This window comes from Camellia sinensis, chromosome 2, assembly GCF_055761805.1.
Source record: "Camellia sinensis isolate YWXY chromosome 2, ASM5576180v1, whole genome shotgun sequence".
Classification (NCBI taxonomy): Eukaryota; Viridiplantae; Streptophyta; class Magnoliopsida; order Ericales; family Theaceae; genus Camellia; species Camellia sinensis.
In genome coordinates, this window is record NC_138962.1 from 164,548,096 (window position 1) to 164,620,184 (window position 72,089).

The 72,089-nt window shown below is 35.2% G+C and overlaps 1 pseudogene; it reads right to left on the reverse strand.

Moving 5' to 3' along the window:
• Positions 1 to 34,975: 34,975 nt before the first annotated feature.
• Positions 34,976 to 35,934, reverse strand: LOC145819731 (D-xylose-proton symporter-like 2 pseudogene; annotated as a pseudogene).
• Between the last annotated feature and the right edge of the window lie 36,155 nt (positions 35,935 to 72,089).

Below are 72,089 nucleotides of genomic sequence, written 5' to 3' on the forward strand. Positions count from 1 at the left end.
ACTACTGGAGCCCAAGTGCTCTTTCTACTAGGATTGGCCCTTAAAGGAAAGCCTAAAAAATTAATAGGCAATTTATTTGGCAGACAATTCAACACCTTAACAAACTCTTTAGTCTGGTCTTCATGATAACCCACCCCACAAACCACACTTTTGTGGAAGTTTATTCTTAAACCAGAGATCACCTCAAAGCACCTCAAAACTCTTTTAATATTCAAGACTTCCTCCATGCATCCTTTAAAAAAAATGATGGTATCATCTGCAAATTGAAGATGAGATATGCTAGCTGATCAGAGCCTACTGATGCTCCCTTAAGCAGGCTCTTCTCGATAGCCCTACCCGACAAAAGATTAAGTCCTTCAGCTACTATAATGAACAAAAATGGAGAAAGAGGGTCACCTTGCCTTAATCCCTTTTGTGGTTGAAACTCCTCCATGGGTGAACCATTAACTAATATAGACACCATAGTTGTTGTAATACAAGTCTTCATCCACCTAATCCACGTAGCCCCAAAGCCAAAACTACCCAACATTGATAGCAAAAATTCCCAACTTAATGAATCATAGGCTTTTTCGAAATCCAACTTCAAGATAATGCCCTTCTTCCTAGATTTGTGCCACCCATCTACAACTTCTTTGACAATCAATACTCCATCTAAAATATGCACTTACAAATGCAGACTGCACTGCACTAGTCACGGCTGAGAGAAGCTGCTTCATTCTTTTAGACAACACCTTGGCCAAGATCTTGTAGATGGAGTTGACCAAGCTAATTGGCCTATAATCTCCCAATCTTGAAGGACTATCCCTCTTAGGAATAAGTACAATGAAGGAGCTATTGATCCCAGATGATAGCTTAGCATTTGTGTGAAATTTATGAAACATTTGAACAATGTCACTTTTCATGACAGGCCAACACTTTTTATGCATGCCAAATTAAAACCATCTGGATCGGGGGCCTTGTTCCCGTCACAATCCTGAAGAGCTACCCAAATCTCATCTTCCGAGAACACTGCTTCCAAGTTAGCTGCTGCCTCTGAGTTAATAACATTGAAAGGGCCTGAAAGCTTTGGCCTCACAAACCAACTCTCTATGAACTGCTTACTAAAATGCCTCACCATAGCCTGTTTAATCTGAGTAGGGTCCTCAAAGCACACCCCTTCCACACACACTGAGTCTAACAAGTTCTTTCTCTGTCTCCTGCAAGCCATAATGTGGAAAAACCTAGTGTTTTTGTCACCATTTCAAGCCCACAGCACCCTGGACTTTTGATGCCATAACCTTGCCTTATCTCTGCTTAATTTCCGTACTAGACTTCTAACTTCTCTTCTACTTCTAATGCCTTCATCATCCAGAGACCCAGACTCTGCCTTCAAATCCCAATCATGTAACTCCTCCTCAGTAGACTTTAGGAGAGAGTCGACATTTGCCAAACACCTCCTTGTTCCACACCCTTAAATGAGATCTTAAATCCTTCAAATTCCTCATGAGTTTAAACCCAGCCCAACCTGATACCTGATTATTTTCCCAAATCTATTTAACTGCAGGCATAAAGGTAGGGTGTGACAGATAGGGGTTTAAGAACTTGAAGGGTTTGGGACCCCAATCCCTTCCATCCTCCCTTAACAGAATAGGGCAGTGATCTGATAAAGTTCTGGGTAAACCCCATTTCTTAAAGGAGAACTTTTCTAGCCACCTAGAATCCAGCAGGAATCTATCTATCCTACTCCATCTCTCCCCATCCAATGCATTACACCATGTAAACTGTCTACCTAACAAAGGCATATCTGATAATTCCAATTTGTCAATAAACTCATTAAAATCCTTCATCCCCCTCTCCCTCCTAGAGCACCCTCTCCTCTCACTAATGAATCTGATTTCATTGAAATCCCCCCCCCCCCACACACCAAGGGTTTGGATAATGGGGGAAAACATTAATCAAAACGTCCTATAACTTTCTCCTACCTGCAACCTCATTTGGGGCATAAATATTGACTATGGTACACTCAAAAGAAAGACCAGATGTACCTGATAGAAGAATAAAATTCTTACTACAACAACAGTCACAAAGCTTAAAGACCTCTGGCCTCCAAATGCACAAAAGACCACTTGCACTACCGTCTGAATCCACTCCTATCAACTCCATCTCTTCATAAGGCCATATAGTCTTCACAAAACTAGCATCCACCGAACTTCTTTTAGATTCTTGTAGTAATAATACATCCACACTCCTTTCACTCACCAGTTGCTTAATTTTCCTTATTTTTTCTAACCTTCTCAACCCTCTAACATTCCAAGATAAAATATGCATGATTAAACTGATTTAACACCCTCGTTTCCCCAAATTGCAACTAGCTAGCTTCTATTTTCCCCAACTACACCTGCAAGTCTTTCCACATCGTTCTCCTCTAACTCCACTATTTTGTTCACAACTTCTACCTCTCTACCTTGGTATTGCAGCCCCAGAGCTGCTCCCACCTTCAGAGTTGACTGCACTTCTTCAATTAAATTCCTTCTTCTACTCCTTGATTGATTTTGAGAGGATGACAAAGAGGAAGCTACAGCTGCTGCCGCGGCTCTGAAAATGGCACCTCTTTAGAATCCAAAGCTGCCGATTACTCCCCTTTGTTTGATAATGCCACCAGCTACCCTACTACCCCTCCTCGAAACAAAGCCTTTTTTGCGAGTGGTACCTGCTTCCTGGCCTGCAACTTTCTTGCCTTTACTGCTTACAACAACATATTTTTCCAAATTATTCTGAATGGACTGAAACACATTGGGCCTAAGTTTGGGTTAGGCCACACTATCTTCCAATTTCAACCTCTCCCTATTATTTGATCCACTAGCCAAAGGCCCAGCTTGCACCCCCTCAAGTAAAACTTCAAGATTAATATTTGATCTTCCCTCATCTGGCCCACACCACCCTGTAAAAGGCCCAGAAGAGCCTATAGCCCCGTTGGAAATTTGAATATTGTTCATCTTTCCTGTTGTGAGTTGCCTACTTGAACCATACCTTCCCCCTTGGAGCATGCACCTATGCCATCATACCCCATGCTACCCTATAGAACACCGTTGGCTACTGCATACTTACCATCATCATCCCTACCCAACATATCTGGTCTGTCTGGCTCTGTCTCCAACACCCTACTCACCTCATCAGAGCCATCCCTCATGACCTCCTCCCTTGCTAAAGAAGCTTTCTGGGTACTCCTCTTACAACCTCTATTGCCATATAACTGATCCACCTCTTCATTATCTTTGGATGAAGGAAGAACAAGGTCATTGCCCCTACTAGAACTTGAACTCGGACATAAACAACTTGGTAATTCCTCGTAGACCCTCACAGGATATAGAGTTCCTTTACATTCCAAGTGAATAGTCTTGTTGATCATCTTCATACACCTCGTTAACACTCGAACTCTGCCTTGCTGAAAGGTTTGAGGATTATTAACATCGTCCTCAAGTTGGACCACCATCCCCCAATGACTCGCTATACTGCGAAAGGTAGTGACACTCCAAAGATTGATTGGGATACTGAAGCAGCACAGCCAAACACACCTCTCCTGCTCTACGAAGTGACCTTCCCCCATTCTTCGACTAAATCACACCATTTCTGGCACCACTTACCCAACTTAGCCTTACCTTCCTTCATTTGTTGCACTGAGCTGAAAGCTAGCAACACTAATCTGCCTCCATACTCCCTTGCAATCACATCCTTCATTGGACCTTTTGTATAACTCTACTCTAAACTCCTTCAAATCTAGAAAATTGCACATTGTCACAACTAAGCTTTCATACCTCCACCCATTTCCTTCCTCGAAAGTCTTGATCACCACCTTCTCCTCTTCACTTGCTCTACCATTAACTAGTACCTCAGCATATGATCTCTTTCCTCCCTAAAACTGCCTCTGCTGCACTTGAAGCTGCTGTTGGACCCTCGTCCCAGCTTCATTCCTACATAGCCCCCCTCTGTAACATTGGAACAGAATTTTGGGATTTTTGATACTCTGCTTTTTTCAACATCAAAGCCCTATTATCACACCACAGGCCATCTGCCTTTTGGATCACTATCTCTACAGCCACTTCACAATTGTACCTAACAAAACCAAATCTAGATCTTGTTGCTTGCCTTCTTTTCCCTAGGATGAACACATCTTTTACTATACCAAACTTACAAAAAAGAGTGAACAATCCTTTAGGATCCGTTGATTCTGGGATATTATCCACGAAAATAGTGATTAGCCCTTCCTCCTTCCGAGATCCTCTCTGCCAAGTCGTATTCTTTCTCCTTCGTATTATTGGGTTCCATCCACCTTCTCTCTCTGTCATTCTTTCTCCTTTGCTCTTCTTTGTTCTTTTGACTAAATAGTGTTTGCATTAATTTCTCTCTTGCATGTGTCATCTTTTTGTACAACTGAATCTTATATCATTATACTTTGATTTAGATTGTTATTTACTTATTATCGTGGATGGTTTATTATAATTATTTTGGGGCATTACAAAAAAAAATTACAAATAAGTGGTAAACTTTATACACATTAATAATTAAAATCATAAACTTTTTCATGATTCTGTAATAATTTTCAGATAGTACCACTGATAGGTAATTTTCTCATTTTTTTTTTATATCACTCATATTATTGTATATGATGATTATATTTTTTAATTGTCACAATATATATATATATATATATATATATATATATATATATCTAAGTGCGCCCCGTTAAACTAATAAAATAATGGATAAATTATAAATATACTCCTTGAGATTTAATTAAAATATGAATCGTCCCTTGTAATTTTGGAAATTACATTCCACCACCTTGAGATTTCTAATTTCATAACAAATCGCTCATTTTATTAATAAATCATCAAGTCAATGAACAGTTTTTAATGATGTTAGAACTATGTTTCAATTAATAATTTAGGCAATTTTATTATTATATAAGAGAGAAATTATGAATTTCATTTTTTTAGTTAATTCTGTTATGTAAAAGATTCTAACAATGGGATATTTGTGATTTTTCAAATCACATGAGACAATCTATACTTTAAGCAAACTTTAAGGAGTGTGTTTGTATTTTTTACTAAAATAATTAATAAAGTAATGATAGATTCAATGGAAAGACGAGAAATGTTTGAACATTCAGAACTTGTTTGGCACGTGCTAAAATAGCAAGCACAAGCTATTTCAACATATTATTTTACTTGGATTACAATCAGTTTATTTGGGTCATATCACGTTTTATTTGGGTCACTCAACTTCTTTACCACATTACTTCAACCCCAACTCACATTTCACATTTTTTCATAAAAAATTAAAAAATATACTAATCTAACACTTTCCAAACAACTCTGAAGTGGTTTATGTGAAAAAAAAAAAAAAAAAAATGAAGAGTGCAAAATTTAATGCATTTTATGGTTAAAATATGTTTTTACAAAAAAATGTAATATTATCATAAATACATAATATTATTATAAAATATGAAATTTTATTTTTCAATCACAAATTATCGTAATTTTATCAAAAAATTACATAATATTTACCAAAAAATGTCTAACAAATGTCACAAAAATACATAACAATAATGCGTATAGTACACATCTTATAAGGGGTGTTTGTGCATTGGATTTGAGCGATTAAACTAAGAGAATTTTTTTTCTCTAAAGACTTAAAAAGGAAATGAACAATACCTTAAGAGGTGAAAATGTAATTTTATCAAAAATATATATTTTCTAATGTCTTGGTAAATTACACATAACCATACTCGAGAGCAAATAAAATGAAAGTCTAAACTAGGGCAGCAGAAGCATACATTTGATCCGTCAAAATCAAATGGGCCGAACTGATCTATTATAGAATGAGTAATTTTGATGGTTTGAACGGACGGATGGAGATGCATTTGTTCCAATGCCTCTAAATATTGAAAAATAAACTTCTGTTTTAATATTTTGGGAGTTATGTATTTTTCTCCATTTAGTTATGCTAATTATGGAGGAATAATGGTATACATGTAATGGTTCATAATGATGTGCTAAGGGATATTAGTAATATGTTAATGTGTTAGTAGTTACAAAGAATAATAGAGTTAGGGTGTTTTGAGAAGATGGCTAAAATCTGATTTCTTAATTTTTTTTCTTTTAGTATTTTATGTAAAAGGTGATGTGACTCAAAATAGATTAAAAATTGACTTTTAACTTTTAACTCATATTCTCAAAATGGGCCTTAGTGGGTCTTACCATGAGGGCGTGTGTTACATGCAGGTTATAGTCATGTAATCTATGTAATGGAATAGTAAGTATAAGAATAAGAAAGAGAATTCAATGATAATAATATAAGTGAAATATTATTCCTCTTTAATTATTTTTTAAATTTGTGTGAGTATTGTTGTATAACTATTTTTATTTCAAACACCGAAGTAGTGTTTGGTTCACTAGAATAAAACAAAATAAATTATTGTGTGTTTGGTTTGTGTTTGTAGAGTAGTTTTTGAGATAAAAAGTACGAAAATTTGTTTGGTTTGCCTTTTTTCAGAAATGGTTTTGGAAAATTATTTTAGAAAGAGAGTTTTAAAAAAAGTGATTGATTTAATGTGTATGTGAGAGAAAGTGATTTTGGAAAGTAGGTAACCAAACAAAATTTTAAGATTTTTTTTGAAAAAATTTGTTTGATTTGATTATTTTTGAAAATTTGTTTATAGAGAATTTTTTCTAAAATTTTTTCTGAAAAATAAACCAAACAAGCCCATCAAAATATTCATTTCCATGTTTGATTGATTAAAAAAACAATGATAAAATGTATTAATTAAAAATGAAATCATCATTCACCATTTTAAAAAATAATCATTCTATACAAGAATTTAAAGAATGATCATTTTATTTCATTACAACTCATTCCTATAAACTAAATAAAACATAAATTTAAATGAATAACGAATGGAATGCGACGCAACTTAATTCAATCAGCGAGCATTCCTAATCTAAACGCAAACTTTTTCTTCAAAAGGAGCTTTTGACTTTTGCAGAGGTCTACAGTAACCTCAGTGACGGCACTTTTATTAGGACTGTGTAAGGAATCCGTGAAATCCGTAATCCGATCCAGTCCAGTCCAATCTAGTAGGTTTGGATTAGTTTTTTGAATCCGTGGTTTGGTTCCGGATTGAAAAATTAAAAATTCGTAGTTCACGGATTGGTTCCGGATTGAACCCCACGGTTCCGGATTGGAACCGATCCGGACCGTATACAAATAGTCTATATTTTTATTATACACCCTCCTGCATAGTATCTTCTCTTATTTCATATAAAACTTAAATCCAACCCTAAAGTCGCATAGTATCTTCTTTTATTATTTTTGTTTGCTAGTTTTTAGTGTTAATTTGTAATGGTCTAAATACTTATGGTGGAACTAATTTTCTTATGATTGTTTAAATTCTAAAACAGTTTGTCGCTATTATGAAAAGACATGTTGCTATTATAAAACTAATATGGTACTATATTTATATTTTTATGAAATTAAAGTCATATATATTTTTTTGTAATTTAATTATGCAAATCCGTGGTCCTAAACCGATCCAATCCGTGTTTAAATGGATTGGTTCGGATTGGTTCCATGATTTAAATGGATTGGATTGGTTCCAATTTTTCAGGATCCGTAGATAACGGATTGGTCCTGGTTTTACTCCAATCCGATCCAATCCGGACCATGCTCACCCATAACTTTTATTATTCTCATTCTTTCTGATCTTTTTGATGAATAAACAATAAACACGCGCAACCAAAGTTTAAAAATAAACCAATCGTGAGCAAGATCACAAAAATAATAATTGTGATAGAAATTACCGCACATACATGATTTTCATAAGTTTCCCTCTCATTCTAATCACTCATAATATGAGACTCACATATACATGACTAGACCCAACACACACATCAAGAGGTTAAGATCAAATTGGGAGTCATGGAACCTCAAAAAGAGGTCCCAAACATTTCTTCAAAAACAATTGTAATAGAGACCCTCACACATACATGTCCTACAATCCCCACTCTCATCCCAACCACTTATAAACATACATGAGTGGATCCCATACACATATCAAGGGTAAAGATTAAATTGGGAGTCATGAAACCCTAAAAAAGAAGTCCCAAACATTTCTCAAAAAACAATTGTGATAGAGACCCCGACATATACATGACCCGCACAACCCTCACTTTCATCCCAACCACTCATAATGTGGGGTCCACACAGATATGATTGGACCTCACACACACATCAAGGGCTAAGATTAAATTGGGGGTCATAGAACCCCCCAAAAAGGGGTCCCATACATTTTTTCAAAAACAATTATGATAGAGATCCCATACATACATGACCCCCACAACCCCTACTTTCATTCCAACCACTCATAATGTGGGGCTCGCACATATATGAGTGGATCCCACCAATTGTGATCGAGACGCCACACATACATGACCCCTACAACCCTCACTCTCATCCCAATCACTTATAATGTAGGGCCCACACATACATGAGTGGATCCCCCACACACATCAAAGACTAAGATCAAATTGGAGGTCGTAGAACCCCTCAAAAAAGTGGTCCCAAACATTTCTCCAAAACAATTGTGATAGAGACCCCACACATATATGACTCCCACAACCCTCACTCTCATTCCAACCACTCATAATATGAGACCCACACATATATGAGTAGACCCCACTCTTCGTCTGCAGGCAAATTGACTAACAAACAAATTCTTGTTCCATTTTTTTTTCCTTTTACTATAAATAAATTAAGAATAATCCACGTTCCATAACCAATTAGCGAGTCCCCATTCATTTCCTTGTTTGCTCTGTCTCCGCATCTTCAACAACCCTTTCAAGAACAAAAGCAATGGCTCTCCTCTCAGCTATTTTCAGTTGCATCATGCCATCATCGTGGTCACCACGCATTTCCGACGATGCCAACGGCCAAAACTTGAAGGCTCTTTCGTCAGAGAAACCCAAAAGGAAAGCACCAAAATCACCAGGAGCTCCAATTGTGTTGTCATACTTCCCTGTTAATTCCCAACTCTCGCGCTTGTAGTTATTTATTTATGAAGCAGTTCAGTTTGATATGGTATATTTGCGTATTGCCATGGTACTACCAATTGATGAAGGCATAAAGACATGAGTCCCTAGTTTATGGGTATGCCTTATGTTATTTTTTTTACTATTCAACAATGATGCATCCCTCTAAATCAAGAAGCTCTAATGACATGGAAAGTCGAAAAAAAAAAACACAAACATCACTATCACTGTAGGACTCACACCCATTAGAGCTATTAGAGCTCCATTATTAGCAAGGCCGACCCTGAGCATAGATCCATCATGCGATGGCCTAGGGCCCCTTAAAATAGATCTAAAAAGAGCCCCTCCTATTATAGTTTAGTGTAATATATTAGATATATTTTAAGTTCAAAAAAAATTAAAGAATGTCCAAATTAACTTAAAATAAATTGATCCATTAAAAAATTGAAAGGCCCATTCAAAAAAAATTAGCATTGTTATCTATTGAAAATAGACCAAAAAAAAGGGTTCCCTCCTATTATAGTTTCGTGTAATACATTAGATATGTTTTAAATCCAAAAAAAAAAATTAAGGAATGCCCAAACTAACTTAAAATAAATTGATCCATTAAAAAATTGAAAGAACCATTTAGAATAATTAGCATTGTTATCCATTTAAAATAATTTTGCAAAAAAACTAGATTATGCAAGTATGATTGATTTATTTGCTTCTAAAAATGCAAGAATAGTGAGGATCAAGCGGCACTTATTAGTTGTTGTACTGTAATGTTAAGTATTTTTTGTGATTTAGTTACAAATTTTTTGTCTTTTACCTTCAAATTATTATTTTTTTTCATTCAATGCAAAAAAAATATAAAGGGCCCCAAAAATTTATTAGTTGATTATCAACTTTGGATTCGGAAATCTCAGGGCTGGGCCTAATTATTAGAGCTCCAAAACATTTTTGTTTTACTATTACGCATGAAGACTTGAGTCCTTGGTATTTATATGCATGTGGACCTTACTACTTTATGTCTAATAGTTTTATTTTATATTCTTAAGAGTAATAAATTGGGTCTATCATTTGTACTTTGATGATTGAATTTTTTTTGTTATCATATGTTAATAAGATCTTCTATGAATTGTATTCATCAATTTTCATATCAATAAACTTTTCTTTGTTTTTTTGTTTTGTTTTGTTTTGTTTTTTTGTTTTTGAACATGGTTCTCAACTTTATTGGGTTTATCGATGTCCATTTCTATGTGAAATAAGGATTTATCTTTTATGAATATAAAAATATGATTAATGTAATTGTTTGGTGAGAAAAACAAACCATTGTTTTGATTTATTTATTTTTCCATTTTTACCCATTGTAGTTAGATCACCACTAGACCATCGGTGCAGCCATAACAAAAATGCTTGAAAAAGTTGTCGAAAAGTCACCAGTGGCAGCAACTAGTGTTGTGGTGGGGACATGGATAGATAGTCATATTAGCTTGACATATAGGTGACATGTGGATAAATAGAGAATGACAAGTAAATAAATAAATAGATGATGCTTGGACAAATAGGTAATATGGACTGAAAAATCTAGAAATCCCCTAGATGTTGATTTGTGATTATGTATCAATTTTAAGCAAAATATAACAATCCCAATCAAACAATCAAGACAAAGAGACACAATGATTTTACGTGGAAAAAACCACAATTGGACACCTCCAACTGTGATCAAAAACCACGGGCAACAGCCACAAGAACAATCCACTAAGAAGATTTAAAGGAATTACACAGGTATACTCTCAATTACCTAGCGAATCCACAACGCCTAATTGAACCAACCTCTATGTGCCTCTTCTAACCCCATCGTCACCTCGGAATTGTCTTTACGATGAGCCACCCCGGAATCCACCAAAGCCTCAGGCTCGAATTCTTCAGAATCCACCGAAGAACAACTCTTTCTTTTATATAGCAAACAAAAACCTTTGATGTACTCTCTTTTAAACCATGAGTTGAATACTCAATAAAATATCAAAGAAAACTCACAAAGTATCCCCAGATATAAACTCTAGAAACCAAAAAGAAGATTTGGAGCAGTAATCCTAAAATCTGACCCAACACGCGAATTTATAAAATCTGTCCCGCGATCTCCGCTCGAGCGCCCAACAGCCCGCTCGAGCGTCGTCAGCAAAATATGCACGTCATATAACAGAGGTCCGCTCGAGCGCCAGAAAGCCCGCTTGAGTGCGAAATCACACATCTTAGTACTTTTGCAGGCGACCAAAACTGCTGGAACCAGGGATTCTCCGCTCGAGCGGACAGGCAACTTGGAATGCATTTTTGCATTTTGCTTCGGGGGCGCTGCCCCTCAACCCCGCCGTGGCGCTGCCCCGGACCCGCCAAGGGGCGCTGCCCCCGCGAGCTGACCGGGCAGCTCGATCCCCGTCATAATCAGCGAAGTGGCAATCTTGAACGCTTTATCATCACAAACTTCTCTGAAAAGCACAATTCGGGTTGGATTCGCATCTAAACACTCATAGCCTCACTGAAATAAAAAGTGCGAATAAAATTACAACTCAAAGGAGTTTTGTCAAACGGGATTGCCAAGAAATAAAACCTAACAATCTCCCCCTTTGGCAATGCCGTGACAAAACACACCTAACAAATAAAATCCTAAACACCCCAACCCATTACAGCCAACAAAAGCCAACTTCTTTTTCAAGGTCTTGATCTGCAAAATAGTTATTAGTGCCACAATCTCCAAAACAACTATTAGTCCCACAAGAGTATATGAAAGAGTAATAGACATATGACACGATTATCTTGAAACATGAGATGGAAAACATGAATAGATGAAAACTAAGACTCATGAAAAACAACTCTCAAACAACAAACGCAAGATCATAAACCACACAAGCAATGATATGACGATGTAAATACCATGAACATACAAGACGGGCAAATAGTGCATAGTAACATGCAAAACATATAGCCAATCTCCCTTACCAAACATAACAAAGTGTTCATGTTAAACAACTCTTGCAATGAAAAACCAAACTCCCTTACCAACCCAAATCAAGATGAACCAAACTCCCCCTCACTAAAAGTAACCACAAACACTGAGTGAACAAGAAGAAAACGACAAAAATAATATGGTGGAGCAATCTAAAAATTTCAGATTAGTACCTTAAAACACACAAGACATTACAAGAAAACACAATGTGCACAGTCTGTAGAAAATTCCTCATGAAAGAAAGTGATGCATTATGTGAAAAGCATAGATCCCATGATAAAAAGTGTGTGTGTGACTCTTGGAGTTCGACAAACACTAGATTCAATCCTAGTAGTGATATGAAAGCTGGACCTCCGACAAGAGAATCTAAGCACAACAAAGGAAAGTCAAACCACTAGGAATCAAGGGGTATTTGGTGAGTAAAGGCGGAAGCTCCCCCTCAATCAATGAATCTTTTCCCTTTTTTTTCTTTCTTTCTTTTGCACATTTTTTTTTCTTTCTTTCTTTTGCATATTTTGTCTACTTCTTTTTCTTTTTCTTTTTCTTTTTCTTTTACTTTTTCTTTTGCACAATCATTGGTGGCTGACACGCTCAAGAGTATGGAAACCGAACCAGAGAAGCATGGATATAATAAGGATGGCCTGGTTGGTGACTCTGAGGTAGCCTTTTCCTCATGGCTAGACTGCAAAGAAGTAAGGGGAAAGCCATGGAGATGCAAAAGGATGGTAGGTGGTTAAGAGACTCAACATCACCCATGATATGCTAGTATGGGTCAATTCCTCTAGAAACGCAAAAGATCAATGACAGAAGTCCATAAAAAAATAATCACTAAGGCGGAAGACTCCAAAATTTGCTAATCCAAGAGTTTGTACAGAATGAGACATACTAATCAAAAAAACACACACTCCAAAATGAGTAATGACCACAGAAAGCACACATATATTAACATGTAATGGATATTCTCATCAATTCCAATATGCACCAAAGACCACTCAAAAATTTCAAGCTTGCAAAACCATACTAAGAAAATCTTTTTGGGATTTTTTTTTTCTCTTTTTTTTTTCAAAAATAAAGCAAGACAAAAAAAATGAACAAGCACACATGTTTTTTTTTTAATTAAAAACAACACACAAAAATCCAAAAGCTAAAACAAATAACCAAATTAACACAAGTCAAGTTTTCTCACCCAAATCTTTTTGATCTTAACAAAATTAGGTCTAGCGGTCTTGGTAAATGTCATGGCATTGTGAACACCCTCATGAATCTTGGTATTCTGCCTAGACATATAAGGTTGTCTCCTAATCCAAAAAGTATTCGAATTTCTACCCTTTTGAGACACTCTCCCATACAACTTATAACAATAAGATCGAATATGACCATGCATACCACAATGATGACAAATAAAAACAGGGTGTACCTTCTTTTCTTTTACCTTACCAACTCTAGGAAGTTTGAGAAGTACATCCTTGTGTTGAATTTTTTGTTCTCCCTTTCCTTGAGTTCTTGTATCATGAGATGTTGAAGCACTCTATTTTTGCTCTTTCTTACCACCAAAGCCAATGCCACTCTTGTCACAACTCTTTTGTTGAGATCCAATGATATCCTCCAAAGTCTTTGATCCTTTGTTCCAAAGACCAATGGTAGCCATAGCACACTTGAGCTCTTCCTCTTTCTTGATCATTAGTTCTTCCAAAGCAACTTGTGACATCTCGAGAGATTCAATCTTTTCTTCATACATGGCATGGGTTTGCAGTAGCTCATTCCTCTCTGTCTCACAAGTCAACAGTTTTGCACAAAGAACTTGTCGATCATCAGCTACCTTGATGGCATTAATCCTGGCTTCGGAAATCTCCTCCTTAAGTTTGACATTCTCACTTTCACATTCTTTGAGTTTCTTTGTGAGTTTGTCATTCAATTTGAATAAGTTAAGAGATTCCTTATACAACTTTTCATATGCTTGCTCAAGCTCTTCATGATCACTCTCCGAAGATTCATCATCAGTGATATTCTCAACTGACATCTTCGGAGAATCTGTTTGTCCTTCAGCTTCAGAAGCCGCCATGAAAGCAAGAAATTGTTTATGACCCTCTTCACCTTGATCTTCATTGTCACTTTCATCTTTATCAGATTCTGATTCATCATCCCAAGTGATAGCGAGGGCTTTCTTCTTCCTCAAACGAGTAGGGCATTCTGAAGCAAAGTGGCCAAATCCTTGGCATTCATAGCATTGGAGTCTTTCAGAGTTCTCTTGTATCTTTCCTTTCTCCTTCTTGGCTATAGGATTAATTTTGAGTTTATCTTTGCCTTTAGATTTATGAGAATGAGTAGATTCCAAAAGATTAGGATTCTTTTTCAAAAAAGATTTTTTAAATTGTTTAACAAAAGCAGCCATAATTTTGGAATCTATCTCGCAATCCTCATCAGAATCCTCTACCACTTTATGAGCACTACTATAAGCAATAGTATCTTTTTGTTTCTTTTTGAAATTCCTATGTGCTTCATAAGTTTGAAGGTTTCCAACCAACTGATTCAGCTTGAGGTTGTCAACATCTTGAGCCTCCTCAATAGCCGTAACTTTTGGTTGGAACCGATCGGGCAAGGATCTCAAAATTTTTCCCACAACTTTGGATTCTGGAATTTTTTCACCTAAATTGAAGCTGGAATTTACAATGTCACTCAACTTCGCATAAACTTCATCAAAGGTCTCACTATCTTTCATTGAAAGGTTTTCGAAACTCGATGTGAGCCTTTGAAGTTTTGAACGTTTCACAGAATGAGTGCCCTCATGAATGGTTTGTAAGATATCCCAAGCCTCTTTTGCGACTTCACAATTACAAATACGACTAAATTCTTCAGGTGTGACAGCGCAAAAGAGAGAATTGATAGCTTTACTATTCCAGCTACTATTTTGGTAAAGAGTTGTGTCCCACTTATCAATTGGTTTGGGGATTGTAACTCCATCAACGATAATTGTTGGTTCAGTCCACCCATTCATGACGGATTGCCAAACTTTTTCATCAATAGATTTTAAAAAAGATCTCATCCGAGCTTTCCAAAAAGAATAATTGGATCCGTCAAGTAGGGGTGGTCGAACCATAGAATTTCCTTCACGAATTGTATCCATTATCACAAATCAAACAAGATCTCGTTCTAAAAGATTTTTTTTAAAAAAAAAAATAGAACGACCTGCTCTGATACCAATTGAAAAATCTAGAAATCCCCTAGATGTTGATTTGTGATTATGTATCAATTTTAAGCAGAATATAACAATCCCAATCAAACAATCAAGACAAAGAGACACAACGATTTTACGTGGAAAAAACCACAATTGGACACCTCCAACTGTAATCAAAAACCACGGGCAACAGCCACAAGAACAATCCACTAAGAAGATTTAAAGGAATTACACAGGTATACTCTCAATTACCTAGCGAATCCACAACGCCTAATTGAACCAACCTCTATGTGCCTCTTCCAACCCCATCTTCACCTCGGAATTGTCTTTACGATGAGCCACCCCAGAATCCACCAAAGCTTCAGGCTCGAATTCTTCATAATCCACCGAAGAACAACTCTTTCTTTTGTATAGCAAACAAAAACCTTTGATGTACTCTCTTTTAAACCATGAGTTGAATACTCAATAAAATATCAAAGAAAACTCACAAAGTATCCCCAGATATAAACTCTAGAAACCAAAAAGAAGATCTGGAGTGGTAATCCTAAAATCTGACCTAACACGCGAATTTATAAAATCTGTCCCGCGATCTCCGCTCGAGCGCCCAACAGCCCGCTTGAGCGTCGTCAGCAAAATATGCGCGTCATATAACAGAGGTCCGCTCGAGCGCCAGAAAGCCCGCTCGAGCGCGAAATCACACATCTTAGTACTTTTGCAGGCGACCAAAACTGCTGGAACTAGGGATTCTCCGCTCGAGCAGGGGAATGTCCGCTCGAGCGGACAGGCAACTTGGAATGCATTTTTGCATTTTGCTTCGGGGGCGCTGCCCCTCAACCCCGCCGTGGCGCTGCCCCGGACCCGCCAAGGGGCGCTGCCCCCGCGAGCTGACTGGGCAGCTCGATCCCCGTCATAATCAGCGAAGTGGCAATCTTGAACGCTTTATCATCACAAACTTCTCTGAAAAGCACAATTCGGGTTGGATTCGCATCTAAACACTCATAGCCTCACTGAAATAAAAAGTGCGAATAAAATTACAACTCAAAGGAGTTTTGTCAAATGGGATTGCCAAGAAATAAAACCTAACATGGACAAATAGATGGGAAGTGGACATATAGACAGATATCCAAAAGTAATATGGTCTTTTAAATTATTTTGTCATTTTAGCTTCAAAAATTTTGAAATTGGATTTAAGTGCCAAGCGCCCTTAATGATTTGTAATATAAGGACAATAGTTAAGTAAGACTTCTATTATGGTGTGCTCCCTTTGTAACATAATCACAATCCTTCATAATTGATATCATAAAATCTAATAAACTTTTCTTATGACAGTGGAGAGTGTAGGATAGTATTTTATTTTATTTTATTTTTTTAAGGAAGCATTCCAAAAGAAAGCGTATAATGTATATTCATCACCATCCCGCTCTCACCATCACCGTCACGACCACTTAATTCCCCACATCATTAGCACCTCCATTACATCACTACTCCTACTCACCTCAGCACTAGCACCACCTCATTCTCTTCCACTACCACCACCAAGATACCACCTCCACCTCAACACTATCACCACCATTGGCACCTCCATACTACACTACCACACCACATCCACATCCACATCCATCTCATCTACCATCCCCACCTCCACCTTCACCAATGCCATCTTTTTCCACCCCCACCCCCACCCCCACCACTACCTCCTTCACCACCATGCCACCATCTCCTGCACTATCTCCTCTACCACCACTCCACCATTGCCACCTCCACTATACCACCTCGCCGCCATTAGAAAAAAGAAATTAATAAAATAAATAAATTAGTTGGATTGATTTGTTCAACTCGTACCCAATTTAATTTAATCTATTTATTAAATGTATGGAGTTGAATTGTGTTGTTTTATTGCACAATTGATTTTGACTCACCTGAACTCACCTATATTTAAGAGTAAACTAATTTGGAAGTCCTAATATTAAGTGCCACGTGGACCATAAAGGGTCTAACAATTTAACTAAGTCCAACTTTAGGGATAAAATATAAATCACAATCTTTTTAAAAACTGGGATGGGTTAGGCAGGCCACCGCCCGTGCTCACTCCTACAGGGATTTAGGTCTAATTGTGAAATGCATGGTATAGTTGAGATGAGTGATTTGGATGATTCAAAAAATGATGGTTGTGATTTTGTGTATTTTGTGTAATTATTGGATGGTCATTAATTTTGATGTATGTATACCTTTGTATAAAAGGGAATTGGGGTGGGTGCTACGCAGGGGTACAATAGTCATTGTTTCGTTTCAGATATCATTTTGATGTTTCAAACTATTTATTTTTTTAAGATATATTAAATAAGACATACGTACAAAAAATCAAGTTGATCAAAAATGAAAAACCCTTTCATCGAATGTATCTAAAAAAATGAATGGCAAATGTAATTTAAAGTATAATCTGAATATAAATATTATTTGATGAAATAGTTACCGATGTTTGATTACCTTGAATTTTTACAAGTATGTTCTACTCGATGTAACATAAAAAATAAATGGTTTAGATAATCAAAATGAGATCTGAAATAAGTCACTTCAGCTACACAAAAATGGTTGTTGTGCCCACAAAGGTCACCCCAATTTCGTATAATAGTGTGTAAATGTATTTTAAACTAGGGTTATCTAAATTTGACTTTAGTCTATGTAATTTCACCCTTGTAATTTTATTGGGAGCTTTTTTGACAAATTCTTTTTTTAAAAATTTTATTTCATCCAACTTATATTCTTTTTAACTATTCCATTAGATCGTAAGAAGGCTAAAACACCATCAATCTCTTATACCCACTATTAATGTTGGAATATTTAATGTTGATTGTCATTATATTTTGATAGTTCTCATGCATCAGGATATTCACTGTCGTTATATTCATGTTAATTTGGAATAAATTTTTGTCATTGTGTTGTCAATTATATGAAGTGAATATTCACATTATATAATTAAAATGAATGTTTACATTATTATATTCACATTAATTTGAAATGAATTTTTGTCATTGTGTCGTTACTTACATGATGTGAATATTCATACTAAAACATACGAATATGAACGTTTACATCATTACATTAGATGAGAGAGAATGTTCACATGTTGTGAACGTTCACATCACTACATTAGATGAGAGAGAATGTTTACATGATGTGAACGTTCACATCATTACATGTTGTGAATAAAAATGTATTGTCAATTAAAAATATAATGAACATTATTTTTAATGTGTTTTCAATCAAAAATAAGAAGGTTCACATGTTATTAATGTTCACATCACAACATTAGATGAGAGAGAATTTTTTAAAAAGGTGTTGTGAACGTTCACATCAGATGAGAGAAAATGTTTACATTATTTTTAATTTGTTGTCAATTAAATATATTGTTGTGAACGTTCACTTCACTACATTACATGAGAGATAATTTTTCGGAAAGGTGTTGTGAACGTTCACATCAGATGAGAAAAAATGCTCACATCATTTTTAATGTGTTGTCAATTAAAAATATATTCAATAATATAAACTAATAACATCAATGCTATTTAATTTGTGTATGTCATTTCCCTTTTCTCTCCACCCCCAATATTAAATATCAAAATTAAATATCAATATTAAATATAAGGGCATAAGAGTCTAAGAAAATAGTGTAAATAAAAAAAAATGACTTTATGGTATAAAAGTATAAATACATGGGACTAAGTGGGTTAAAAAATTCCTTCATGGACTTTTTGGGTTAAAACACTTCTAAATTGAACAAGTGTACAATTTAAGTATAGTTTTAATTTGGTCATTCATTTCAAATTGGAGGTTAGAATTAATAATTTTGGGGACACTTGTTAATTTAGATGGAAGAATCAAATTGAACAAGTTGCTACACTTTAAGTATAGTTTCAATTTGATTAACGTAATTCTGTTCAAATTGAAGATTGAAATTAATAATTTTGGGAACACTTGTCAATTTAAATAGAAGAATCAAATTAAAACTGGATGTAAAATGTAAAGAACAAAGTATTCAAATTAAAATAATGAAAACTAAAATAAAATTTGAGTCAACTATACAGATAAAATGTAATTAACCCATTAAACTATGAAGTTGTAATTATGTAGATTTTCTTTTCCTTGGTGACATGTGAGTGTCCCCACGCGAAAAAACAAATGATGTTGAAAATGACAAACAAATGAAGCCGAAAAAGTCTTTAAATGATAGAAACAAATCATTCAGAAAAGTCTTAATGAAATCGGAACATAATTAAACAGAAAAAATAATATATATATATATATATATATTATATTATATTTATAATTTATATTTATAATTATCAGTGAGTGATAAATTTTTACTTATATATAAATCTATATATTATATAAGAAAAAAAAGTTTTAGTGAGAAAGATTGTGAGAGTTTCAATATCTCATATTAATTTTCTTGATCTTCTTAATTTTAAATAATTAAGAAAATCTCTGTTGATTAACTTTTATTTGATAATCCCACAAAAGAAGAAGAAGGAAAAAAATGAGTTGTTTTACGCATATAAAGTAAATCTTATATTTTCATCCCATTTAATATTGTAGTATTGTGCATGTTTCAATTTAATATAGTTTAAATTTTTAAAAAATTAATTAATTAATTTTAACCTAGCCGATTAGGCTAAATCATTTTTGATTTGATTGATTTGTTGGTTTAACCGTAATTTTAGCAGTTTTATCAAAACATATTGATTAGATTTGTTTGATTCGAAATAAACTAAAAATTGATCTGCAATTTAATATTGTAGTGTTGTGCATGTATCAATTCAATATAGTTTAAATTTTAGTATTTTAAAATTTTAATTAACTAATTTTGACCTAGCCGATTAGGCTAAATCATTTTTGACTTGATTGATTCGTTGGTTTAACCGCGATTTTAACAGTTTTATCAAAATATATTAATTAGATTTGTTTGATTTGAAATAAACTAAAAATTGATCTGATTAAAGATTGAAAAATTGAGATTGCTTTATTAGAAATAAACTTTCCATCCAAAATAATTGTTAGTTTTTATTTTATAATTCCACATCGAAAAAAGAAGAAAAAAGTAAGTTGTTTCACTTATATAAAGTGAATCATAATAGCGTTGTGTATACTCACAATTTAAGACAGTTTAAATTTTAAAATTAAATAACATTTAAAAGTTTTAATTAATTAATTTTTATGTAAGCTGGTTGGTCATTTGACCTAACTAATTAGCCTAAATCATTTTGGGTTTTACCGATTCGTCGGTTTAATCGTGATTTCTTATACTAATTTTTTTTTTAATTTTAAACAATTAAAAAAATTTCCATTGACTAACTTCCATTTTACCAATTAAAAATAAAACTCTAATTAATTTATGATTTATTTTATAATCTCACATCGGGAGAAGACGAAAAAGCAAAGTTTGTTTCACTATTTATATATTATATAAGAAAAATGAGGTTTTAGGAAGAAGCCCTCTACGAGCTCTAAATCCTCATTCTAAAATTATTGAATTTTCTTAATTTTAAACAATTAAGAAAATTCTTATTGGCTAGCTTCCATTTACCTTTTATTTTACAATCCCATATCGGGAAAAGAAAAAAAAAATTGAATTGTTTCACTTACATAAAGTGAATCTTATACTCCCATTTATATAAGAAAAAAGAGATTTTTAGTAAGAAATTTTATGATAAATATCTCATACCAATTCCCCCCCCCCCCCTAATTTTAAACAATTAAGAGTATCCTCATTGGTTAACTTCCATATAACTTTTATTGTACAATGTCACATAGAGATTTTGAAACTCTCATAATATCTCTCATTAAAAGTATTCTTTTGTAAAATATATAAATATATTAAAAATCTCAACATCATTCTTAATGTTCCTTAATACAAAAATTATGAGATAATAATGAAAATTTTAAATTTTTATTTAAAACTTATAAATCTAATCTAAATATTATATAAAGAAAATGAGATTTTTAGGGAAAAACCTTTTAGGAGCTCCAAACCCATATTCTAAAATTATTGAATTTTCTTAATTTTAAACAATTAAGAAAATTCTTATTGGTTAGCTTGCATTTACCTTTTATTTTACAAAGAAAGAAAAATTGAATTGTTTCACATAGATAAAGTGATTTTTATACTCCGATTTATATAAACAAATTGAGATTTTTAGTGAGAAATTCTATGATCAATATCGCATACTCATTTTTTTTTTAAATTTTCTAAATTTTAAATAATTAAGAAAATTTTTATTGACTAGCTTCTATTTAAATTTTATTTTACAATTATACATAGACATTTTGGTTTTAAAAACAATTTAGTATGAGATTTTGAAACTCTCATAATATTTAATTTTAAAATAATTACAATCCCACATATAGAAAAGAAAAAAAAAAGTGAGTTGTTTCACTTATGTAAAGTGTTACAATCTCACATTAAGAAAAGAAATAAAAAGTGAATTGTTTCACTTATGTAAAATGAATCTTATAAAGGGGGTTTTGAGGGAAAAGCCTTCTAAAAGTTCCAAACTTTCATTCTAAAATTATTAAATTTTCTTAATTTTAATTAAGAAAATTCTCATTGGATAACTTTCATTTACTTTTTATTTTACAATTGCACATCAGAAAAAAAGGGAAAAAGTTAATTGTTTCATTTATATAAAGTGAATTTTATACTCAATTTATATAAATTATTGAATTTTTTTAATTTTAAACAATTAAGAAATTTCACCTTGGCTATCTTTGATTAACTTTTATTTTACAATCCCACATCGGGAAAATAAAGAAAAAGCGAATTGTTTCACTTATATAAAGTGAATCTTATGCTATTTATATAAGCAAAATGAGATTTTTAGTGAGAAGCCTTATAATCAATATCATTTTTTTTTATTTTTTTAATTTTAAACAATTAAGAAAATTTCAATTGGTTGGCTTCCATTTAACTTTTATTTTACAACCCCACATAGAGGTTTTCATTTTAAAAATAATTTTGTATGATATTCTAAAACTCTCATAATATTTAATTTTAAAATAATTACAATGCCATATCGAGAAAAGAAAAAAAAAAGTGAGTTGTTTCACTTATATAAAGTGAATCTTGTACTCTCATTTAATTCTATAGTATTGTGCATATTTCAGTTTAAGATGATTTAAATTTTAAAATAAAGTTTAAAAGTTTTAATTAATTAATTTTATTGTAAATTGGTTGGTCTTTTGACTTAGCCGATTAGACTAAATCGTTTTCGGTTTGACTGATTCACTGGTTTAACCGCCGTTTTAGCTGTTTTATCAAAATATATTGCTTAGATTTGTTTGATTTGAAATAAACTAAGATTGACCCTATTAAAAATTGAATGACTAAGATTGCTTGATTAGAAATGAATTTCCCGTCTAAATAACTGCTAATTTTTATTTTACAATCCCACATCAGGAAAATGAGAAAAAAATGAGTTTTTTCATTATATAAACCTTATGCTTCCATTTAATATTGTAGTGTTGTGTATGTTTTAATTCAAGATAGTTTAAATTTTAAAATTAAAATAAAATTTGAAAGTTTTAATTAATTAATTTTTGTATAAGTTGGTTTGGTCTTTAACCTAGTTGATAGGATGAACCGTTTTCGGTTTGACTAATTCACTGGTTTAATTGTGATTTTGGCGGTTTTATCAAATATATAGGTTAAATTTGTTTGATTTGAAATAAATTAAAGATTGACCTAATTAAAGATTAAACGGCTAAGATTGCTTGATTCAAAATAAATTTTTCGTCTAAATGATTGTTAACTTTTAAACAATTAAGAAAATCCCCATTAACTAGTTTTCATTTAACTTTTATTTTAGGAAAAATTATGCAAATAGTCCTTGTAGTTTACACGATGTGCCAATTTGGTCCTTATAGTTTCAATTTTCTTGATTTTGCCCCTTAATTTAAAGGATTGTGTCATCTTAGTCCAATAAATAATGGTTGTTAAGTTAATTTAATGAAAGGTCAAACAATGTGTCAATTTAGTCTCTGTACTTTACACGATGTGTCAATTTGGTCCCTGTAGTATCAATTTTCTCGATTTTAACAAGAACTAAATTGACACATTGTAAAAAATACAGAGATCAAATTAACACATTGTTTGACTTTCTGTTAAATTAACTTAACAACCGTTATTTATTGGACTCAAATGACACAATCCGTTAAATTAAGAGACAAAATCGAACAAATTGAAACTATATGGACCAAATTGACACATCGTGTAAATTACAGTGACTATTTGCACAATTTTTTCTTTATTTTATAATCACACATCGAAAAAAGAAGGAAAAAGTAAATTGTTTCACTTACATAAATTGAATCTTAGACTCCCATCTATATAAGCAAAAGAAGATTTTTAGTGAGAAGTCTTATGATCAATATCTCATATTATTTTTTTTTTATTTTCTTAATTTTAAACTATTAATAAAATTCTGATTGAATAACTTCCATTTAACTTTTATTTTACAATCCTACATAGAAGTTTTGATTTTAAAAAAATTTTGTATGGGATTTTGAAACTCTGATAACATCTCTCCTTAAAAGTATTCTTTTATGAAATATATAGATATATCGATAATCTCAATGTCACTCGTACTGCCCCTTTATACAAAAATTATAAGATAATTATGATCATTTTAAATTTGTATTTAAAACTTATAAATTATAAGATAGATTATTATAATTCTAAATTTATATTGTATCGATTTTAAATTTAAATTAATAAAATACTTTTCATATTTTGTGACAGTTTAAATTTTAATAAAATAAAATTTAAAAATTTAATTAATTAATTTTTGTGTAAGTTGGTTTGTCTTTTGACCTAACTAATTAAGCTAAACCTTTTTTAGTTTGAACGATTTGTTGGTTTAACCGTGATTTTAATGGTTGTTCATGTTACGATGATTCTTTTTTACTCATTAAGTTTTAAAATTTTTTAAAAAATTATTTTCCTTTCTAAAACCGATATGATAATTTTTAAAATTCATATAATTTTATTCTAAAATAGTGAAATATTAGAACTATGTCATTTTTTTTTAATAACAGAGCATAATTTTAATTATTAATTGTCAATACACAAAATTTAATCCATCTATACTATATATTATAGTAAATGAACATTTGAAACAAAATCCTTGAACTTATATATAAAATTTTATTTACGAGAGATAAAATATAAAATAATTAAATATAATTATCATATTTTTAATAAATAATATATTATTTTATCCCGTGCATAGTACGAGTGATATGTTGAATGATATTGTGAAGTTACAAGCGTATTAAACACTTGTGCTATGTTGGTTCACTGGAATAAAAGTGGAATGTAATGGAATGCTTATTCCTTAGTATTTTTTCAGAATGATCATTCACTTACAATGATGATATGCTAGTTCTATAATACATCAATTGAAGATAAAATTTTAGGCAAAAATGAAGAGTATAGCATTGCTTGGGAAGGGCTGAAGCGGCTATTTTTGCTACAAAAGACAAAATATGTTATTTTAGCCACAAAAAATAAAACATCACATTCAACCCATAATCATTACACTATTCTGTCACAAAAAAAGTTAAAAAAATTAAAAAGTCAAAAAGTCCTTCAAAATTAAGCTTTTTAGTCCAGACTAAAATAACAAAAAAATTTAAAAGTTAAAAAATCAACCCACTTCTCAAACGGAGGCTATGTCGTAATATCTTTCCAAGTGGGAAAATGTGTCAATCAAAGCAACCACAAGAACTTGGAAGGAAGCAGAGTAGTAGAAAATTAAAACAATGAAAGCAACCATGAGAACTAGGAAGGAAGAAGAGAAGTCGAAAATAAAAACAATAAAAATAAATAAATAAAAACTTCCTCCCCAAGCTAATTGACTACCACAGGTCGGGTCAACAATCAGTAGCCATAAAGAAAATAGAAAGAAACTGTAGTAGCCTATTTGGTCTTCCGTGCTCTACAAGCTCATTGACTGACGTAACAAACCTCATGTTTGTTGTCTCAGTAGTCATAAAGAAAATAGAAGGAACCTGTTGTAGCCTATTTGGTCTTCCGTGCTCTACAAGCTCATTGACTAACACAACAAACCTCATGTTCTCTCTCTCTCTCTCTCTCTCTAAATAAAGCCAAATTCTCAACTCAACTCTTATATCACTCATCATCTTCTCATTCTCTCATCCTTTCTCATTCCAAAATCATTTTCAACTTCATCCAAGAAAAACAGCTAAACCAATACAAAGTATGGTTCTTTTCTCAGCCATTTTCAGTTGCTTCTTTCCATCATCACCGGCACAGGTTTCTGACGATGCCGGAAGCCAACAAATGAAAGCAGCTTCAATGGGGAAAGACAAAAGGAGCTCAAAATCATCAAAAGGAACTCCAATTGTGGTCTCATACTTCCCGGTTAACTCGCAGCTCTCTCGCTTGTAGTAATTGAAGTTCATGATGGAGCATGTAGTTTGAGTTTGAAAGTCTTCACAATTCATGTTTCCCTATGTTATGCATTTTCAACAGCACGATGGCGTCTCGTGATTTTTGTATTTCAAAATTCTCACCGCAGCCTGCTGCATGTAGTTTTAGTTGAAAATGCATTAACGACTAGGGGGACATCAAATTTTAGAACAGAGGATCTTAAAATCAGACAAATTTCTTTGAAAAGTACTCTGATGATGGCAAAATCAAGGAATGGAGAGAGAGAGCAATAAGTACTTGTTACACAAATAGTAGTGTTACAGGGGTTTCATTCTTGATAAGATCTTCTTAATTGAATGGTTTGTGTTGTCTGTGGCCATGGAAATCATATTTCAATGTAATTTCATTAATTAAATGCATTATTAAGATTGTCTTCATTTGTTTGATTTCTCAAAACTCGGTCATTTTTTAATGTTCATGTATGGTGGTATTTGACGATACTAAACAGAAATCACACTCCTTCTACTAGCGCATGAAGTACAAATGTAATTTATGATGTTGATATTAACCAGAAAAGAGTAGAGAGAGAGAGAGAGAGAGAGAGAAACTAAGGGAGTAAATATGTTAATTTAACATAGTTGATTAGAAAAAAAAAAAAAAAATTAATTGTGAGAATTTTAATATTTCAATCTTAATTTTTTAATTTTTTGATTTAATTTTTTTTTTTAAATTTATTAACTTTCTCAACCCACAAGCCTTTTTTACTTCTTCAATACATACTGTCGCACTATTTTCAAATTTCCCCATACGTTATGGTTAGTGATGAGATTACTAAATTATTTTTATAAAAAATCTACAATAAATAATTTGTACATTAAAAAAAATCTAACACAAAGTATTTCTAACCCACAAATCTGGTGAGAATTCCAATATCCTAATATTAATTTTCTAATTTTTTAATTTTTAAAAAGAAATCTCAACATTTATTGATTTCTCTAAACCCACAAGCATTTTTGACTTCTTCTATACCTAATGCCGCACAATTTTCAACTTCTCCCATATACTATAATTAGTGATGGAATTGTTAAATTATTTTTATAAAAAATATAAAAAAAAATAAATTGTATATTAAAAAAATTTAAAACAAATATAAATTCTTATTAAAAAATAACATGTTGCAATTGCGAAAAAAAATTACACTGTAAAAAATAATTTGTATATTAAAAAAAATCTAAAACAAATATAAATTTTATTAAAAAATAACAGGTGGCTATTGCGAAAAAAAATAGAGAAAGAAATCACACTGTGCATTTCATTAAAATCTAAAAAAAATAATTTGTAAAATATCTAAAACAAATATAAATTCATATTAAAAAATAACAGGTTACAATTGTGAAAAAAGAAAGAGAAAAAAATTACTGTGCATTTCCGTAAAGTCTAAAAAAAATAATTTTTATATTAAAAAAATATCTAAAATAATTATAAATTCTTATTAACAAAAATAACAAGTACTATGTGGAACTTGATGACCAATTATTTGAGGAGAATCTTAAGGGAAGTGCTTGGAGAGTCAAAAGGAACGAGACTCAGCTCTAGGGGAACTTGGTTGTGGAGGGAAGAGGTTCAAGCGATAGTTAAGGTAAAAAAAGAGTGCTTTAAAAAGTGACAGAATGATAGAACTGAGAAAAACCTTAGGAGCTATAAATTGGCTAATAAGGAGGTCAAAAAAGCAGTGAGAGAAGCTAGACTGAAAGCTTATGATGACCTATATACTAAGCTAGATAGTAAGGAGGGAGAGAAGAAGGTATAGAAACTTGCTAGGATACGGGAGAGGAAAACAAGAGATTTTAATCAAGTTAAGTTCATGAAGAGTGAGGATTCTAAGATATTGGTGAATGATGAAGAGATTAAGGAATGATGAAAGAACATGCAATTCAAATACTGTTCATGTGAACATTCATATCAACATTGCGCATAAACAAACCAATAGTCTAGTTGTTACAAAACATGTTCTTGTGAAGATGAATGTCGATTCCTTCAAAGTTAGGTTAACCAGCTCTTGTAGTTCGAGTAGTATTTCTCCATATGTATCTATCACCTGCACAAACAGAGGGGTGGCAGTACATTATTTCTAGTGTCTACATAGTGTGTTTGTGTGTATGTATGTTTTGTATAAATTTGCGAGTGTCATACATTGTTGTGTATTGATTCTTCCTTGATGATCTGTACGATGTCATCAAAATACACGTATCTAGACTTTGAGTCCTCTTGCCACACAAGCAACTTGTGCATTCTGATTACAAAAAATGTGAATGTTAACATTGCACAATTATAAAATGATCTAATCCATTACGTACAGATGTTAAGCTTCACATCATCATTAAAATAAATACAATCTCAACGTGTATAATCACTTACTTATTACCGTCATTCTTGTGCAAATTTTGGACCTTTTGCCTATTGAGTTTGCTCATGTTGGCCCAAACCTTCATTCTGTTAGTCAAAGTTAACTTCTTGGATTTTGTTGGGTGCTTTGTTTGTGGATGTTTGCCCACATCTTATACAATGTGGACTGTATGAGATTGGTCTTCAGCTCTCTCTTTCTCTTTCTTTTGGCCAGGCAGGTTGAGGAATTAAAAGTCAACCAAGCAGTCCTCTTTCCGTACCTTCTGCTTGATACGCTTCACCCTAGATGGTGGGCTGAGAATGTCTTTCAGCGGTGCAATGGGATACTTCTTAAGGCTGTCATGAACGTTTTGTGCTTTGACTTACATGATAATATGGACGGACTGATCATCGTAAAGGTCTTGAAGAATTGTTTTTTCGCATTCTAGATTGATGACCAATTTTGTCAACCGCTCAATTTCTGCATCCTTCCGCTATATGCAATTCTTGATCTCCATGTCCACATTGGATGGGCCCGATTGGTCAAATAATTTGGCTTCAAGTACAACGATCACCTTTGCCCTCAACTTCCATGATTCTTCCAAGTGTTTGTATTTTGCTTCCCATTGTTGTAAGAAACCCCAAGCTTTTTGGTTTTTTTCTATAAGCATATCTACAATGTCCAGTTCACTTGGTTGTGCTACGATGATACCTCTCTTAACATTGGGGCTGTTAAAGCTGGTATTGATGTCATCGTTAACATCATTTAGGTCAACTGTATCCCCAGAAATTCCATCGCGGTTGTCACTGCCTTCATTGTCTTTGCTTTCAACATTGTTGCTCTTATCTTGTTTGGGTGTTGCATTCGACGAATCCTCACGTTTGGGATCCACCATCAAATTGATATGATGGTACATCGTTGCTTCTATTGGAGATGCCATCAGCTCGCCGCCATATACTGGGAATTGGAAACATTATGTTAGTTACATAGTTCATTGTGTCAATACGTGAATGTTGACAACATTTTGGGGTGTACTTTTGTCTCATTTAAACCAAGCTTTGGCAAAGATATGGACTTCATGTTGGTATGTAAAGCTGTAGGTCCCATTTCATACACCGAGAAATGGCATTGGGTTTGTGAGGTTGTAACCAGTACTGAAACAAATAACAAAATTCAATGTTGATTTTAGAAAAATTAACACTTGCATGAATGTTTATATCGGTAAACACTACTGTCAATGTTTGCACCAGCAGCACACTGATGTGAATGTTTACACCAATGTCTACTAATGTGAATTTTTACATCAGTACACTCTGTTGTGAATGTTCCTATCATTGCACACTGATGTATATGTTCACATCAGTGTCCACTGAAATGAATGTTTATGTCAATATACACTAATGTGCATGTTCACATCAATGATGTCAACCTTGACATCATTGCCTACCAATGTGCGTGCTATATATGTGTTGGTGCCAACATGAGCAAAACACTGGTGTCAATATTTACATTAGATCATTTTATTATGAATGTTCCCACCATTGCATACTGTTTTGAACATTCAAATCAGTTTGTATTGATGCCAACATTCACACTAGTGTCTACCGATGTGTGTGTCACATTTGTTTTGTTACAAACAGGAGTGAATACACATCCGATGACTCGTCCTGGTTTTTCCCAGTTTTAGCCCACTGAGCCCATGAGAGTTGCCCGGATGCTCTCAGCCCAGTCATAGTCGATCATCTTGTCTAATGGGTCCATGTATAAACATAATGCCCATCTAATTGTTTCTTCGGACGTGGAAAAGAATAGTTTCACGCATGCATACATGCAAACTAATCTTGCAACCTCTTTGTTGTCTTGTTTCTTTGTGCCATTTAATGCTTTATTCAAAATTTCATGTATTTTGCTGCACTTAACCGACTGATATCATTGCACGTTCGATGTATGATGCCGGTCGTTGGTTTAACGCCACAAGAGAGGTCCATCGGCTTGGTGCTGCAGTCCATCCCAAAAATAAGTGATACATCACTTCTAAAAATCTGAATGTTCTTCTCCCCATTGTGAAACCTCCAACTGGATGGCTTGAATGTTTGCATAATACGTACAATGACATCATCGTATTTCATGCAATGATTGGGGTCAACTTCATTATTGATCAAATAATCAAATAGGGGTGAAACAATCAAATAGGGGCCAAAATGGTGTTTTCTTAAGGCATTTCAATTGACCATTTGTAAATTTTGTACCCTTCAGTAGTTTCACCAATCCAATGATATTAAACCAGTAGTTGACCTTTTTCATGTTCACTTGTTCGGGACTAGCTATTTGATCAGGTTTGCCTTTGACATGGGCTTCCTATAACAACCCCGATCTGTAATTAATTGCTAATTCGTAATTAAGGATGCTAATTAAGTGATTAAAATAAATTATATGTTTATTGTGTATTTTGTATGTTATTTGGATTTCTATCTGTTACTTATAGAACTATTTGTCTGGAATTCTACTTTGATTTGAAAATTGAAAGCTTGGCCTTTGAAACCGAAATTGGTTACATGAATATGTTATTTGGAATTTTTAGAATCATATGGAAAATTTTATTAAAAAAATTGATTTGGTTCGATTAATTAAGTTATGTTTGGCAAGTCTAATGTTCTAATTAATGCATTATAGCATCATAACTATATATATGAATCTTAAGCTCATTTGAACTAAAAACTCCTCAGTTCTAAGTGGAAAATTCTCTGTGTGTGTGTGTGTGTGTGTGTGTGTGTGTGTGTGTGTGAGAGAGAGAGAGAGAGAGAGAGAGCGAGAGAGAGAATAAATTGAAGAAGAATTTCAAAGTCTTGCTTGAATCCATCAAGATTAAGCAAGAACAAGATTAATTCAAGACTTTAGGTAAGCTTTTGGTCATCAATTCATGTAGATTATGTGTTTTAATGTTGAACCCATGGAGTTAACTTGATTTCTTGCAGTATTTTGTCATAGAAGGTCAAGATAGAGTTGAATCTATAGATGTAGCTATATATAGAAGTTAGACTATCATTTTGATTATGAGCTTCATCATCTATGTTAAATTTGGAGCATGAAGTGAACATGCATGCATATTTGACCAAGTTATGTGAGTGAATTCCATGTTTATAAAGTTTTGTAAAGGAATTAGGGAGATAATTCTATATGCATGCATAAACATGTTGAGTTTTGCTATGTAAAGTTTGATTTCGACTATTCATGTAGAAATTATGGGTAATTGGCACATGCATGTTTGAATCATCACATTTTACCTCCTAAAATCATGTTTTGAAAAAGAGTTTTGGACATGCATGGAGCTTTTGAGCTCAAGCTTGATAAAAACATGGGATTTGAGAAAAAGGTTTATAAAACTTACATGCATGGGAGTTTTGAGCCCAATTTTGGTTAAATTCATAAGTTTTGAGCAAAGGGTTTGTAAAGGATCATGTATTCATGTTTATGGATAAGTTTTCAAGATTTAAAGAAAAGCCATGCATGAGTTTTGCCTTTGAATTTGCATTTGGAAGCTCAAGATTCTGTTTTGAATACCCAGAATTTTCGCAGGTCACTCGAGCGAAGGATTTGCCACTCGAGTGAACATTTCGAGCATCCAGTAGTTTTATAGTCTCTTATAAACCGCTAGAGCGACCACTTGGTGGCTTAAGCGAACCCTTTGTATTTTGTCAGGCTGCTCGAGCGTAGGAGTTAATGGCTCGAGCATATTTTTCACCCAACCAGTACTTTTGTAGGCAGAGCAGTCCGCTCGAGCGACCAAAGGTGCGATCGAGCAGCCAGACCATAATTCAGCATATTTTTGAAAGACATTCGGTGTTCATATTTTTGCTCTTATCCATTTCTGCGCATATTTAGGCATGATTTATGAGTCATTAAAGAGTAATAAGATAAGAAATGACATGAGTAATTGAATTAGGAATTATGAGACAAATCCGAGATCCAAGAATGTGATTCATATATATAAGTTATGATATAAACCAATGTAAAGAAAGCTAAGCCGTAATGGCCATATGAATGATAATGAGGCATGTTTTGTGCTATGTACATTTGTGCTTGCAGGTCAAGACTCCAAGACTGACCAACCGTTTCTGGAAGCCCACTGTGAGTAACATTTTTGTAAAGATATATTGACATGTACTATACTTGAAATGTTATACGAAATGTTATATGATACGACATGTTTATGAAATGTGATTTTGATTATGTGAACGAATATCCGTTTTGCAAATCTAGTATGGCATCCAAGGATAGCCCCAAGTCATGAGGGATGGCACGTTAGTGTGGGTCCATGACATATATGTGATACGAGATCTTATTAGCCACTTCATTGTGGTGATATGTGTTTAATCAGTATCCGGAACCGATTACTCTTGTCGGAAGACGATATGATCTGTTCTATTGGATGTACCATTATTATGTTTAGATATGAGAAATGATTCTATTATGATCTATTTTATGAATATGATATATTCAAAAATCGTTCACTAACCCCTTTACATTAATGTTATACAGTGGGCTTTAGCTCATTGTGTGTATATATATGTAGGTGAGTGAAACGCCCCAATTTTCTAGCCCTAATGATAATGCAATAATCATGATCCCTTTAAAAGAAAAACCAATTATACAATCCTGCATTTGCATTCCATAATGTAAATAGTTTTCCCATGCGATTATATTTTAATCCGACATCAAGTAAAGAAACAAATCAATACCCCCAAGGGTTACAAGTTTCCAAGACTTAAGCCTGGTTATACAAAAACGGTTATTTAAACCCACACATACAAAACCCTTGGCTTACAAATAGAATCACAGCAAATGAGAACCTTATGCTCTTAGCACACACATTTCCACGCCCGCAGTTAGGCAGATTCATCACGTCTTTACCTACACAAAAATCCTGTAGGGTGAGCATAAAGCTCAGTAGGAAATCCTTCACAAAGTATATATATTTTATACAAGTCTCAAGAGATGAATGCACATGTCATGCCATGCCTTTTTGAAAATAAATCACATCTTCATCTTTTGAAAACCATCATGCTCAATGATGTTATGCAACTTCAACTGTTCAAAATTTATCAATTTAATTCAAGGGGCGGTAAATACAACTCTGGTAATCCCTAGGTCAGTGTCTGCAAGTAGACTATACAAGTACTACCAATTTATCATTTTTACCGGTATCAACCGAAAGACTCGATACCTATCATCTACACCACCTTTCAATCCCTAGGTTGGTGTCTGCAAGTAGACTTTACAAGTACTACCAATTTGTCATTTTTACCAGTATTAACTGGAAGGCTCGACACCTATCCTCTACACCACCTGTCAAGACTTACCACCGTATTTACCCCAAAACCATTTCATGAAAACTTGTTTATCAACATTCTTTTCTAAATGCAAAGTTTTCAAATCAAATTTCAAAGCTCTTCATTATCAAATGAATTGATATATCAATGCAATTTCACAAGATGAATAAATACTTTCATTTTAATTCATCCAAGGGATAACAAAATTCTCGCATTTCAAACATTTCCAACAACTTAGTCATTTCAAGACTATATCAACACTTTTAAACAACAATTTTCAAAACTTCAACAATTATCTTATTCCATGGGAAACCATCATTTATATGGAATAAATAAACAATTTTCAACATCATTTATTTCAACATACAAAATAAATATAACAACATATTCTAAAGATTTTCAACATCTTTCTTAAAAATCCCCAATTTCTAGGTTTTCTTATCAAAAACCATTCATCTTCAAATATTTGAGTAAATCTCACCAAAAACATCTTTCTTTCATCAACATAGTTCAAAAACCTCAATTTCTATTTTTAGAAGAAAAAGAAAGTAAACCCACTTTCAAAATCACTCATTCTTTTAAATCAAAAATCAATTTTCAAAACTAATCAAAGGATGATTTTGAAAATTATCTCGATCTTGCAAAAACATATATATAACTCAAAGAAAATTCCTACCACAAAGTTTGACGAGGAACACGCAAAAATTCAAATTTTCGATTTTGTCGGATTTTGATCTCCACCGATCAAAATGTTGCTCTCACCAAACTCTTTATTATGGCCTCAAGAACTTCAATTTCTTAGCATCCATTCCAGATGTAACCTCACAAAGAATGAAATTAGAGTAGCTCGAATATGGATTGAGAAATGGTACTTTTTAAAAGCTTAAAGAGTCTCAATTTCTGAATTAAACATCTAATTCTTCAACCGTCAATATCCCTACTCAATTTCGTTCTCTGGAAAAATTAAGTGCCAAATAACTAGCAGAATAATGTTTGAGAGCTCGAAAATCCCTGCCCCCTAATCCCCCTAATGCCCAAAACGACGTCGTTTTGGGCATTAGGCTTTTTTTTCTTTTTTTCTTTTTTTCTTTTTTTCTTTTTTTCCTTCGATTTTCAGTCTGCAGAGAGGAAGAGGAGAGGGAGAGAAAGAGAAGAGAGAAAGAGGAGAGGAGGAGAGAGGGAGAAAGAGAGAGGAGAGGAGAGCTCCGATCGTCTCGCCGCCCGCCGTTGTCACCTCCCCACCCTCCGTCGTCGCCTCACCGCCAGCTCCTCCTCCCCGCTGTCGCCCCGCCTCTGCCTCTCGTCGCAGCAGCAGCAGCAGTAGCTCCTCCTCCCCGCCGTCGCCCCACCTCCGCCTCCTCCTCCCCCGAATATTATGCCCCCTCCAGTCCCTCCTCCTCCTCCCTCCCTCCCTCCTTCCTCCTCCTCCCTCCCTCTCTCCCTCCTTTCTTCCTTCTTCTTCTCTGAGCTTCGTTCTTCTTCTGCAAAAAAAAAAAAAATTCAAAAATGACGAAACGACGTCGTTTTTGGTTCGGGGGATTAGGGGCGGCTCAGTTTCGAGCGACGTAGCACAGTTGATAACTAGCATACACAGCCACAGGGAGAGAAACAGACCATTGATGTTTGTTTACTTTTCTTCAATTAATGACTATCCAAGTCCCAAACAGTCCTTCGGAAAATAACAAGAATATACACTGAATTAAGGATGGCTCCACCTGAATTTCTTCAAAGAATATACACGGTATCCTCGTGTATCATAATTTTATCGTCCCCGAGTTTCTCTAACAGAAACATGATCTCTGCCCGCGAGTAAGGTACAGCTGACCTGCTGTTGACAGTAGTTTCAATATCTTGAATAGATATGCGATCCAAGTGATGTTCCTGCACATGCTGGTGCATCATCTAGAAAACTGTAATATGATCCCAGAAGAAATAATGAAACTACCATAAAGGAGACACCACCAAGTAATAAAGGTGTTCTCCTAACTTTATCAATAACCATGACAGCTACTCCAGTCATTATCAACTTCAATACCCCAAGAAGAATAGAGACTCTTGTTGCATCAGATGCTGCAGAAAATCTTGCACTCTGAAGGATTGAAGCAGTATAATATAGTACACTAGGTTGCCCCTGTTATCTGCTGAAATAACACTAATCCTGCACCAACAAGAAGGGCTTTCGAGCATTTCCCCTGGAACATCTCTGCTAATGAGGCTTCTTTTTCTTCACCCATATAAGAAAGCTCAGCCAGAATTTCATCTACATGTTCAGTAACTGAATCTTCACCCATAGCTTCACCCCGAAGCCCGCACAAGCAAGATATGGCAGTTTGTCTTAAATCCTGCGTATTGCCTTTTCCCTGTATAGCACATAGAAGTAACCATCTGGGCGATGCAGGTAGCCACCACATTCCGATCCCCATAACTACTGCTAAGGGGCTACCAACCCCATACATGTAGTGCCAACCAGCAACTGTATCAACCAAAAAGCTGCCAATTGTATAACCTGCAACCATCCCCTAAGAGAGAGATAAGTATTACTTTTAATAGCCCAACCCCATGTGTGTCTTTTTTAGCTTTTACAAATGCTGTCCCTCATTCCCTCTTCTTTTATCGAGAGAGAGGTAATGGCCAGCTATGTCCAACCAGATAGAAAGCAAAGGACACGTGGGATGGTCCAATGAGAAATTCCACCTTCACATCCCATTTCTCTCTCCCTTTTCAAAATCCTTCTCTCTAAAACCAAATATATTTGTCCACCCACACACATCATCATAATCTATATTCCATCTCCCCCACCAAAAAAAAAAAAAAATCATATCACCTACCAAATATTCTCTATCCTTTTTTTTTTTTTTTTTATTTATAAATTTGGGTCATCGTAGTGAGCGTGTGCATGACTAGTCCTGAGGGCTTCTGTCTGACTTCTGTTTTGTCAAGCCAACCATTGTGCCTCACGTGGAGGTTCTTGAAGTGTCGTGTGTTATAAGCTCCAGTTGTTTTTGTATATAAGACTTGATCTGTTTCGTTAGTTGTACTTAAGATGCTATAATTAAGTGTGTGGGTATAACATGAGAATAATTTTTGAATATGTATATAAAGTTTTAAATATTCTGTTTCATATAAGTCTGCACAGCTCATTGGATGATTATATTTTTGTATTTGTTTCCGCTAGCCCCTTATTCTGTAATTCTATTTCAGAGGCCGGAGGTAATCTTAAGATTACTGGCCAGTTACGACACTACCTATAGGGGCGGGTTTGGGTCATGATAGAGTGGTATCAGAACATGAGTTATACCGCACACACAAGTCCATATGGGCTATAGGGTATCCTAAAAAAGAAATAGGGACATTGCATTATCATGTGTGAGTATGTGTAAATTTTTCTGTACATGTTTGCTAAGAAAATGAAAGCAAAAACTATGAGCATGAACAAAGAAGTTATATGAAACAGCATGTGATGTTGATTTCGATATTGAATGTGTTATTCTTGTGAACATAAACGTATAAACGTGAAAGACTACGCGACCTATCTGAATATATTTGAATTGAAATAAAATGACGAACATGTTTGATATGAAATGAAAAATGAAATTAGTGAGAACTTTTCCCTATGTTAATAATTACCCTGTTTATGTATAGACAAATGGAAAGAACAAGTAACGTAGACGAATCTGAAACTTCCGATGCTAGAATTAACTAGGTAGAAAGAATGATTGAAGCCTTAACCGAATATGTGAGACAACAACAACGAAGGCAAATACATGTACCTCCTTCATCTTCCCCAGTACAACTTGAAGCAGTTAATAATGACATGATAACTCTAACATATAAATACAATAAAATGAAGCCACCAGAATATGTGGGGGTTATTGAACCGTTAAAAGCGGAGGCTTGGGTTTTAGAGACCAAGAAAATATTTGAAGTATTTTCGTGTACTGAGGCACGAAAAGTTTTGTTGGCAACATTCACGCTTAAAGAAGAAGCTAGGAGATGATGGATGTTAGTACGGAATGATAATGTGGGTATGACATGGGATATATTTAAAGAAATTTTCTTTGAAAAATATTTTTCCCAATGCATCCGAGATAGGAAGGTATCCGAATTCGAACAACTAAAACAAGGTGACATGACCATGGCCGAATATGAGGCAAAATTTACTAAACTAGCCCGATATACACCACACATGATAGACATTGACTACAAAAAGGCTAGAAAATTGAAGGTGGGCTTGACTTAGATGTGTTTGATCGAGTTGGTGTTTTTTACTTGTTAAAGTATGTGGACGTTCTTGATAGGGCCTTAATGTCTGAGGCAACCATAGCAGCCTTGGAAATATCAAAGTTGTCATCATCAACTAAATGGGAGAGTAAGAAACAAAAGAAACAAAAAGTTGAACTGACCAGTAATTCAATGACGTCCGTGAATGAAAAATCTAAGGCAAGAACTTTTGACAATGTAAGTCAGGGAAGTAATGTGAACAATGATATACGTATCTGTAAGGAATGTGGAAAACAACATTGTGACATTTGTCGCCTCCTATCAGGAGTTTGTTTTAGATGTGGACAGAAAGAGCACTTGGCTAAATCTTGCCTACAAGCCCATCCGAACAACAATAAACCGAATGATAGTATGACTAATTCCACTCCGGTACCAAGAACAAAAGTAATTTCTATTCCCGAGGGGAGCAATATTAGGCAAGGAAGGGTTTATGCCCTAGTTCCAAAAAATGCTCGGAACACTGAGATGACTGACACATGTACTATTTTAATTATGTGAAAATGTATGTGTGAAAATCGATTTGGGAATTCGTATAACCTTTGGCATGAGATGAATTGTTAATATGTTGATTGAACCAACTGAATTATTAGAATCATGTACCTATGCTTCATGCCCTGATTTTTACTAATGTGTGGAATGTTGTTAGCACTGATGGGATCGAACTCTAATTATTGAAATTTTTTGAAATTCTACAGATTTGACAAATTAGCTATTCTATGGAAAATGTTTGGACTTGTATATATATGCATACCTTTGCTTGGGACATTAATTGATTTGAACTCGATACACTTTTTTGTATATACTATATCATGAAATCATTGCCTTAACTATTGTGTCTGGGGAGTTTGTTTTGTGTTCATCTGTACATCGGACTTGTGAATCCGTATAGGAAATGTTATTAGATTCTGGGCATGCACATATATAACTATGTCTTTGCTCGGAGACTGTGAACTATGAATGTTAAAAACTGACTAGGCTATTTGGCTAGACTAGTAAACTTGTGCTTTAGTGACTGTATGATTGAGTTGGAAACTATTATAATGACTATGGCACATACCCTTAATATGAACAACTGCATGCCTGTGCACCTATATGTGAACTTATTCGGAGAATGCTACACTGTATATGACCTAAAACACTTTGATATGAACCATTATGATGCATGACCCTGATGTGATTTTGAGAACTGATAAACTTAGAAAAATTGTGAAACTACTGATTGGGCACCTAAGCGAGTGGAGTGTGAACTATAGAACCAAATGCACTTTGTTTGAAAATAATGAGGATAGAATTTTTAGTTGATCTGATCTGATAGAACTTTGGTTTGATAAGACCTTTGTTTGAATTGAAAAAAATTTTGTATGATGACACACACTCTGAACTTTCATTTCATCTGACTACATAAAACTTTTGTCTGATGTGACCTGATAGGACATTCGTTTGATTTAATCTGAAGAGACCTTTACCTAATTTAAGAATCGTTGTCTGATTTGATTATGTTATGGGGGATTATGAATTACTTATGACTGAATGACCGGGTTGTGCTGCTAAGGGAACTAACTGACTGAGAACTTGATTCAATTTTGAATAATTACCAAGAATGTGAACTGTCAATAGCAGACTATGTGATTATAAGTAGCTTTTAACCATGTGCCTATAACTAATTGGGAACACACATGAATGAGATTATAGGATTTTGTAATTTATGCTCTGGGAAAGTGGGAATACTGTATGTATGACACGTGGTTAATTACTTCGGTATTACCGTCACTACCATGAACTTGTTTGAATAAGAGAATGATTGCTTTTGTGTTACTGTACGTCGAAATTGATGCTATGAGACTTGTTGATAGTAGACTAGTTTGATTGTAAACCCTAACTTTTTGGAAGTATATGTAATCAGTATGTTCTGTGAATGACTACTTCTGTATTAACGTGAAGTACAATTGAATTTGTGGAAAATGAGGCTGATGAACAGTATGTGAATGATTACCTTAGAATTGCGTTCACTGCTATGGGGTTAATATATGAATTTACCTTGTATAACTGATAACTTCTGAATGACTTTGAATAACTATGGTGGATTGTTGAATCGAATACCGAATTGAATCATGAATTGTTTAATGTCTGGGAAACAAATCAAGTCTCTATAACAAGATGAATGGGGAGGAAACCACTACGAAAATGGAAAACAGTGTGAACCTAAGGCATCTAATTTGCTTCTGATATATATATATATATATATTATACTGTAACTCAAGTTTGGAGGACCAAACTTCTTAAGGTGGGGAGACTGTAAGAACCCCGATCTATGATTAGTTGTTAATTTGTAATTAAGGATGCTAATTAAGTGATTAAAATAAATTATACGTCTATTATGTATTTTGTATGCTATTTGGCTTTCTATCTGTTACTCGTAGAATTATCTGTCTGGAATTCTGCTTTGATCTAAAAATTAAAAGCCTTATTGGCCTCCAAAATCGAAATTGATTACATGAATATGTTATTCGGAATTTTTAGAATCATATGGAAAATTTTATTAAAAAAATTGATCCGGTTCGATTAATTAAGTTGTGTTTGGCAAGTCTAATGTTCTAATTAATGCATTATAGCATCATAACTATATATATGAATCTTAAGCTCATTTGAGCTCAAAACTCCTCATTTATAAGTGAAAAATTCTGAGAGAGAAGGAATAAATTGAAGAAGAATTTCAAAGTCTTTCTTGAATCCATCAAGATTAAGCTAGAACAAGAGTAATTCAAGACTTTAGGTAAGCTTTTGGTCATCAATTCTTTTGCATGTATTTTGTCATAGAAGGACAAGATAGAGTTGAATCTATAGATGTAGCTATATATATAAGTTAGACTATCATTTTGATTATAAGCTTCATCATCTATGTTAAATTTGGAGCATGAAGTGAACATGCATGCATATTTGACCAAGTTATGTGAGTGAATTCCATGTTTATAAAATTTTGGAAAAGAATTAGGGAGAGAATTCTACATGCATGCATAAACATGTTGAGTTTTGTTATGTCAAGTTTGATTTCGACCATTCATGTAGAAATTATGGGTAATTGGCACATGCATGTTTGAATCATGTTTGCATCATAACATTTTACCTCCTAAAATCATGTTTTGAAAAAGAGTTTTGGATATGCATGGAGCGTTTGAGCTCAAGTTCGTTAAAAATATGGGATTTGAGAAAAAGGTTTATAAAATTTACATGCATAGGAGTTTTGAGCCCAATTTTGGTTAAATTCAAAAGTTTTGAGCAAAGGGTTTGTAAAGGATCATGAATTCATGTTTATGGATAAGTTTTCAAGATTTAAAGACAAGCCATGCATGAGTTTTGCCTTTGAAATTGACTACAACAAATTTGGGATTCAAAGACGAAACAAATTTGTCCCAAAATGTATAGATTTCGTCACCCAAACTAATTACGATTTGTTGCCAAAGCATCGTCGCTAAAGGGTCTTAGAGACGAAAACACAAATTTGTCATTGAAAATGATAAATTTGTGACGATTTTTTTTGTCTCCAATACACTTTGTTGGGAACATACTTGTAAGTAATTAGCGACAACATATTTTGTCATTACACGAAAAAATTAGAGACAAAAGTATTTTGTCATAAATATAAAAAATAGAGACGAAATAATTTTGTCGCATTTAATATAAAAAAAGACGAAAATTTTTTGTCAAAGAAGCTACCAATAGAGACAAAAATAAATTCATCATTAAAAATGATGAAATAATTTCAAAAAAAAATTGTCACACATCGAGGTAATAGTGACAAAATGTGACAATATTTTTCGTCATGACAAATTCATTTAGCGACAAAATAAAGAATTAATGACAAAATTAATCATCTACCTAAGCCAAATACAGGGCGAAAAAACCTTCTCTAGGAATGGAAAATTTTGTCACTAATTCCATAATATTTTTTTCCACATTATATACCTATTTTATCAAAATTTGAATTTTAGTTCGACAAATATAACCTTGTTCATGTTGAAACCTGTTTAATATAACAATTCCATCACAACTTAGCTTAACCTGCTATGAACACATTACGAATTAACAAAATGAAAATATCCATTCATCATTACAAATAATTTCATCCTAAATACAATAAAATAGTGCAATATTCACAAAATATCCAAAAGTTATAACTAGTGCAATTCCACCAAACATCCAACAATAGCTAGTTCAACTCCACAAAGTATGTCACGACCCAAACCCGCCCTATATGTTTAGCACCGTAACCGGCCAGTAATCTGAGATTACCGAAGGCCTGCTTAACAGTCAAACAAAATTACAGAGTACAGGGGCTGACGGAAGCCAATACAGTAATTAAAATATGTCCAATAAGCTGTGACAGTCTATATGCAAAAAGACTTTTCATATATATACACACTAATAACAGAATAGTTTATACATACATGTACAATATATACAATCATTCAGGACAGGGACTTAATCCCTATCTAAAACAGTATAGTACAAAACATTCAGTTTATGCAGAATATAACCAAGAAGGGGGAAAACTAAAACACCCCAAAAGCCCCAGCTTGACGGGCTTGGAACCTCGCAGTGAGGCACAGTGGTTGGTTTTGACAAAAGTGAGCCTAATCCACGCTCCTAGCTCCAGTCTGGTGCCTGAACACCTATATATATATATATGAGTAGTGAGCTAAAGCCTAGTGAATAACATAACGCGTAAAGAGGTTAAGTATGAATGTCCTTTCAGTATTGAAAACAGTCAATTGATTCAGTGTATCAGTCATTCAGTCATAACAGTCATCTGTGGTACATCCATTAGCAGAACAGTACAGTAAACAGTAGGTCTTGAAAGACCAAACAGTCAATGATGGCCATCATAACAGTAAACAGAAGTTTCAAAATAGGAACTGACAGAGATCTCTGTAACAGTAGTAGTAACAGTAACAGTAGTTGCTAAGGATGCCACAATACAGTTCAGAATAGAGGACAAACATTTATTCAGTTAACAGTAAACAGTTCAGAAAACAGTTCAATTGATCATTTAGAAAATATTCATTTTCGAACATATCTTTACAACATTATTACTCACAGAGTTCTGGGCTATAGATAAGCTAGTACGCGTCTCCGGATGCCAACCCTACACAGTTACAGAGTGAACACACACTAAGCTACACGGTTGGGAAAATAATAACTTAATCCCTATCTTGACTCGGTGTGGTTCTACATCAATATCCTCATTAAGATGCCTTAAACTAGGCCTAAGAATGACTAGAATGGAATGAGGATGCAAAGATGCACTTTAAAAACATTTTTCAGAAAACAGGGGTTACGCTCGAGCGTGTCTATATCTACTCGAGCGGACATGTAGACAAAAGTCTCCGCTCAAGCGTGAATAAATCCACTCGAGCGGACTGCAAGCTACAGTAAAAGTACTGGATGTGTGAAAATCACGCTCGATTGGGCGCTCAATACTCGCTCGAGTGTGTGACACAAGTCCTCGCTCGAGCATGAATAAAAGTACTGGACTGAACCAACAATTACTGTTGATGGAGTTACAATCCCCAAACCAATTGATCAGTGGGACACAACTGATTACCAAAATAGTAGCTGGAATAGTAAAGCTATCAATTCTCTCTTTTGCGCTGTCACACCTGAAGAATTTAGTCGTATTTGTAATTGTGAAGTCGCAAAAGAGGCTTGGGATATCTTACAAACTATTCATGAGGGCACTCCTTCTGTTAAACGCTCAAAACTTCAAAGGCTCACATCTAGTTTCGAAAACCTTTCAATGAAAGATAGTGAGACCTTTGATGAATTTTATGCGAAGTTGAGTGACATTGTAAATTCCAGCTTCAATTTAGGTGAAAAAATTCCAGAATCCAAAGTTGTGGGAAAAATTTTGAGATCCTTGCCCGCTCGGTTCCAACCAAAAGTTACGGCTATTGAGGAGGCTCAAGATGTTAACAACCTCAAGCTGGATCAGTTGGTTGGAAATCTCCAAACTTATGAGGCACACAGGAATTTCAAACAGAAACAAAAAGATATTGCTTTTAGTAGTGCTCATAAAGTTAGAGAGGATTCTGATGAGGATTGTGATATAGATTCCAAGATTATGGCTGCTTTTGTTAAACAATTTAAAAAATCTTTTTTGAAAAAGAATCCTAATCTTTTGGAATCTACTCATTCTCATAAATCTAAAGGCAAAGATAAACTCAAAATTAATTCTATAGCCAAGAAGGAGAAAGGAAAGATACAAGGAAACTCTGAAAGACTCCAATGCTATGAGTGCCAAGGATTTGGCCATTTTGCTCAAGAATGCCCCACTCGTTTGAAGAAGAAGAAAGCCCTTGCCATCACTTGGGATGATGAATCTGAATCTGATGAAGATGAAAGTGACAATGAAGGTCAAGGCGAAGAGGGTCATAAACAATTTCTAGCTTTCATGGCGGCTTCTGAAGCTAAAGGACAAACAGATTCTCCAAAGAGGTCAGTTGAGAATATCACTGATGATGAATCCTCGGAGAGCGATCATGAAGAGTTTGAGCAAGCTTATGAAAAGTTGTATCAGGAGTCTCTTAAGTTATTCAAATTGAATGACAAACTCACAAAGAAACTCAAAGCATGTGAATGTGAGAATGTCAAACTTAAGGAGGAGATTTCCGAGGCCAGGATTAATGCCATCAAGGTAGCTGATGATCGACAAGTTCTTTGTGCAAAATTGTTGACTTGTGAGACAGAGAGGAATGAGCTGCTGCAAACCCATGCCATGTATAAAGAAAAGATTGAATCTCTCGAGATGTCACAAGTTGCTTTGGAAGAACTAATGATCAAGAAAGAGAAAGAGCTCAAGTCTGCTATGGCTACCATTGGTCTTTGGAACAAAGGATCAAAGACTTTGGAGGATATCATTGGGTCTCAACAAATGAGTTGTGACAAGAGTGGCATTGGCTTTGATGGTAAGAAAGAGCAAAAACAGAGTGCTTCAACATCTCATGATACAAGAACTCAAGGAAAGGGAGAACAAAAAATCCAACAAAAGGATGGACTTCTCAAACTTCCTAGAGTTGGTAAGGTAAAAGAAAAGAAGGTACACCCTGTGTTTATTTGTCATCATTGTGGTATGCATGGTCATATTCGCCCTTATTGTTATAAGTTGCATGGGAGAGTGCCTCAAAAGGGTAGAAATTCGACTTACATGTCTAGGCGGAATACCAAGATTCATGCGGGTGTTCACTACACCACGACACTTACCAAGACCGATAGACCTGATTTTGTTAAGACCAAAAAGATTTGGGTGAGAAAAGTTGACTTGTGTTAATTTGTTTGGTCGTTTTAGTTTATAGGTTTTTGTGTGTTTTTTTTCGGGTCTTTTAAATGTGTGCTTGTTCATTTTTTTTGTCTTGTTTTTTTTGAAAAAAAAAATTCCCAAAAAGATTTTCTTAGTATGGTTTTGCAAGCTTGAAATTTTTTGAGTGGTCCTTGGTGCATATTGGATTTGATGAGAATATCCATTACATGTTAATATGTGTGTGCTTTCTGTGGTCATTACTCATTTTGGAGTGTGTGTTTTTTGATTAGTATGTCTCATTCTGTACACACTCTTGGATTAGCAAATTTTGGAGTCTTCCACCTTAGTGATTATTTTTTTTATGGACTTCTGTCATTGATCTTTTGCGTTTCTAGAGGAATTGACCTATACTAGCATATCTTGGGTGATGTTGAGTCTCTTAACCACCTACCATCTTTTTGCACCTCCATGGCTTTCCTCTTAATTCTTTGCAGTCTAGCCATGAGGAAAAGGCTACCTCAGAGTCACCAACCAGGCCATCCTTATTATATCCATGCTTCTCTGGTTCGGTTTCCATACTCTTGAGCGTGTCAGCCACCAATGATTGTGCAATAGAAAAAGAAAAAGAAAAAGCAAAAGAAAGAGAAGAAGACAAAATATCCAAAAGAAAAAAAAAATGTGCAAAAGAAAGAAAAAAAAGAAGGAAAAAGATTCATTGATTGAGGGGGAGCCTCCACCTTTACTCACCAAATACCCCTTGATTCCTAGTGGTTTGACTTTCCTTTGTTGTGCTTAGATTCTCTTGTCGGAGGTCCAACTTTCATATCACTACTAGGATTGAATCTAGTGTTTGTCGAACTCCAAGAGTCACACACACACTTTTTATCATGGGATCTATGCTTTTCACATAATGCATCACTTTCTTTCATGAGGAATCTTCTACAGACTATGCACATTGTGTTTTCTTGTAATGGTGCTTCTTGGATAGTCTTGCATGTTTCAAGGTACAAATCAGAAATTCCTTACTTGCTCCACCATATTATTTTTATTGTTTTCTTCTTGTTCACTGTTTTCAGTGTTTGTGGTTGCTTTTAGTGAGGGGGAGTTTGGTTCATCTTGATTTGGGTTGGTAAGGGAGTTTGGTTTTTCATTGCAAGATTGTTTAGCATGAACACTTTGATATGTTTGATAAGGGAGATTGGCTATATTGTTTTTCATGTTGCTATGCACTATTTGCCCTTCTTGTATGTTCCTGGTTTTTACATCGTCATATCATTGCTTGTGGGGTTTATGATCTTGCTTTTGTTGTTTGAGAGTTGTTGTTCATGAGTCTTAGTTTTCATCTATTCATGTTTTCCATCTCATGTTTCAAGATAATCGTGTCATATGTCTATTGCTTTTTCATATACTATTGTGGGACTAATAGTTGTTTTGGAGATTGTGGCACTAATAACTATTTTACAGATCTTCTTTTTGGTTTCTAGGGTTTATATCTGGGGATACTTTGGGAGTTTTCTTTGATGTTTTTATTGAGTATTCAACTCATGATCTAAAGAGAGTACATCAAAGGTTTGTTTGTTATACACAAAAGAGAGAGTTATTCTTCAGTTGTGGATTCTGAGGAATTCGAGCCTGAAGCTTTGGTGGAATCCGGAGTGGCTCATCAGAAAGACAATTCCGTGGTGAAGATGGGGTTGGAAGAGGCACATAAAGGTTGGTTCAATTAGGCGTTGTGGATTCGCTAGGTAATTGAGAGTATACCTGTGTAATTCCTTTAATTCTTCTTAGTGGATTGTCTTGTGGCTGTTGCCCGTGGTTTTTTTTTTATCACAGTTGGAGGTGTCCAATTGTGGTTTTTTCCACGTTAAATCGTTGTGTCTCTTTGTCTTGATTGTTTGATTGGGATTGTTATATTCTGCTTTAAATTGATACATAATCACAAATCAACATCTAGGGGATTTCTAGATTTTTCACATTAGTAATTAATCAATTTACAATTAGATAAATTATATAATTTATCCCTCTAACAAACTTTTTTTCGAGATTATAAGAACAAAAAATTAATTTTAAAGCTAATTCACAAATGGTGCATCCCATTAATGTGCTGTAAGTTCATACAACTTATATTGGCCCCTCCTAAGGTGTTTTTGTTGGTTCCTGTACAAATCTGTGGTTGTGTGATAATTTAGCCTTTCGACGGCCCTTTTTGAAGCTTTAAGTATAGAGAAAAAAAAAATTTTTTTAGACTGATTCATAATTTATACATCCCGTGCACCTGTACAAATTGGATGTCCTATGCATGTTTCCATTACTTCTTAATTCTTCAAACGTATAATCTTTATAAAATTTGTTATATCAAGGTTAATATATTTTACCAAGAAGTATGTCCACTTGTGGATGAGTCCCCTCCACTTCCAAAGTGTCCAGTGAATCCTTTGGTCCTCAAAAAGTTGACAACTTCAGCCATTATCTCCCCTTGCTTCTTCCTACCCTATTCAAGATCTTCTATTGTATTGTTCTGCATTTGAATTTGTTCCTTAGGTGTCTCCATTTGCATCTCAAGGTGCTTCACATAATCATTTCTTTCAGCATATATAGTAATGGTCCTCCTAATAGAGGATGAAAGTCTCATGCCAAGTCCCTTCACATAGCCAGACCTTGGCTTTAGGACTTTGATTGGCATCTCTTCTATAGTTAAAGAGGTTGATCTCGACTATGAGAGGTGATTAGCCTGTGTCTGTATCATATTTTCCTATCAAATATTAAAAAAATTAAATAATTATTAGAAAATTAAATAAGATTATAACAAATAGTATTCTAAAATTTTGTTAATAAAAATTGCAATATATACTCACATAATTACACTGAGTTTTAGATGAGATCAACTTATGTGTTTTCTCATTATAGTGAGTTTCCTTGTAAAGCTCTGCTAGATCAGGTAGCATATTCTTTTCTCGTGCCTAATTTGATAGACCAAATATTCAATAAATAAAGCTAAGAATTTAATATAATTCTTAAAGTGCAATGATCCATACAAGTTTTTCTACTCTAACAGGGATTGACCTAAAACCAAACCTATGTTTTGTATACATCTTTTCTGTGCTCGCGATGTTGGCCTTTGATTGTTCCTATAAGGAAGAATGACCAATCTAACAATGAAATGTATCATTATAAGACAAATATGTTGGCTTTTGATTGTTCCTGTAAGGAAGAATGAACCAATATAACAATGAAATGTATCATTAGTAAAACAAATTTAATGCTTGATGATAAAGGAATTGCATTGTTCCTCTCTATCCTTCTTTTATATATCACTTCAACTTAAAAGATATTTCAAATTATTCACTAGTATCATTCAATTCTTTGAAAAATAGATTAGAGGACTTGTTGAGATTTCATCATAAGATGGTTTTTCTGGGTGAAAAAAGAAAAACGAGTGATTTACGCCGTTCACAAATAGGGGGCATACAAGCATGGGCAAGATAGATTGTGAAAAAATCCATTCACATTTCACAAGATATGGAACAATTACTAATACCATACCAAACTCATAACCCTTTCTTTCTTCCACAACTCTATCAAATCTAAAGTTCTGTCTCAGTACCATGTATTAGTTACTCAGCTAGTTGCTTACAATTATCATGAAACTTCATACCAAACCTAAGAACAAACAGAAAATACAATGATAGAAACTGAAATCTTAGTTCTTTATTTTAAGATGTGAAAGATACACTTTAAGGAACCATAAATTGATCTTCTATTATGTGAGCCTTCCAATCCATGTTTAGTAGTTTCCTTTTCTCATTTTCCCACTTATTTGGTTTTTTTTATGTTCCACTTACATGCCTAGAAGATAAAGGGAAAAGAAAACATATGGAATTTCACAGCAAATTGATTGTCTTCTTTCTAGTTTTTTTTTTTGGAATCTCTCCCTATTCTAATCAAATTATTTCTTCGCTGATATAATAAAAAAGATGAAAATGTTATTAGAAATTCTTTAGTGTTCCATTTTTTATCAATAAGATCTATCCACTTGGTAGGATTGACATCATTCGGTGGATAGTTTCTTACATACTCCTCCCCTTTAGCCTTCTTCAGCTCCATGAATTGTTTGTGCAACCTATAAGTATGGTTACTCAATCTCCGACCAAATTTTGTGTTCATTTCCTTCTCTATATCAACAGGGTCTTCTTGTAAATCAAATTGATCCTGCAAAAAATAGATAAGTCATAGATAATTCCTATAAAAAATAAAATAATTACGATTTCTAACCTATTATAAAGATGAGTAAAATGTCCTATAACAGAATAGACAATGAACTTACATTCAACCGTTGAAACATCGCCTCCTTAATGGAGGCATCAACATACTTCCACCTATAAACACTTGGATCTGGTAAACGTGTTTGCACTTTTACACCAATCTTTGAGGCTAGTTTTGAGGCATAGTCCCCTACCGGTACACAAAATTCTGGAGGGATAGGCACGTTAAGCTTTCCATCTCTATCAACAAGGCCTTGAACCTCTTTGCCTCGAGTCGGGCCACGAACATGCTTAGCAGCTAATATTGTGAAGCCATAATTTTGAAGTCGTATGTGAACAAATTTAATTAAGATCTCAAATCAATGTAAATAAAGGGTGTGTCTTACCAATAGTATTACCAGCAGTCACCTCAAGTTGAGGCTCCACATTGAGACCTGGTGACAGATGGCTAGCCACCTCAGGGTGCGAAGAGGTATCCCTTTATTTTGATGCGTGGGTCAATGCCTCAAGATGAGATTGTGAATAGGCTCTCGATGATATCTCTTACAATTGAATAACATAATAAAATATGAATATATGTACAAAGATATACATGTCTATGTGTGTATGAATTAAAAGTAACAAGAAAGAATATATTTCGCAATGCATAAATGTATAGTACCTTATGGTCAAACGAATCTTAGGATTCTGTGTCACTGCCATCTTCAGCCTCTGACGGTCGATAATCATAGTCATTTTCCTTAATTGGTATTTGTTTTTCCTTCCTCAATTTCTTATGTTGAACCGCAGCCTTCAAATAAGTTGTTACATTTCTCACTCCTAGGGCATTCATTCTCTTACGGTTTTTATTAATTGTCTTCATTCTTTGTTTCTCATAGTTCGTTACCTTCTTAGTTGCGGTATTTGGTTTGGTCAACTATTTTTTTTTTAGTGTCCATTTCGCCCAACTACAAAGCATAATTGAACATTTTTTTTTGGTGGATAAGCATAATTGAACATGACATGTAAGGAAAAGATAATTATATATTTCTATACATAAAGAATAAATTAACAACAATCTTAACAAGTGGATATGTCATATAGGCTCTAAATCATTGAAACATGGCTAGAGTGAGATAGATGATTTTTGTTTTTACCTTTTACATATCATAGAACAAATTAATTATAAAGCCATCAGACACATAATATGACCAATCAAAGATAAACCTACATATAAGTGGATGAACCCCACAACTGAAATTCAACTACATTAATTAAGAACAAGGTTCGTATAGAAAGTGCAAAATAACTACAACTCCTAGTCCACATCAATATCCATATCGTAATCCACATCAGGTTCGTCACACTCTTCATTTTGTTCATCAGCTCTATTCTCTATCATTATTTCATCAGATGACCTAACCCTTGTAACAACTTCTGCTTCAACACCATCTTTATAACATTGAACATTAGGTCTGATGTCAATTGGAACAACACCGATAATATTTTCTTGTTGGAACACATCATTGTCTTCTGGTTCATCCGATGATTCTCCATCACATACCTCTGGCACATCAAAGACACCCCCGTGTTGCACTTGTTAAACGACTTGCCAAGGTTGTCCCTATTTGGTATCGTTTAGGTAAAAGACTTGCTTCGCCTTGCTAGGCAAGATGAAAGGGTCGCATTGATACCACCGACTTGTGACATCAATACTTATGCAGTAATCATCGGTTCGCAATGTTCTACTTCGACCTGTGTTTCCTGTGTTGTACCATTCACACTAGAACAATACAACTTTGTTATGACACATGCACTCCAATTCCCAAACATTTCACAAGTGACCATAAAATTCATGCGTCACTCTCTTATGATACCTTTCCGTAAGCACACCACTATTCTGACTCTTACGGCGATTGTCTACTTTTCTTGTATGGAACCGTACGCCATTGATTATGCAACTTGAGTACTCTTTTACTAGCAAATTCGGGCCATTTGCTAACGACCATAAATCATTGGTTGCCTCTAGTGACTTTTCTTCTCAAAATATATTTATCTACAATCACATATAACGTACATCAAGATAGTAAAAATAAATTAATAAATGATCAAATCTTATACCAATTTTTAATCATGTCTTAAAATTGAAAATGCCATACTCGCTCTTTGAACCACTTGGGAAACTCTTCTTGTTGCATACAGGTTATGTCTTGGTCAGATGGAGTCCATAATAGATTTTTGTGTATGCTACTAAAAAAAATAATGTGATTATTATGCATTGCTAACTACATTAACAAAGCTAAGAATACACACATTTAAATGAAAAACATACTCTAGATACTTCTCTATCTCGGGGCTATTGTTTAACAAGAACCAATAAGCCATATCACGATATTTTTGTGATATATCAGCATCCCTTGTGATTAGGCCAATAGGACAGGCAGTTTCTGTGAATACAGTCAACCCTTTGCGATGTTCGCTATGATCTTGATTTCGTTCAGGTCGATTATGCACTGTTTCAATCCTATCAACATATATTGAACAAAAAGTAATGCACTCTTTGACAATGTAAGCCTCTGTGATTGAACCTTCTGGTCGAGCTCGATTTGTAACAAACATTTTTAAAGCTCCGAAAAATTTGAAAAGAGAATTAGTTAAGAGCAAGTGTAATAACCCAACCCTCGTACATGTTTCCTAATATACTTTCGATCCCTTATTCTGTGCATCTAAATATTTATTGTAAAATTGTATGTGAAAGTAAGTTTAATGAAGTGAATCTTATGCTTATGGATGTGTATCTGTTTAATAAGAAAAGTATCTGTCACAATTAGAATGTTGGGATCAGAAATTGAGGGCCTTAGAGACTTGATAATCCGAAATTGATTTTATAATTGGAATCAGCATAATTTTTAAGTAATAATAAGCATTTTTGTAGAAATTTGGTTTGGAATGATTAAATTGCTTGATTTTTGTCCTATTCAACTTATCCTTTTATATTATGTATATGTATGCCTCTTTGATCATGAACATGGGAATAACCTAAGTATCTCTTGAATGGAAATTGGAAGAGGAGAGTTAGAGAGGTAGAAGGGAAACCTAGCAAGAGTGGAAGATTGGGTGAATCAAGAGGATCTATTGAGATTTTAAGCTCAAGATATGTATTCTTTATTTTGCTAAGCCTCTTGGCAATTGATTGAGGAATTCTCTACAATATTCAAGTTGAGATTATAATGGAAATCAAGAGTGTGTATGTATGTTCTAGCCTAATTGTGTTTGTGGTTGTATTGGTAGTCCCAAGCTTGTCCCCTCTTGATTTTACTTGTTGTGTGGTGTTATTCACACACCTAAATGATGATCTATATGTCCAAGTGGGTAGTTGAGATCAAGTATGATTTAATTATGGAAAGAATGGGTTGTGCATGTGTAATTGGAAATGGTGATCTTAATTACATTTTTGATGCATGTTGTGGTGTTATTGAACCATTATAGTACACTAAATTTGCTTAGTTTGAGCCTTACCATAAGTGTATCAAGGGAGGGTTTTTGCTGAATTTCGGACAAAAATTGTGCAGAATCGCTGCAGGTACGAGAGCCATGGCCCCACGTGTGGGAACCCCAGCCGTACGTGCAGGAAATGGTGAAAATTTGGGACTTCAGCTACTGCTTAAAAGGCACGTGCGGGCTTCCCAGCCGCATGTGTGGGACCAACCGCCGCACGTGCGGGGGTCACAGCCGCGCGTGCGGCCCAAGCTGAAAAATGCTGTCTGCTCCATTTGATCTGTTTGACCCTCTGGGGTGGTTAAAAATAGTATTTGAAATCTTTAAAATGCTTCTTAATTTACTGGAAGTTATCGAATGAAATGTGAAGTTAGGAAAAGAATTGGAATAACTTGTGAGATATGTATGTGTGCAGGACACACTCCGAGAGGGACTATTACTCCGCCACAACACTGTGAGTAGTAGTACTGTAATCGTACGTTTACTACTGTTAATGATTCTTATTATTAACGCTCTGCTCTTTACAAGTAATTACGTTAATGTTTATGTTGTTTGGAAATCGGTGAGAACGTTAAAAGATTTTGTGTACATCGGCAAGACTCTGGAACTACTTTGCATTCTGGTTACGGTTAATAGATAGCATTAATGTGCTACAACCTGTAAGTTACTTATGACTCGGTATAAGAATTACATACGAATTATTACTACTGTGCAATTGATTGACGAGAAGGAATTGTGAATGTAAACCCCGTTTACGAAAACATGATATTTTGAATGTCCTATTATGGACTCCTATAATCTGGTTGATTCGACGCATGTTTTATGACATAGATATCTGCCTAGAAGGGATTATCGAAATGAATAATCAGATAGAACCATGGGTTGCCTTATACGTCAAAGAATTGAATATCAACGACATTGTTATATGACCATGTTATGGTGTGAATTGGTCTGTTCTCATGAATAGTACTGTAATGACGCATGCACTTCTATAACAATTATTATTAATGCTCTGTTATACGTAAGACAACTGTGTTAATCTGTAACATACGCTTCACTTATAGTTAATGATTGCCAGTGGCATTTTGTTATTGCATCTTAATTATGTAACTAAATGAATGATTCAAAGAATGTAAGTAAATGATGGAAAGGATGTGGATACTTTTATATGACTTTGGAACTCTGTAAGATTCTGGCACTAACTTCCTCTGATGATATATGGGCCTATGGCCAATCTGTATTTTCTAGTATGAAACAAAGTGCTGTACGGAACTAAGTACTACAATGTGAGTCACCTCTAGAATCCGTGCGAGACACCTCTTGAGTTCATACATTCTTATAAGGGCTATATGCCATTCTGATAAGGGCTGAATGCCATTCTGATAAGGGCTTAATGCCGTTCTGTTTAAGGGCTCAATGCCAATCCGTTCAAGAGCTTAAAGCCATCATGTTTAAAGGTTGGGCCTAAGGCCGTTCTAAAACTAGTAGAAAATCAAATTAACCACATGATCTCTGCATTTATACGCGCCTTGATATGTATCATGTTTTAAGTTGAGCATCGAATTGTTCAAGTATTATTATTCACCGAACCTGGCTCACACTGTGTTTTGTCTGATTCTGTAGGTGATCCATCTGGAGGTCAGTTTTGACCTGGATGCTTGTCTCTCTTTTGTCAGCCTGAGGGGGTCCAGGCACTTAAACGAAGCCCGTGCATTTTTATGAAGCTTTGCTAAGCTTTCAACTTTGTGTTTTAATTGTCTGTCTAAAGTTGTAATGCGTATAACTCCTTCCTTCCCCCAATGTTTTGTTATATGCCCAATTATGGGGCTAGGTCTGTAATTATACATGTATGCATAACTAATTTCTTAGATGCACATTACTATGCGTCTATCTATCTGATGCAAAGTTTGTGATCCTGGCATGATAGTAATCGCTCGATGGATGTAGTTTTATGTTATTGTACGTGGTTAAATGCTTCTGTTCAGGCCCCGTATGTAATGTATTTCAGGTTATGTGTCCGTTTATGAGTAGGTCATGCCCAAACTTTTAGGGGCGAGTTTGGGGTGTGACAGCAAGGCTACACATGCAACATATAATTACGAACCTATCAATTTAACAATTACCTTTCAATTCGGCACATCCATCGATATTGCACCATGTAGACACCCCATTTTTGATGGCCCTTAAGACTTGGGCGTCACTGATTGATCACTCAATAATGAATGTATATGCTTTTCAAATGCTCGATTGCCTCAGCAAGAAACCTCAGTTTACAAACCTTGTGCCTTGTTTTGGACCAAAACAATGGTTTTTCAAGCCTAGGCATCCATGGACCTGCAAACCCACTAGTGTGGCCTGCCGCCCACTATTTGTGGCTGGCCGGCCTCTAGTGCAAAAAATCAGATATTTTTTGCCAGCTATCTCCATGGATGCATGCACCATTCTAGTTGTGTTTGTATAGATATTTTTGAGGGTCTCTCATATATTTCTATATATAGATGATCCTCTCTTTTGTTATAAAGGTTAGAAAAAAAAATTTGAATTTAGAAAATTTTGGAGAGCAAAATTTTGAAAAATTTCTCTCTCTCTCTCTCTCTCTCTCTCTCTTACAACTTGCATAACCTTTGCTTAGACACTCTAAACCAAACCTAGAGAGTTCCTTTTTAAGGTGATTTAAGCTTGCATTTTAGCTCTTGAGACACTTGAGAGTGTGAGATAGTGGTTTGGAAATTCAAGGGGTCATTCCTCTTCAAGAGGTATACATTCTAGTTCTTTTATACCATCTTCTTCTCATCTTTTCTTACTATTTTTGAGATTTTTATTACTTGTATTTTTAGGCTGAAACTTGTGGTTTAAGGCCATTAAAGGTAGAGGGGTTGACAACCCTTCTTTGAAGCTTGCGTCTAAGGCCTTTGTGCTTGTGTTTCCCATCTTCTCATCAATTGTTTTTGAGCTTTTTACCACTAATTTTCAGAGGTTTTTCAAAGGCAAAAATCATGTTTTGAAGTCCCAAAAGTGGAGGGGTTAGTCTCCTCTTCTTGTGCTTGTGTGCTAGTTTTAATTCCTCAATATTTTAGCTTATTGTTGTAGTTGTTTTTGTCTTAATTTCAACACTTCTTTTGACTGTTTTAGAACTGTTTTTATGAGTTAGCTTCATTCATCATTTGCATAGCATGCTTGTAGTGCAATAGTCCTCATAGGCTCGGTGGTTTTGGTTTTAGCCACCAACCTATTTGAGTTGATAGCATTTATTTCTTGTTTTCCATACTTGTGTTCACCTCTAAGCATCTTTGCAACCTCTCCTCTTTCTTGGCTTTTTCTCTTTGTTTTGAGAGTTGCTCCAAAAGGAGTGTTGTTTAAGCTTAAAGGAGTGGTATTCTGCGTAGTGATTTATATAGTGATCCCAATTTTACCCTGACCTTTACTGGGTTCCGGACTCGGGTTCCGTGAGTGTATAATGTTGTCTATGTCTTGTTTCCTCTCTTTAGTTCTTTGAATTTGAGTTTTAGGACTTGTTGGGCGAGTTTGGAACAGGTTGGTTGTTTTTTGGTACAAATGGTTATTGCACAGATTTTGGCTTCTTCGCTCGAGCGAGGTTTCTTGCGCTCGAGCGAGCTCTGTAAAAATGTTTCTTCGCTCGAGCTAGCACTCTTGTGCTTGAGCGTACGTCTGCGTCTCTGTAAGACCTGAAGGTTAGTGGTTTTCGCTTGAGCGAGCTTTTTTTCGCTCGAGCATGCTTCTGCATTGCAAACCTGGAGCTTTGTATTGTTCGCTTGAGCGAGCATTCTTTCGCTTGAGCGAGGCGACCTTTTTGTGTCTGGTCGCTGGAGCGAGCATTCCTTCACTCGAGCGAGCCTGTGTACATCAATTCGCAGCAGTGATGTTTTACATCACTTTTTGATTCCCTTTCTTTCCCAAAACCCTAATCCGACTGTCTCTCTCTCTAAAACTCACATTCTCTGTAAGATTTCATCTAGATCTATTGTGTTCTTGACCCTAATGTCTTTGAGAATAAGGTAGAGGGCTTCAAGAGCTTCGTTTTGTTCCAAGAAGAAATTGGTTTCGTCATCTTTGGAGTTTCACTTTGTTGCTTGGGTTTTCTACAATTGACGTAGGGATTTTCTATACTCTAATATGGTTTTTAGCTTAGTTATTTGCTATTGTGTATAGATGATGAGATTTGGTTGTGGTTTGGACAAATCTAAGATTTGGGTCTTATATGAAAAGAGGGGTCTAAGATAAATGATGTATGGAGTTGAATATAAGATCTTGGTGCACCAAAATAGTTGATTTTGGGTGGTTGAGTTAATTTTGGAAAAAAATGGATTTTTGCCCTAATTTGATAAATTGATTATTTTGTATAAATAATTGGAATTAACATTGAATATGTTAAATTGGATGGTTATTGATATAGATGGTGATATTGGATATGTATTATCTCACCTATGGAAGTTTTGAATAAACTATTTCTTTTGAGATTGAACATTTCTTCAGAAATAATTGTATTGGGCTATCGGTGGAGGATAGCTATGATTGTTGTAGAAATTGTATGAGGATTAGGTGACTTGATGCTAATCTATTGTTGGTATCATTAAATATGACCATGTTGTAAATACATTGTATATGTATGTTTATTGGGAGGAGAAAGGGGATGTACTCCATATATGACCATGTTATAAACACATTGTATATGTATGTTTATTGGGAGAAGAAAGGGGATGTACTCTATATATGATTATGTTTATAAATACATTGCACATGTATATTTGTTTGGGAGGAGAAAGGGGATGGACTCCATCTAAAGCAAGTTGGCCGAAGTGTCCTGGGTGAAAGACCCGAAATATTATATATAAATGGGTGCCGATTCCTTCGGACGAAATATCCGTAAAACGACAAAGTTTGAAGTGTTTATGTGTGTTTTGCATAAATGGAAAACCATTGAGTTGTAGTCTTATTTTGGTTGTTAAAAGATGATGAATTTAACTCATGAATTGAGTAGTATATATGAACTGAAAATGAATTGAAGGAAAATGGAATAAGATTGGTCTTAGTGACATATGAATATGCAGGCTTGTGGATGCTTCCATATCGGTATTGTTTATGTACGTTGTATTTATACCTTTGCTAAACCTCATACGGGAATATCATTTTCAGGTGCAGGTGAGATGTTTCCTCCAAGGCAATAGCATGGGTGGACTTTTGGGAAGCAAGGGCTTCTTATTTATGCCTTATGTGTGTATGTTTGTTATTTGTAAAGCCGAGGGCTTAAGATGTAATGAGCGAGACTCAATTTGTGTAACTAAGCAATGACTTGGAAATGTGTAACCCTACATGGCATTTAACTGGTTATTTAACAGTGAACTCTGATGTATGAAAGTATGTTGTTTCTCATATTTATTCCGCATATGAGTTATCTTTATTGTATTATTTTGGGGGCGTTACAGTTTAATTCCTTTGGGGGCTTATTACCAACGGCATGATCTCCCTCTCATGCCTAAAACAACGTTTGGTTTGGCAGTTCTCTCCATCAGTAGACCTTAATCTTCATTATTGGACTTAAGTGACTAAGGAATGGAAAGTAATTAAAATGGAGTAATTAATTGGAGTTAAAATGAAACAAGATAATAAAATGATTTGGTGTTCAATCGGACGTTAATTAAACACATGGAGACTTGATTCATTTCATACTTGTTAGTGATGAAATGGTTCAAGTTTCCAAGGTCAACCACTTGTAGACACCCCATTTTTGACCGACCTTAAGACTCGGACGTCATCGACTGAGCGCTCGGTGATGGTGCATATTGTGCTCGTTTTGAGGTTACAGAGTCTCGACTGAGAGCCTTGCCTCCGAACTTCGGGACTCTTTTGTGCTTCGCCTCGGTTTGTGAACCAGGTCTTGTTTTCTCTTCTTGAAGGGAGGGAGAGGTCTTGTAGACCATCTCTCAATGGCCATAGGCTATGTTTCGTGGTCGTAAGCCATTGTTCCCGTTTGGAGACCAGTTTTCGGTTTTCAGAGCCGTCAGCCGTGTGCCTCGGTTCAGGAGCGCTTAACTACCTCCGTTTGCTCCGATTTTTGGAACACACCTTGTTTCCTCTCCTTAGAGTGACACTGTGGCCCAGGAGACCATCTTCGTGGTCGCACGCCACTTTCGATGCTTAACAGTCAGTTTTCTAGGCACCCGACCGCGCGTTTTGGCCCCCGAACCCTCGTTTTGCATCTGTCTTGGTTCATTTTTTGCATGGACCCCTTTTTCATTGTTTGGAAGGTGGTACTAGGGTGGGAGATCGCCTTTTCTTCTTGGAGACCACTTTTCCCCGCCGGCCGATTTTTCTTGTCGGGTAAGTGGTCTCCCTCACTTTTGAGCCACAATTTCTGGTCTCCCATACCACCATTGAGTTGCATTCACCTGGGAGACCACTAATATGGGTAGGCCGACCACCTTTTCAACTCAAACCTTTTGACCCCTGGTCCGCCTTCTGTTTTTTTGTCTTTTTGAGTACTATCCAGCTGTGCCAGCTGGGAGGCATTTGCCCCATCCTCCGTGGATTGACCCTCTTGTTTTGGCTTCTTAAAGAAGCTTGGTCCCTTTTACTTAGCTTCTAAGAGAAACTTGACCGTTTGTTGGGCTTCTTGTCTAGCTTCCTCAAGAAGCTTGACCCTTTTGGTTTAGCTTCCTTAAGAAGCTTGGCCCCTTTGCTCCAAGCTTCTAAGAGAAGCCTTGGACCTCTTCTTCTAAAAGAGAGACCCTCCTCTCCACTTGCAAGGGTTGAAAAATTTTGGCTAAGGCATATACATACACCTCTCTCTATCTCTCTACATCCAAGCTCCAAAGTTCCATTGTTCTTGCACCCTTGCACTACACCTCCTATCCTAACACCTCCACCATCGCTCTAAGCACCTTGGAGCTGGTTTTCAGAGGTTGAAGGCTTACTATTTTGGTCCAGAAGCTGCTGGCTCTTTTGACTACAAGGGTAACTCTCATTTTTCCCCTTTTTAGCATTGTTTTGCTTCATATTTTAGCCTAGTTTGCAAGCATATTTGGGCTTTGTCATAAACTGAAAAAAGTCTTGTTTTGAGCTTCTAAACATGTTTGTTTCAAGCCATTTTTCTGTTGGGGGTCATCTACCCCCTTGCATGCTTCATTTCCTCTTATTTTGAGCTATGCATTAGAGCATTTGTGTTGGCCTTGGTTTGGCCTTTTAGCCACTAAAATCCAATGGATTTTCAGTGGCTAACATGTGTTTTTGAGCCTCAAAATCGGAGAGAGGTGACCCTCTCACCCCTTGTTTTGTTTACTAGCTTTGTTGGCCTTACAAAGGAGCCCCTATTTGCATGTTTCAAAGCCATGTTTCAAGCCACTTTTTGTGAGTTTTGTGACCTGCATAGGCTCTGTCCAGAGCCTTTTTTGCCATGTTGAATGTCTATTATGCATGTGTAGAGTAATCCTCTTCAAGGCCTTCCAAAGGGGCCTTTACTTGTATGCTTCCTAGACTCATTTCGGGCCCTTTTCAGTGATTTTTAGGGCCCTCATAACCTCTGTCCAGAGGTAGTTTTTCCATTTTGTGTGTCCATCATACATGTGTAGAACAACCCTCTCATTGGCCTTTCAAAGGAACACTTCATTCTAACATGTGTTGACTGAGTTTCAGTGGGTTTTTGGTCATATTTTGGCATGCCATGTTTCTATTTTTGACTGGTTTGGTGGCCCCTCATGTGCTCCATATACATGTAGTGTAAACCATGCTTACTAGCCTATGTTGCATGTTGTTTTGGCCCTTCATGTTAGCACTTTTTGGCCATGCCTTAAACTGATTTTGTGCATGTTTTGGACTGCCTTAACTCTATTTTTAGGTCTCATGATCGAATGATGCTTGTTTTGCATGCTTGTAGTTCAATATCCATGCCTAGGTTGGAGATTTGAGGTCTATTGCATGCATATACTAAGGTGTTTTCATGCTTTGGGGTCATTATACATCATATTTTAGAGCTTATATGAATGCCATATTCCCATGATTTCCACTCTTTAAACGTGTTTGAGAGTTGTGCATAAATGCCTCGTTTTCGGACCATTGCATGAGCTTCGCTTCTTTGCATGTTGAGTCATCATTTTGGGCCATTTCCCACTGTCTTGGACCTGCCTAAGGTCTTTTTGGGGTTGGTTTTGCCATTTGTGCATTGCTTTATGTACCTCTAGTGTAACGCACTTCACTAGTTTCGATATTCGGGCCATTTAGCATGCATCGTGTGAAGTGTTTGCATGATTCGGGACCATTGTGTATCATATTTCAGAGCTGGATCATGTGCCATTCTATGCCATATTTCATCCTTTTCCATGCTTTGTTAGAGTTGCATGTTGTGCCTTAGGATCAGTCCTTTGCATCCGTGCATGTTTGCATGTATTTTGGTTATCTCATTTTCATCATTTGGCCACTGATTTGAGTGTGGCTGAGGTTCACTCATATTGGTTTAAGTCCACCTTGCATTGTGTATGCCATTTGGTTCATGTTGTTGCATGTTTGACCATCGCATTGTGTATGCTTTGATTATGTCTTTGTGTATGTCCATCTTCATATGTGTGCATTGTGTATGCCATTTTAGTCCATAGCATTGCGTATGCTAGGTTGCATGTGTGCATATCATCCCTCGCATGCCAGCATGATTAGGTTGTATTGCATTTAGGGTTGCATGTTAGTCGCATTGTGTATGCCATCTCATTGCATTGTGTTTGGAGTAGGGTTAGTCCAAACACGGAAAACGACGGACGTTTCGTACTCAAAGTGACGAAACGTGTCTCAATTTCCGGTCGCCGACACTATTGAATATCCATGACAGAGTTGTTGGCTTTAGATGCTTATATGCGCATTCATGTCCCATTGAGTCGTGCAATTCGACTCTTCGGCCATCATGCATCGAGATGCGTGATTGGTGGCACGAGGATCGAGGACTACACTCCCTTGAGCTTGTGCAAGGACGGGGAGAGTAGCCATGCACACATTTGTTAAAAATACATTGCCTTCTCTCTCTCTTGCCTTTGTTGCAGAAAAACCAGAAACCAGAGGTGGAAACTGGTCAGCCGACCAGATTTTCTGGCAGGTCGACCACCCTCTTTGGTCTCCACCACAAAGGGTGGTCGGCAAGTGGTCTCCCATGCTAATAACTGGTCGGTGGCCTTCCCAAGGTGTAGTTTTAGCCTTCTGGAGCTTTGTGCAAGTTTCTGAGATCAATTGCAAACAACGGCGAAGCGAGGCGTCGCGATGGAATTTCCAGACAAGGCGACCCGAGTATGCATGCATCCTTCATTATTCGGAACAGAGCTGAGGCAGTCCATTGCACGTAGCATAGCATGCTAGTTTACTTTGCTTACCTAATTCATTTGTTAAGTAATTAGTATTGTGTAATAATTCGTTATTTATTTTAGTTGTGTAATATTCTTTCAGACCCTCCGAGAGAGGGCCAATTGTTGTAATAAGTGTGCGTGTGTGTGATGTGTGTCTTCCAACCCCACGTCTTTCTCCCTTTTATTTACCAGCTTATGATGGTTAGTTTAGGGCATGTTTCAATTAGCATACTTATGATAGCATGTTTGCATTCATTCATCTATCTTGCCGGGCTCGGCGCATCATACTAACTGCATTGTATTTCAATTCCGAGTTGAATACTTGTTAGTTGTAGCATTTCACATGCCATCTTTAGAATAGCCGAGCCTATTGTAGTTGCATTCCTGCATGTGTTGCATTAGGCATTTCAGCATAGTTAGGATCATGCATGGATTTCTAACATAGCTTCTGTTTTGGCTTGGAGTACTCGGTAAGTGTTTATGCTTTAGCATCCTTGCATGTATGTGAGTGACTGTCATGATAGCATGTTTACCATGAAGCTATGTGCTTATGTGATATACCTGCCTGAATGCTTGTGGGTGAAGGTTGGATTATCTGAATTGGAATAATGCATTGACTGTGAGTTTTAAGCCCACTTGAGAGTGGCAAACCATCACGTTTTCTAAAGCCCACCCGAGGGTGGCAAATCCATGTCTTAGCCTACTTGCAGGTAGCACCATCAAACCATTTTCAAAATAAACAAACATGAGATGTGTTGTTCCAATTCAGGCGATCCAGTCTATACTTGTATGTTGTGCACATCACGTAGTAAATCTAGGCTAATAACCGGAATAAGAATGCATAATGTTTTCAAAACTCGATATCATGGTTAGTAGAGGCCGATCTTTCATCGCGCGAGCGGGGGTGCTCACGAAGTGACCTTTCCCAATCGTACCCAAGTTCCCGAGCCGAGGCAACTTTGGTGATGACGGACACGTGGCCTTCGGCACGAGTTAAGGTTTCCTAAATCTCCCCAAAATAAAATATTTAGGTGGCGACTCTGTATTTGGCAAAGCAGTCCATGTTTGGCACTTCTTTCTAAAAATATGTTTTCCAAAACGATTTGCCAGATTTGGACTCTTTGATGATTCATCGGTCTTGTATTGCACTCTGCGAGATTAGATACAGGACCGTGACTTTTGAGTCCGAACTGTAGTGAGCCCAACGAACAAAACGGGATTTCCCTCCCGGGACATTTGGGGACGTCTACACCACTTCCCTTGATTAATCCATGATGGGGAGGAGGTTTTGAGAGTCTTTTATTGTACATTTATCCAAATTGTATCCCTTGGTTCATAAGTCATCATGCAATGAAATTGCACCAATTGATGGCTTGCGAATCAAGCCTACCCTTCCTTTGAGCTATTTGATGATAAGGAGAGGTAGGGTGGACAAACATCCCCTGAGAATACTCTGGTTTGTGCTCTATTTGTTCTCTGTTGCTGCAGAAAAGAACCAACATTTGTGGCCGGCAGGCCACTTTTACTTGCGGCAGGCCACTACTTCTGGGTTGCCAGACACTTTTTCCAGCTAGTCAATGTCCCTTTTCTAGCAGAGCAGAGCAATGGCTGAGGTGGAAAAACAGTGGGATTTTCTAACTGTGCCACAGAAGCATTCTGGTAGCAAAACGGGGCTTTTTCAGGTGGAAATCCACATCCATGCATGAACCATCCCTCGATTCTCAGGATCTGTTGAAATGATGTTGTAATATTAGTATATTATACTTAGAGTAGTGGTTATACTTAATTAATTAGCTAAAGTAATTAGTTAATTTATGGTGTTCTAATAATTAGTTAGGATAGTTAATTTACTTCATTTGGTTTGTAATAGTTAATTAATTTGTAGTAATTACCTAGGACATTCATTCAGACCCTCCCGCGCGAGGGCAAACATGTAATAATGTGTATGTCTTCCAACCCCACGTCTTTCTCCCTTTTATTTACTTGCTCATAATGGGTAGTTTAGAACATCATGCTTCTTTTAGCATTTCCCATGTCTACATTCACTTGTCTTGCATGAATCAAGGCTCGGTTCATCATTCTAACAAGCATTGTAGTTTACATACTTCGTTAAAATGCATGCTATCAAATTGATTCACATGGTATATTAGTAGCTGAGCCTATTAATTGCATCTTGCATCTTGTATGTGTTGCATTAATCATGTTGCATTAATTAGAGGCATGCATGTTTTCTAATTATTTTGCTTATTTTGGCTCGCCTCGAAGTATTAGGTGAGCATTTTATTTGCTTTAGCGTATTGCATAAGTGTGATTGTTGCCATGTCAAGCATGATTTCTGTGAGGCTAATTGCATTAATCATGTTGCATTAATTAGAGGCATGCATGTTTTCTAATTATTTTGCTTGTTTTGGCTCGCCTTGGAGTACTAGGTGAGCATTTTATTTGCTTGAGCATATTGCATAAGTATGATTGTTGCCATGTCAAGCATGATTTCTGTGAGGCTAATTGCATTAATCATGTTGCATTAATTAGAGGCATGCATGTTTTCTAATTATTTTGCTTGTTTTGGCTCGCCTTGGAGTACTAGGTGAGCATTTTATTTGCTTGAGCATATTGCATAAGTGTGATTGTTGCCATGTCAAGCATGATTACTATGAGACTAATTGCTTAAGTGATAAATTGTTTGAATGCCTATGGATGGAGGCTAATTGCTTAAACTAGAATAGTTTGATCGAAGTACATATGAGATCACCTTTTCAAGTGATACATGTTCGAAACTTTGTTCAAAAACAAACTTGAAATCAAATGTTCCAATTTTTTGCAAATTAGTTTATACTTGTGTGCAACACATAATAAAGTTAGTCTAATAATGAAAACAAGAGCATATGATGTAAATAAGAATCACATCATGATTAGTAGAGGTCGATCTTTGATCGGGCGAGCGGGGGTGCTCAATTCATGACCTTCCCCTCTCGTACCGAAGTTTCCGAGCTGAGACAACCTTGGTGATGACGGATAAGTGGCCTTTGGCATAAGTCTCAGGTTTCCTAAATTTCCCAAAACAAAAATTTAGGTGGCGACTTTGTATCTGGAAAAGCAGTCCATTTTTGGTATTTTTGATTCAAAATCGATTTTGCAAAAGATTTGCCGGATTTGGACTATTTTGTGTTTATCTATTTCACATTGCACTTATGAGATCAGATTTAGAACCACGGGAGTTCGAACTGTATGGCTAGTCATATCCGAAAGGAGCACGAAAAGTCAAGTTACACACCGGTCCTCCAAGAATAGCCTCGCGTGTTAAGTGAACGGCCAAGTGAACCATCACATCAAAGAAGGCTGGAGGAAAGATCTTTTCAAGCTTGCATAATATGTGTAATATGCGTTCTTCTAATTTCTTAAGTTCATTACAACGCAGTGTCCTTGAGCACAAATCCTGGAAAAAGCTACCTAACTCAAATAGTGTTTTACTAATCTCTTTGTCTACGTAACCAAGCATCCCAATTGGAAGAATCCGTTGTATGACTACATGGCAGTCATGACTTTTCAAGCCTATTAATTTACCATTTCTCGTATTCACTGATCTTGATATGTTTGCAGCATAGCCATCCGGATACTTCACTAATTTCAAGAATTCAAAGATATCCTCTCTCTCTTCAGGGGTCAATGAAAAGATTGCCCTAGGTTTGACATAAGTTCCATCAGGGTGACGTGTTAACCACAACTCTTTCCTTATACCCATATCTTCCAAGTCCATTCATGCTTTGTCGATGTCCTTGTTCTTTCCATCAATGCCTGACATAGTTCCAATGGTATTTTCGCTAAAATTCTTCTTGACGTGCATGACATCAATCTTGTGTCGAAGCTTCCATTTCTTCCAATATGGTAACTCATACAAGATGCTTACCTTTGTCCAATTTGGTGTCTGAAGGAGTCTTTTCTTGTTTCTTGGATGCTTCCCATATGTGACACCTATCACTCTGTCCAATTGCTCTAATATCTTTTCCACTGGTAACTCTAAAGATCTCTTTCACTTCTCATGCTTACCATTGTAAGCCTTACTCTTTCGCCTTTCGGGGTGGTTTTAAGGCAAGTAGCATCGATGGTTAGTGTATGCAGTCTTACCTTTCAAAGATTGAAAATATGGTTTATCATTGCAGGTGTAGCAAGAATAATGACCCTTTGTTCTCTACCCAAATATGTCACCAAATGCAGGCCAATCATGTATAGTCCACATCAAAGCTGCACGAATCTAGAAAGACTCACCAATTAAGGCATCATAAGATAATGCACCATTTTCCCACAACTCATTCAACTCATCCACCAGAGGTCTTATGTAGGCATCAATATTGATCCCTGGTTGTGATTCTCCAGGAATAAGTAATGACATCATAAGAAAGGGATCTTTCATAACCAACCAAGGTGGCAAGTTATAAGGAATGAGTACTACAAGCCACAAACTATATGAGTTGCTCATGTTCCCGAAAGGATTGAACCCATCAACAGCCAACCTTAGCCTCACATTTCGAGGCTCCAAGGCAAACTAAGGATATTGCGCATCAAATTCCTTCCACTCATCACTATCGATGGGATGCCTCAATACTCCGTCATCTACATGTTTGTCCTTGTGCCATCTCATGTCCTCAGCAGTCTTCCTTGACATGTACAATCTTTTCAACCTTGGTGTCAATGGGAAGTACTGCAACACCTTATAGGGAATCTTCTTACCCCTGCCACGATTGATTTTGTATCTGGATGCCTTACATTTTGGACATTTATCCAACCTTGCATTTTCCTTCCAAAAGAGTACACAATCATTAATACAAGCATCAATTAACTCATATGACAAGCCCAAATCACAAAGTATATTCTTAGCTTCATAAAATGACTTTGGAACCAAATTATCTTTCGGTAAAAGTTTTGTTAAAAACTCCAACAGTGTGTCAACCGACTTATTGCTCCAATGGTTTATTACCTTCATATTAAGTAGCTCGATGACAAACTTCAACATAGTGTAATTTGTGCAACCTAAGTGCACCTTACGTTTGGCATCATTCAATAGCTTATCAAACATTTGTACTTCCTCATTCTGGGGTGCATCATTGGGTTCTCCTCTTATTCGATCTTCCACTAAGGCGTCAATACCACCTAAAACCTCATCTTCATCAATTGCCATTTCATGGTGAGCCTTATTTGATACACGTGGTTCGCCGTGCTCATGCCAAATAGTGTATGTTTGCATAATCTCATATTGAAGCAAATGAATTTGCATATTTCAAAGATTTTGGGAATAATAGTTCACATAGTTCAAACATGGGCACAAAATTTTACCTTCCTGGTCAACAATTGCCATTACAAATTTAATAAATGATGTTTCCCCAACAATAAATGGCTGACTCATCCTTCCATTAGGCATCTTACCCAATGCACTCCAACTCTTGTCCATGTCTGATCACAAATGAAAGATCAAGATTTTTTAATTTGTTTATGTCATAAAAAGCATCATGTGTACTATTAACCTATTCCATTTAGGAATGCACAATGTGTATCATACGAAGAAAATCATCTGACGTTGTCTATCTCTAATAAAAATTCATGAGTATCTTTCCTTAGTTCTCCAAGTATATAACATAGATTGAGATGGAACATATTTAAGTAGTAAAATTGCAAAGTACTATGTAGACTAACGTATTTTCAAATTGTTTGAACTTGGCCATCTAAGAAAAAGTTTTTTTTTTGGGTAATTAAGTCATAAAATAGAATAATAAAAACCCTACTATACAGCTACCAAACCAACTAAGCTACGAGAAAAACAACTAACTACAAAAAAACCATACAAGGAAAAGCAACAAAGAACAAAGAAAAAACAAAAGGAGCTAAGTCAAGCGTAATGACGAAGCCAACCAGTCCTAATCTTGAACAAAGAATAAAAAAAAAAAAAACAAATGGTTTCACCCACAAAGCAGTCCTAATCTTGATCAACTCACAAAGCACAAAATAGAATAGCACTCCAAATCTTCCTCTCCATATTCATCATCTTTCCTCCAGCCCCACTTAGTGGACTATTTACTCCTCAGAACCCATAACAATAAGCCCCAAAAGCACACAACAACAGAGCAAGAACCAGGGCCAGACTAAAGCTGCTACTGTTGCTGCTCACCAGGTTAATGACGTAATGCAACAGCTGTTCACCCACAATGCTAAAACATAACAGATTATGAACCAGACCATCCCAACAGATTATGTACCAGACCATTGAGAGCAGCTGCTACTGTCCATGGACAAAGCTAATGCTGCTGCTCACCAATTCAGAGTTTACTAAAGTGGTGCCTGGCTATGGACAGAGGAAAATGAAAAGGAAATTATAGACTGTAATCCCATTTGCTATTTCTTAGTTGATCCTTACTTCATGTTATTAGTCTCTATCTCTTTCTTAGTTGATCCTTAAATAAATTCTAATTTATCTCAAGTATACAATCAAATTGTTAAAATATTTTCAAATGTAGAATTCATTACCTATTTTGATATCATATTAGATTGTTAATTACTAACTCATTCAAAAGATTAAACTATTCAAATGTGACACATGCATGGTATGACTTAAATTTGGAAGAAACCCAACTGGCTAATTACACAATCAAACTTTAATTAGGCTCATACACATTAAATTACAATTATTCAGTTATGTTTAAATTACTGAATCAGGCACTCATAACTGTGTACATTCTGAAATTTCAACTCCAAATCAAGCCCCAAAACTCTTAAAAACATGTTGAATTTAAAGGTTAAGATTTAAATTTAAATAGTCACGAAGCATGCAACTACATTAAGGCCAACTTGCACATAATAAATTATTTGCTACGTTGTTTTGATTTTTCTTATATGTACTGGTTTAGGCTTTAATTAAGACCTTGTTGAAGTTGAATATTTAATTTGAAATAAAGATCAAACTTTCAATGTAAACTCAATTTCCATGCAAAATAAATCAAACGCTTGAATTCAAATATAATCCCATAACTTTACATTCTTGAGTTCAAATCCTCTATTTAAAACTTAGTTACATGAAATCTCCGTTTTCATGAACCCAAGCTTTAATTCGTGATTAATCTCTTCTCAAACTCCATGACTCATGTTTGAAACTAAGTTTAGAATCACTGTTCTCTTGAAAATAAGTCATGCATGTAAGGATTATGAGTTAAATTGATCAATTCTTCAAATTTTTAGCATGCATGCCCTAAGTTCTCAATTACAAGAGCAAATCTCCTATTTAAGGACAAATTCAATTCATCTAAACTTATATCTTGGAAGATGATGTGTAATAGAGCTTCAATATCAAGAATTTGGAATGATTTCTAACCTTAATTGATGCTTCAAGACCAAAATTCCAGTTTTTCTTAAGGTTTCTCTTCTTCTTCGTCAATTTCTCTTCTATGAGCTTAAACGCACTCTTTTCCTCATTTTATCTCTCTCTCTCTCTCTAGGTGGGTCTGTTTGGTGTGTGAAAAAAAATGACTACACTTAGGCAACCAAGCACTCTCTCTCTCTCTTAGTCTATGTTTATGGATTCTAGATGATTAGAAACATACTTTATTATTTAGTTTTTTTTCAATTTGTTTGTTAAGTTGAGGTTTCAATTAAATTTTTTTTCATAGAAAAAACTCATTTCTACCCAAATAAATTAATCATCTACATTAAATAATCTCAATTATACTAATGTGAATTAGGCTCTAATTCCTATCCACTTGTTGATTTCTAACTTATGAAAATTAGTGAATCAGACAGGTTTAATTCCTATTCTAACCTATATGTTCTATCAAGCAATCAAGCAAGTCATCAAGACAATCAACAACAGTTAAGCACATAGTTGTCACAGGCTTACAGCTTTTAACAAACACCTCACATGCACACAATCAAATGGAGCATTCTTGGCTTAAGAGAGGGAAGGAAAGACGTTTGTTTGTGTGCCTAGGGGGAAAATAGAACTATTCAGCCAAGAAAAAAAAATTACCTAATGCAGTGATATAAGATAAAGAATAAGAACAATTCACATCACACCCAAAAGCAGCAAGTATAAGAAGACAGCCAAACAGGGAGCTTCGTGATTTACATGTTGAAAGCTATCCAAAAATTGGGTCTTTCAATTATCATGAAATCTGGGAGTGGTTTGCAAGCATATACTTAATTCTTAATGAACTTACTTATCTTGTATTAAATTTGGCAACAGAGATAGTAAGATCGTAACAAAGATTTTACTACCCAGATTTTGCACATTTCTACTCAAATGCAGTGAAAACTAATGGTTTCAAGTACAAGACCCTAACATATATTTTATTCTTAAACCAGCAAATATACGTGTACATACATATTCACAGCACTCCAATTGTGATTAACTTGATCAGTGCAGCTCCCTTTGTCTCACTCTCCCAAACTAACAAATTGTTCCTGAGTTAAAATATTCTCCAAATGATCCATATATAGAATAATTTTATCCCAATAAAATAATCCAAAGTCAAAAAATGATCTATATACAGAATAGTTTTATCCTAATAAAATAATCCATTCTCATTTTTTATTCAAATCAAATAGTATCTAAAATATGTTGTGATATGTAAAAAATAAAAAAAATAAGTAATATTTTTAAAAATGAATGAAATTTATCCCAATATCTGCTTCTTTGCAAGGATATCATATTCGAAATGTTTTGCCAAAATAACTTATGGAAATTTGAAAAAAGAAAAAATTCTAAACAACATGAAACTTGAAAACCCTAACCATTAATTTGCAAAAAATGAAATGAAAGTATATCAAAATAAAAAAATAATCAAACAATTTCATAGCTGTGGAATAAATTTCCAACGACGATAATCAGTTGATCAAACCCATGCATACATACGTCTTATTGGAAGGTCATATAAATACACATTGGCATCGGTCATTGACCACTCGTGAAAATACGAAATCACAAATAAAAAAAACATAGAAAATGAAACTTTAAAGAAGTACCAAAAAAAAAGAACTAGGAGAGGTAAAAAGTGAAAAGACGAAATTTGACTCTCTCCTCAAAGTCTGAGGCATCCACACACTAAATTAATAGCTAGTTTCGTCGCGAACAACAGAAACAAAATGAAAATATCAGGAAAAAAAAATAAATGCTACCTACGGTTCATAATGGGGGGAAGAGATGGAGGGAAAGAGGGATACATGTGTATCGTGAGAGTCCCTTCCAGTCAGATTATGGAAGAACGCTTCAGCAAAGAGCCAGTCCCTCAGTCGTGGGTTGCAACAGTAAACACACCAGAGAAAGAGCAGAGGTATCAAGCGAGACAGATAAAATTTGATGGTCTTGAAGATCACAACCCTTCAACTTCTTAGCCCTTTGATATGTATTGATTGTTCTATATATCAGATTGTGATGAAGTTTTTTTTTGTCTACAATGGGCCCAACTTTTTTTATTTTTTTTAAGACAAAATAATTTGTCACCAATCACCAATTTTGGGCGCTTTTTTTTTGGTGTGTGGCGCCAAATATTTGGCTTTTTTTGTCACAAAAAATTTTTCTTACCAAATTAAAATTTTCGTCTCCAAAAGAAAACCCCTTCTTTTGATTTTTATGACAAAATTAAAAATTTTATTTGGTTTCATTTTTTGAAAATGATTTTTAAATTAATTACAAGCCTTAGTGATATTTTTTTTTAATATTTTAGTCACTAAAAAAAAATTTAGTTGTACATCTAAAAAGTAAAAAATAAAAAATTAACTAAAATATGTGTTGGACTTATTTATTTTTGGTGATTTTTTTGATTCTGTTTTTGATTTATTTGGAAGAAAAAAATAGATTGAAAACTTATTTTTTTATTCCATTATTTTTCACCTAATTTCTTATCCTAAATACATTTTTGAAGAATATAAATTTGTTTAATAAGGTGACAATTTCAGCACAAAACAGAGCCAAAACATAGTCCAAAATAGAGTCCAAAACAGCCCAGCACAACATTAGTTCAAGCAACAGTTCAAACAGTCCAAGCCAACAGGGACTGGACATCCG